This window comes from Eschrichtius robustus, chromosome 9 (genome assembly GCF_028021215.1).
Source record: "Eschrichtius robustus isolate mEscRob2 chromosome 9, mEscRob2.pri, whole genome shotgun sequence".
Classification (NCBI taxonomy): domain Eukaryota; kingdom Metazoa; phylum Chordata; class Mammalia; order Artiodactyla; family Eschrichtiidae; genus Eschrichtius; species Eschrichtius robustus.
The window spans coordinates 36,370,478-36,442,566 of record NC_090832.1 but is presented as its reverse complement, the minus strand read 5'-3'; the positions used below and the strand labels follow the sequence as shown (position 1 = coordinate 36,442,566).

The 72,089-nt window shown below is 36.1% G+C and overlaps 2 protein-coding genes across 3 annotated transcripts; one reads left to right on the top strand and one right to left on the bottom strand.

Annotated features, from left to right (window-relative positions):
* The first annotated feature begins 37,522 nt into the window (after window positions 1-37,522).
* Window positions 37,523-50,527, top strand: CENPW (centromere protein W). 2 transcript variants are annotated; one of them, XM_068551205.1, is made up of 3 exons: window positions 37,523-37,808; window positions 48,409-48,522; window positions 50,384-50,527. In XM_068551205.1, exons 1-3 carry the CDS (start codon window positions 37,683-37,685, stop codon window positions 50,408-50,410), a joined length of 267 nt encoding a protein of 88 aa, XP_068407306.1. In that variant the 5' UTR covers window positions 37,523-37,682; the 3' UTR covers window positions 50,411-50,527. The 2 variants fall into 2 exon arrangements, with proteins under 2 accessions (XP_068407306.1, XP_068407307.1); XM_068551206.1 differs by lacking the exon at window positions 50,384-50,527 and having other exon boundaries at window positions 48,449-48,526.
* A 4,464-nt stretch (window positions 50,528-54,991) lies between these two features.
* Window positions 54,992-55,414, bottom strand: LOC137769631 (uncharacterized protein C4orf46 homolog). Its single transcript, XM_068551624.1, has one exon. The coding sequence runs from the start codon at window positions 55,391-55,393 to the stop codon at window positions 55,058-55,060; it is 336 nt and encodes a 111-aa protein (XP_068407725.1). The 5' UTR covers window positions 55,394-55,414; the 3' UTR covers window positions 54,992-55,057.
* Between the last annotated feature and the right edge of the window lie 16,675 nt (window positions 55,415-72,089).

The window sequence follows — 72,089 nt, the reverse complement described above, 5'->3', positions numbered from 1 at the left end:
CTGTGTCTTTTGGTAAAATATAATTTTAGATAGAGTTAAAGCAGGGAGAGGAAAATACTTATACTCCTGACAAAATTGTATCATTAGGAAGTGATGATGTGATTTCAGGTATGTACTATCTGTTTATATCTCAAATTACTCATTAATTATAGCTAAATAATAAAAAGTGTCAGGACTGTTCTTTAGTTCAAGTTGTTCATTTAAGCATTTATTCAATATTTGCTTATCAAACATTGGTTGAGTTCTTCTGTAGACCAGGCACTGGCCTAAGTGATAGACACACAAAGATGAGTAAGTCGTTTGTTCCTGTTTCCAAGGAATTCAGTCTAGTAAGAGAGAGAAAAAAAAAAATAAAGTCACAGATGAGAAATATTCAAATTGTTGTGGGTGAAAAAAAAAGAAAGAAATTGCCTTGGAGAATCAGGGAGATCTTCAGAGAAGAGGTGAGATCCACCTTGAATCTTGAACAGCAGAGAGAAGGAACAGAATCCTAGATAAAAAGAACTGTGGGTCTGGAACAAAAAAATGAGTGTTTTTGAGGAGCAAAAAGAAACTTAGTACAGCCCCAGGAAACGAAAAATTAGGAAAGGGGTAGTATGAGAGGGAAGAAGATGGAAAAAGTACATGGTGAAAGATTTTATTTGCCAGGTCAGAAAGTCTGGACTTGATCCTGCAGATAATGGGGAACCATTAAAGGTATTTCATCACTAATGATAATTTTTTAAAAAAACTCAGTGTGGGGCTTCCCTGGTGGCGCAGTGGTTGAGAATCTGCCTGCCAATGCAGGGGACACGGGTTCGAGCCCTGGTCTGGGAAGATCCCACATGCCACGGAGCAACTGGGCCCGTGAGCCACAATTACTGAGCCTGCGCGTCTGGAGCCTGTGCTCCGCAACAAGAGAGGCCGCGATGGTGAGAGGCCCGCGCACCGCGATGAAGAGTGGTCCCCACTTGCCGCAACTAGAGAAGGCCCTCGCACGGAAACGAAGACTCAACACAGTCATAAATAAATACATAAAAAAAAAAAAAAAAAAAAACTCAGTGTGTTTAAAAGGGAATATATGGTATATAATCTCTTCCATATCCTTCCATAGTTTTGTTTAAATGGCCTGCTTATGGGCTTCCTCAGAGTATCATTATTTTTATACTCTTCAGGACCTCATTGACCCTCTCTTTGACTCTGAATTACTTTCATTATAAACTGCCTTTAAGTCCATGCCAATTGTGCCAAAGTGAAAGATATGTTAAATATAATCCCTGAGGGTAACTCAATCATGAAATGTAACATGGATTCCCGAATCATTCGGTTGGACAGTCCGTGCATTTACGTTAACTGTCTAATTGCCACACCTCTTTGGTCACTTTAGCTAGTTCTACACAGCTGAACATGGCTGATGTAACATGTGAAACATGGGGATGTCTAGAGGGATAAAAACTTAAAATTAATACATGTGGACAGGTCCAACTATGTTGGCCAAACCAAGTTTCTGTGGGCATAATGAGTTTTGAAAATTACTTGTAAGCAGACTTAAGAAATATTTGCAGAACACTATGATGTTTTTTGATAAAAGTCTCTGGATAAGGCATAGTATTGTTTCACTGAATGTCCAAAACTTTGAAATAATCTTAACATTCTTTGTATTGTAAAATACTCAGCTTGATATTTTGAAATGTACCTTCCCTGGGACTTGAAAAAGGTTTACTTGGTGCTCTAGTTTGAGAGAAAATATTTCATGTTTTCTTTCTTACTCCACTGTCCTTTTTATAAACTTTTTAAGAATATGTATAATTTTAAATACAGCTATTTGTTGTTGATTAGAATAACTAAATTTAATTAGGATGAAAGATTTATCTTTTTAAAATAAACAGATGGTAAAATATCTCCACAGTTTGTTCAAAGTTTAGGCTGGGAATTGGAAAAGAAGGTAATTAACACATATGAATATACATCTATAATATACACCTTACATATTTAATATAATACATAAAATATTATACAATTTTGAATTTCTCTAGTAATGAAACACCAATCCCCTGAGGTGTTAAAAGTTGCTTCATGAAAAGAGTTCTTAATCAAATAAGTTTGACAATGCTTAACTATAATTTTACTCCCCCTTTCTTAAGAAAACTTAACACATATTAGCCCTTTAAAGTCTTTTAGAAGTCCTGCCATAAAGAAACCCATTTAACTTTGTTTAACCTAATGTTTCCATAAGTTATTTGTGTTTGGAAACTCTCTTCTCCCCAGAACATTTATTAATATCTCATGGGACTCTAATATTCTAAGGAACATTTTTTGGGGAAAGTTGACATAGAATGTAAGTAAATATAATTTATTATACACACAGAGGTGTAAACAATAAACACATTGCCCCTGATTAGGTAGAGCAGGTTGTTTTGACATAAGCTGTATACTTTGAAGTTTTAAAACTGAATACAATGCCTGAAACACAGTAGGTACTAAATAAATATCTACTGAAGTGAACTGATTTTATTATGTAGACACTTCACTCTCCCCACCCCACCTCCTCCAGTGTCCAGTTTCCTGTAGCATTCCCTTGAACTACTTTTCCCTGTGGTCAGACAAGCTAAGTAAGCTATTACGATCCCTTGTAATTAAAATCCTGTGCTCAGCGTATTTTAACTTGCTGTATTATATCAAGGAGCTTCTTTTGGTGGTTGTAAAACGCTCCTTAGCCCTGAAACCACAGCATGCTGAAACATCGTATAGCCGTTAACCATCAGAGGATTGTTTTCTCAAAGTTACATTACGCCTGCCCATGTTGACGAAGGCATTAGTCTTCAAGGATCACTGCTCTTCCTGGGCCTCATACTTTTTCAGTGTTCTCTGCCCTGATGATATTTCTTCTTTTAAAATTTGATCATTTCAGGTTCTCCATGGAAACAGGTGCTTCAGTCCACCTTCTATCTTGTGGAATTTGAAGTAATCTAATGTCTTTTTCTAGATCGATCTATCTCCCAAGGTTTTTCTGTGAACTCCTTCAGCAAACATTTTAGTGCCTATTGATTTTTGAAACTGTGAAGGTGAAATACAGACTATTCAAAATAATCTCATAGTCTAATAACAAAGCATGTACATAACATACAATCACAGTTCTGGGTAATAGCAAGTATGTTGAAAGTATGCACAAGAGGTAATGTTATCTCAGAGGAGAGTCATCTCCTCAGTATAGTCGTGAAATACCCTCAGATTCTTTGCCTTTCTCTCTCCACCACGTGCCTGAAAAAAAATCCATCCTTTTTTATCTCTTCAGGACTCAAACCACTACTGGAGAAAAATCACACAACTAGGCTAGTGGATTCATTTTAAATTTGTGATTACGTACTCCAAATAAGGTCTCAACGATACTCAGTAATTCTATTATGTCTTTCTTTAGACTCAATTTGGAACTCTGTTAGACAACTCTTACCAGTTTCTCTTCTCCTTAATCCTCCCTCTTCTCCCACCTTTTAAATACACACCATCTGTTGGTAATCATTCCTCATTTGTTAAAAAAAAATAGAAGACCCTCTAATAACTCCCTCATTTTCCCACCACCAAACTTAAAGGCTACCTACATCTGCACCATCTTTGTCTTCCTCCTTCCTATTATCTTGGAAGAAGTGTCCCTCCGTCAGTCAAAGGCAAGTGCCTGCACTTTTGCCTTGTACAGAAATTTATCTCTACTATTGCTTCTCTCTTCTACTTAATAATCTCTCTTTCTCTGCTGGAGCATTCCCACCAGCTTAAACATCTTCCAGCATCTCCCATGTCGAAAAACCAAAAGATGGAGGAGGTGGGGGAGGAGGAAGAAAGAAAGGAAACTTATCCTTTAAGCACCCTCCCTAACTACCAACCCATTTCTTTGAGCCATATTATATCCAAATTTACTGAAAAAACTGTCTACACACTCTGCCTCCACCTCTTCATCTTTCCTTTACTTTTCAATCTCCTCCATCCTGGCTCCATCCCCATATCTTCACTGATGCTGATCTTTATGTCACTGAAGCCAATAAAATCTGTTCTGTCCTCATCTTATTAGACAACTCAGCAAAATACAACATGACATCCAGGTCCTTCTCAGATCCCTCTTTGGCTGTGGCTTCTGTATCTGTTCTCCAGGTTGTTTTCCTACCACACTGGTCACTCCTTTCATTCTTCTTTGGTGCTCTCTCCAACGATTGTTGTGCTTCAGGACTTGGGTCTTACCTTTTCTTTGGCCGAACTCTCTTATTATGTGATCTCATCCATTTCCATGACTTTATATTTTTCTGTTGTGTCATGACTCCCTTGAGCTTCAGATTCATATCTAACAACTTATTTGAGTGTATTTCACCACCGACTCAGTTTAGGAAGCATCACAAGGTGGCCTCGTTTTGCATTCCACTCCACTCACTACAGGTGTGGGAAGTCTTCCCTTCCATATCACCATCTCCCCACTCAGTATCTAGGGCTTTCTCAAGTATTGTGAGTCACTAGAATATTTCAAAATGATATGTCTATTTGTCCATATGGGGTAAATCAGAGAAGGATCAAACAAAATCTGAAGCACTAACAGGCATCTCTCCTGCTGAGCAGTGGCTGGGAGCAGTACCAGGGACTATTGAAGAGATACCTTTATTAGACATTGATGAAAAGAACAGTATGCATAATCTATGGGCACAAGGGATGGACAGTGATTGCAGAAAAGTAGGCCAGGGCACTCATCAGATGATGACTTTCACATGGTTCCTACAAGACTTACAATGCTCCTCACTGTGGCCCTTTGATGAGCTAATCCCCATTTCTGTCCATGTGGCCCATCTAGGTCTAGTCCTCTTGACCCATACCACAACCTTTCTACTCTCATCACTTCCATCTCTTTGTTCCTTTTTTTTCTTTTTAAAGATTTATTTATTTTATTGATTGATTGCTATGTTGGGTCCTCGTTTCTGTGCTAGGGCTTTCTCTAGTTGCAGCAAGCGGGGGCCACTCTTCATCACAGTGCGCGGGCCTCTCACTATCGTGGCCTCTCTTGTTGCGGAGCACAGGCTCCAGACGCGCAGGCCCAGTAGTTGTGGCTCATGGGCCCAGTTGCTCCGTGGCATGTGGGATCCTCCCAGACCAGGGCTCGAACCCGTGTCCCCTGCATTAGCAGGCAGATTCTCAACCACTGTGCCACCAGGGAAGCCCCTCTTTGTTCCTTTTTATCTCCAGGGATCTCTTCTTTTCTGGCTACTGGGTAAGGCATGGTGCAGCAAAGGCCTGATCTGCCTAATTATATCTCTCACATTTTATCTATGCTAGGAATCCTCTATGTTCTAAAAAGACCCAAAGCCAGGAAGTCTCCTTCTTTTCTCTGGATTTTACAATCAGAGCCTTACCTTGATTCAATTGCATACAGAATGGTATGGCTGTTTGAATAGGGGTTAGAGAAAGGATAAAAGTAAGCATCAGGTAATAAATTAAACTATTATCCTACTAAGATGTCTGTATTAGCTCAGGTTGCTATAACAAAATACCATAAGCCCAGTGGCGTAAACAGCAGAAATTTATTTTCTCTTAGTTTGAATTTGTTCACTTCTCCATCTCTACAATCCATACATTAGTGCATGCCTGGACTAATTACCTGGACCCTATCACCTGGACTGCTAGCCTCCTTAAATAATGTCCCTACTTCCAATCTTTCCACCTTATTATTCACTCCCCACAGCATGAATGATTTCATTAAAATGTCAATCACATTATTACATGCACGTGAATAAAACTTTTCAGTGACTCTTACTGCACTTAAAATATGATCTAATTGCCTTACTTTAGCCTGTAAGATTCTGGTAAAATTTTTGGATGTTATAAGAAAGATGTTTGGGTATTATAGGATTTCAAATGGGGGAAGAAATGCTTAGACCTACTTTGTGAGACATGGCAATTTGGAAGCAGTAGAGACAATAGATAGAAAGATTAAGCTGGTGACAAGAAGAGATATATACAATCTACTGATATAATCAAGGGTGAAATTATAAAAGTTGAAAGTAAGATAGTAAGTATTGACAAGAGGAAATATATTAAGGAGTATTTATGAGATATAGAAAAAAAGAAGCCATGCTGAACTGACATAAGGGTAGAAGAGAGACAATAAGGGAAAAAGCTCCTCCCAGGCTTCTGAATCTGGTGCCTGAGTGGAAGGCAGTATCATTCACTTATCATTAGTAATTTAGGAGAAAAAGAGACTTGTGGAAGAGTTAACCAAAAAGTTATTATAGAAGCCCCTTTCAGGGTAGGTTATCATATTTCATTGCTTGGAGAGCACATACTATATGCCTTGCACAGTTGACATTGCTGAATGCCTGTTGTATGAAAAAATCAGTAAAAGAAATCATGGCACTGACACTTTTTAATGCTACAGTAATTCAGCAAATTAAAAATTGAGGACTCCCTCTTGCAAGAGCACCAGAATCACAAATAACTGCTGAACAATCATCGACAGGGAGACACTGGAACACACCAAAAAAGATACCCCACATCAAAAGAGAGGGGAAGCGGCAATGAGATGGTAGGAGGGGCGCAATCACAATAAAATCAAATCCTATAACTGCTGGGTGGGTGACTCACAAACTGGAGAACAATTATACCACCGAAGTCCACCCACTGGAGTGAAGGTTCTGAGCCCCACATCAGGCTTCCCAACCTAGGGGTCCGGCAATGGGAGGAGGAATTCCCAGAGAATCAGACTTTGAAGCCTACTGGGATTTGACTGCAGGACTTCAACAGAACTGGGGGAAACAGAGACTCCACAAAATCTAGAATGAACCCAAACAGAATATTTACTCTTAAAGAGTTTGAAGATATTTATGAATTAATCAATAAGGGGAACTAAAAATGCAAATCAGAACTTCTCTATACAATATGCAAAGTTTGTAGCATATATTTCTGTGGTGGTTAAATCTAGAGTAAAATAAATTTCTTGGTTGTATGCTTTTGTTTATCTACTGCTGTGGAACCAATGATACCCAAACTTAGTGTCTTAAAACAACAACAATGTTATTATCTTTAATCATTCTGTGGATTGACTGGGCTCAGTTGGGTTGTTCTTCTGTTCTACGTGATGTCTCCTGATGCTGCAGTTATCTTGGAGTTCAACTGAGCTAGAACATACAAGATGCTCACTCACATGGCTGGTTATGGAGGCTGGCTGGAAACTCAGTGGGGACTGTCAACTTGAGTGACTCCATTCTCTGCAATATGGCTTTTCCTTCTGCCTTTGGCTTCTCATAGCAAGTCCGTTGGGCCCATGGTGGTAGTGGGAGGGTTTCCCAAGAGCAAGAATTCCAAGAGGAAGGAAACAGAAGCTGCCAGTCTTAAAGTCTAAGGTCAGAAGTCCCAGATTATCACTTCTACTGCATTCTGTCTGTCACATCAGTACATGGTCAGCCCAGAATCAAATGAAGGAGAAATAAACTTCACCTCTCCATAGGGGAGTGGCATGTACAGATAGAGAAGGAAAGAATTGATAGCAGCCATCTTGGGAGAACAGAAACTACAGAGTGCAATTATTCTCAGAATCCTTCTTTGTTTTCATAAAGTTGTATCCTAGAGCCGCACAGGGTCCTGCTCAGTTCCAATCTCATTGACCATATTTCTGGATCTATAACATTTAATTTAAAAACTTGTCTTCTTTACTGGAAGTTAAAATTCACATGTCTAACATTTGACAAACAACCAGGTAAAGTACATGTTGACCAAATTGTCGAGGCTGGCCAGAATCAAAATCCAGATGGAAAAAAATGGCCTAAAGTTACTTTGTGCAGGCCTGTTTATGGACCAAGCATCATAAAAATAAAATCTGAGACAGTGTGTAAAATCTTCTTTGCAGGCACTGGCCCTTCCTTGTTTTCTCCTTCCCTGGATTCTGCCTTTATGTATTAGTCATGGTTCTCCAGAGGAATAGAACCGTAAGACACATATGTGTATGTGTATTCATTCATTCATTCATTATAAGGAATTGGTTCATTTGATTATGGAGCCTGAGAAGTCCACAATCTTCTGTCTGTAAGCTGAAGATTCAGGAAAGCCAGTGGTATAATTCAGTCCATGTCAAAAGGCCTCAGAATCAGAGGAGGCAGTGGTTTACATCCCAGTCTGTGGGCCAGAGAAGATGAGATGTCCCAACTCAAGCAGGTAGGCAGGAAGCAAAAAAAGGTAACTTCTTCCTTCCTCTGCTTTTCGTTCTATTCAGGTCCTCAGTGGATTGGATGTTGCCCATCCACACTGGGGAGGGCAGTATATTTTACTGAGTCCACCAATTCAAACGCTAATGACATCCAGAAATACCCTCATAGACACACCTGGAAATAACCTAGGCACACCATGGCCAGTCAAGTCGGCACATAAAAATCACCATTACACTCTATGCTCCCACTAGCTGCTATTTGAGTTCTAACTTCTCTGATTTTCTTCCCTGGACCTTTGACACTTGCTTGAGATCAGTTTTAAACATGATTTTCCACTTGGTGATTGAATCCTTATATATAACATTTGATAATTTCCCTCTGGTTTCACACAACAGAACATGGCTAACAGGCACTCAGTTTTTCCTCCATTTTGTTCTTCCTCCTTTTCTTCCTTCCTTTTCCCACTCCTTCCATTTCTCTCTTTTCTCCCTTCCCCTTTTCTTATTTTCTTTCTCCGCCACTCTTTATCCCTCTCTCCCTCCTTCTCTACCTACTTTCCTTCCCTCTCAAATAATTTTTCATGCACTTAAGTATTCAGAGCACTACTTTTGGTACTTAGGACCCAATGACCAACAAGACAGATATCAGGCTTTAAGAAACCTACACTCAAACAATAAATAAATAATTTCAAAATGAATGATTTGGCTCTAAACGTAAGTACTATAAAGAAGCAAAGAACGTAATGAAAGAACATGATAGAATTCTTGAGACAATCTTGATGGGGGGAGTCGTCTTCATGGAGTGAATGACATAGAAATTAAAATCTGAACAGTGCATGCATGCAAATTAGCCAGGTGAACTCTAATGGAAATGGTTGTTCAGGCAGAGAGAGTAACATGCTAATATCCTAAGAAGACAGACTACGGGAGCATTTGGAACTGAGATTCAGTGTGGCCGGGGCTCATTAGAGAAAGGAGAGTGCTGAGAGTTGAGGCTTCAAAGGGTGGTAGGAGCTAAACAATGCAGTGCCTTGTAGGTGATGATAAAGCATCTGAAGGGAATTAAGTGGAGAGGGATTAAGAATTACTTTGGCTGCGTAGGACTGAATGACCAGGCCTGACCATTAGTGGAAGGAGGAAAAGAAATGGAAGGATGAAACTCCCAATTTAAATGAAACTTTGAGATAATCTATAATCTGTGCTTACTCATTTCATACCCATTAGTGAGTAATAGTTTTAAATCTTTCAAATTGAACACAACTGTGTTTTGTTTGTTTTTACTCTTACCTAGAGTATGCTCTGCCTCTATTCTTGACATATGAATCCCTGTCTGTGTTCTGAATTGAATTCAGAAGCCTCCTTTAACTGATGCATTTTTGGACTTCACATAAAAGAAAAGGAGGATCAAGAGAATGCTGCAGTACTGTTTGTAGTTCTCTGTTTATAAGAACATATAGCAATCAATGTTTGTACCCCATGGAAGTATGGTTTCAATTTTGTCCTTGAAATAGGAGAAGAGATGTGTTGCCAGCACATATTTATTCCTGCAAAGCATCTTCCTATTTCTAGCATGTACAGACGTACTATGAAGTTTTGCTTTCGATTTTTTCAAGTTTAGTTTCATTTTGATGTGATGAACACCTGATAAATGACAGCATTTGTTATGATGAGAATATCAGCTGGAATGCTGTGCCAACAGAGATGGTGGATAGATACCACTTGTAATGAGTCTACTACGAATATCAGCTGCTGAGTTATTTATTGAGATTTTATTTGAACATACTGGCTGACTTTCAAAACTGAACTTTGCACTGATTAGAGTCAAAGCAAGGGGCCAAGATTTTGAGGCTGAGTGTTTAGAACTTGTTGCGTTTTGAACTGTGTAGCTTATCACCAGCTTACTGAATTATACAGCAGAAAAAGATGGTTAATAATTATAACTTTGAAAATTCCTTATAAACGTGACACACTCATTTACTGAAAGTTTAAAGTCTTGAAGTTTACTTATGACCAACAATGTAGCCTATAGTCCTTTGTTGGAATTCGTGTTCATACTTTTATTTTTTTATCGAGCATTTGTGGAGAAACAATAGTATACAATCCAGCATTGCTACAAAGAACACTAAAATTTGAAATATATTATTTTGGTGAATTCACTCTAGGATACAAATGTTCTATCATGATAAATGGGTTAAGGTCATCAAAGTTGGCCTTGATATTTGGGTTTCTTCTAACTACTATTGTATTCAATCCTACTGTTTCTCTTATATCAACAACACATTTTATTATTGTTCCACTTTATTCAACTACAGTACCCATACATTTGGAAGTCCCAGAAAAAAATTCCTGTATGGCAATTTGATATCGAAAACTCAAGTTCTCGATATCAAATTCACTGTGTGGAAAACATTTAGAAAAGCTTAGAATCTGAGTGGAAATGAAAGCTTTGTTAAGCTTATCCACTACAGTATTTCTTACTATTTCTCCAAAGGTTATGATGTTCATATTGCTGCACAACTGAGGATTGATCTTCAGTTAAGGTTAAAGAAATGTCTCCTCAAATCTGAATTCTATTCTCATTACTCCACTGAAGTTGTTTTCATAAAGTTCATCAATAATAGTCTATTTGTAAAATCCATTGAATTTCATAATTTTTAGTGACGTTTGTCTGTGTTGACCGCTTTCCTGTCCATTCCTTACCCTTTTCCTGCTTCTGTTCTCTCATATAGAAAATGGGGTTGTTAGATTTAAATAAGTTAATATACATAGAAATCTTAAAGTAGTATCTAGCACATAGTAAGCACATAATACCTTTTAGCTATTATCGTTGTTTTATTATTACTTGACTTCCTATCATGCCTGTGTTTCCCTGGAAGCAGAGCTGGTATGAAGGCAGTTTATTGTGAAATGATCCCAGGGAAGGAGTGAGGAACCAGAGGAATAAAACAAAAAATGAGGAAAAGCTAACACAAAGATATATTATCAGGTTGGCCATCTCTATGGGAGCTTAGGTAATACATTTTGAAACTGACTACATTTGTTCATTGTCTGTCATACCTTAATGGTCAAGATATCTCCATGAACATTAACTTCCTTACACTTTTGGGTAGAGAAATTGTTAGTGCCAATGTGGTTTAGTGTGCCAGAGTGAGCAAGAAATTATAGGACCAGAGCACAGGCTGAAGTGAGGAGCTTTCAGGTTGCAACTTGAAAAGCTGGTCAAAGACTGCACAGAGCTGGTCACTGCTGCAGTGGCTGTAGTAAGAGGTGTGGCCAAGAGTATTTTAGGTGATGTTCAAGAGGTGTCCAATACACACATTCTCCTGGGTTTTCTCTTATCTCCTTGGTTACCCTTCCTCCCCCTCTTCACATTATAGAGTCCTTATTTTGTAATTTTTTTAAAAAACCAAATTTTGCAATACAATTCACAAAAAATCAAATATACCTATTTGAAGCATACAGTTGGTTGGTTTTGACAAATGCTTACACATCTATGTAACCACCATTCTAATTGAAGTCATAAAACACATCAGTTCTCCCCCATATTCTCTCTTGCCCCTTTGTAATCAATATCCCAGCCCTACCTCCAGGCTATCACTGATGAATAAAGATGTTGAGCATTGTTTTGTGTGCATATTGGTGATTATTTTCTTTTGTGAAATGTTTGTGTAAATACTGTGTCCACTTTCACTTCAGTTATTTGTTTTCTTATTACTGAGTTGTAAGGGGTCTTTATGTATTCTGGATATAAGTCCTTTGAATTTTTCCTATTGTGGCTTGCCTTTTTATTTATTTTTAGCAACATTTTTGAAAGAGCAGAAGTTTAAAATTTCGATAAAGTCTGATTTATCAATCTTTTATCTTATGGTTCTCCTTTTTGTGTACAATCTAAGAAGTCTTTGCCTAGCCCAAAAGAGCAAATGTTTCTCCTCTTTTCTCCTAAGAGTTATATAGTTTTAGCTCTTATAATAGGCCTATGAAGCATTGCCAGTTAATTTTGTATATGGTGTGAGGTAAGAGTCAAGACTCCCTTATTTACTGTTTTTTTAAATATGGCTATTCCATTGTTGCAGTACTGTATTTTGAGAAGATTACCCTTTCTGCATTGAATTGCCTTGGAATCTTTGCAAAAAAATCAATTGACCATAAAATGTGGATTTATTTCTAGATTCTTTATTCTGTTTCATTGGTCTATATGTCTAATCATACATCAATACCACACTGTCTATATTACTGGAGTTTTATAGTAAGTGTAGAAGTCAGGTAGAATAAATCTTTTAACTTTGTTGATCCTTTAAAAAATTGTTTTGGCTCCACTAGTTTAGTTCCTTTATGTTGTCAGAAGAATTTTAGAATTAGTTTGTTGATTTTTACAAAAAGCTGGCTAGTATTTTCGTTGAGATTGCATTGAATCTATAGACCAATTTGGGCAGATTTGACATTTTAACAGTAGTAAGTCTTCCTGTCAATAAATATGGCATGCCAATCCATTTACTTCATATTTCTTTAATTTCTCTCAGCAGTGTTTTATAATTTTCAGGTACAGGTCTTTTATATATTTTGCTAACCTTATCCTAGCTATCTTATGGTTATGCTACTATTATAAATGATATTTTATAATTTTGAATTTCCATTTTTTTGATAGCATATACTCATACAATTGATTTTATATATTCTGATTTTGTTTCATAGGACTCATATCCTATAGCCTTACTAAATTCACTTATTCTCATAGTTTTCTTTGTTGATTCCCTCTAAATTTCTACATACTCAATTATTTCATTTGTGAATAAAGACAATTTTGCCTCTTCCTTTTATATTTGTATTCTTTAAATTCCTTTTTCTTGCCTTATTTCCCTAAGACTTTTAGTACAGTATTTATTAGAAGGAGTAAGATTGGTCACCCTTGGTTTGTTCCTGACCTTGGGGTGGGGGAGAATTTAGTTTTTCACCGTTAAGTTTATATTAACTATAAGATTTTTTTAGACTGTCTTTATCTGGTGAAGGAATTTTCCTTTTAGTTCTAGCTTATTGAGGGTTGTATCGTTAATGGGTGTTGAATTTTGTCACAAATTCAACTGCAATTTATAGGCAATGCCCAATTTCAATACTGGCTTTCCCTTTTGTTTTTACATAAAATAGTTACTTAATAGTTATATTATTTAGATATTAAAAAGTACTAAGTACTCCAGTTCTTTATCTTCCCAGTTCCCACTCTTTCTCCATAGATAGATACTTTTATTAGTTTCCAGTATAAGCTTTCTGAGCTTCTAAAATGTATATTCTCATTTTGCTCAACCTTTTAAACACATAGCAGTCTATAAAGTGGTTTTGCACATTGCTTTTTTTCACTTAATAGATCTTGGAAAGCTTTCCTTATCTAGTCCTGCTAGGGACTGAATGTTGTGCCCCCTGTTTCATATGTTGAAGCTCTAACCCGCAATGTGATGATATTTGGAGGTGGAGCCTTTGGGGGTAATTAGGTTTAGATGAGGTTATGAGGGTGGAGCTTCCATAATGGATAGTGTCCTAGTAAGAAGCGGAAAGACCAGAGGTCACTCTCTTTCTCTACCTTGTGAGGATACAGCTAAAAGATGGCTGTCTACAGGCCAGGAAAAGGGCTCTCACCAAGAACCGAATCTACTGGCACCTTGATCTTGGACTTCGCAGCTTCCAAAACTGTGAGAAACAAATGTCTATTGTTTAAGCCATCCAGTCTGTGGCATTTTGTTATAGCAGCCCAAGTTGACTAAGACAGTGCATAGAGAGATTCCTTACTATTTCTTATAGCTACTAGTATTCTACTGTATGCATACAGAAAATGAGTGCCCTTTGATGGAAATGTGGTTTGTTTCCAATCTTTTGTTGTTTCAGGAATACCACAGTGGATAACCATGTATATATGTCAACTCCTATAATTAGTAGCCCAGTTCAAAGGGTACAAACACTTGTAATTTTGATAGTACAAATTTGTATTAACTTTTAATTTTTCATTCCCATGAAATGATGAGACTTTTGTTTGGATGTGTTATGAGAAAGCTCTGTCCTACTCTTGTCTAGATTCCACCCTTCATTTATCATACTGCCTCCAAGTCATGTACTCTTTCTCTTTTAGTTTCAACAATGTGTCTCAGGCTAGACAATGTCAGAATGATTACATTATTTTATCATGATCTTATAGTTACTGTAAAGAATTCATAATCCCTTGATCTGCTATTGCTTGGAGTTCAATATCAGTCACATTTAATTGCATTTTTATGACTGAAGCTACTATTGTTCCCAGATTGCTACAGAAAATATATGTGCAAAATTACAACATAAAAATATTTTTACTCTTCTCCAACACTCAAGTTGGAAAATATCTGCTATGAAATTTAACCTTCTTTCTTTGCACTGCTCTCTCTCTTTGCATGATTTCTCTCTGTCCTTGAGAAAAGGGTTATATAGATTCACTTGGAGTAGAGGAAGAAAGAAGAAGACTTACAAGTTCAGTACTATTTAGCTGATTTCCCACATTTTGAAAAAGGAATTGACTCTATCTTACTCTGTCAAAAACAATCTCATTGGCTGTAGAATCAAAGTATGTTTTATTGACCTGTTTGTGTATGCTGGGTGAAGATCACACCTACTTTTGTTGTGTAATAAAAAGGAATGATGATGGGAACTTTAACAAGTCCAGTAGATTGGAGCTTCAAATATTACTTGCCTATGTGAAGGGCTGGCTCTGGATTTACTTATATTAAAATAAATGCTGGCTTCATTTTCTTTTACTCCCTCTGGAAAAGAACTAGAAATGGTTATGCTGGAAACAACACTACAGATGACCAGTAAATCCAAACAAATAACAAACTTTGATAATATTTTATTCTGCTTCCTCTGAAGTTTATGGTAATCGGCCCTTTTCATTCCATTCCTATCTTCTCTATCTTTGGATGCACCTCTGAAGAGAGTACAAAAGGCAAAAGGGGAAATATATGACAGAAGAATAGAACTCACTGTACAGAAATTAAATGTGTGATGCAATCTCTTGAAGGAACAGTATGCAAAGCATTCTTGGGTGACTTTAACTTGAGCAAATAACAATGCCATAGAAATTTAAATAATTAATAATATTTAAAGAAATGCTATAGGAATGTAAAGCATCAAAGTAGCTCAGACCCTATGATAGATTTAAATTTCTCTCAAATATTTTTGAATGTTGGTGTGAGGGAACAGGAAGACATTTAGGGCTGGAGACTCAGTAGAGCAATACATTCCCTCCTACTGCATTTAGTTAAAATGAATGTGTTCTATTCATTTATTACAATCTTTTAATGAAACATACTTAATTGGAATCCTTTTTATATCCCTTTTGTGCTAATATATTAAGTTAGTTGATTGATTAGCTGACTTGAAAGAAATACTGGTTAAGAGCAATGGCTTTGGAACTAGAGCCTGAATTTGAATTTTGGCTTCCCTACTTATTAACTAATCAGTTGTCTCACATATTCTCCAGTTTCTCAGGTGCACAATTTCCTCATTGGTGAAACAGATGTAAAAATACCACCTTCATAAGGTTATTGTAATGATTAAGTGAGATAATATATGTTAAACATTCAACACACTTTCCTGGCAAATAATAAGCACTTAATGAATGTTAATGAAAATGAAAAGAACAAAAATTATTTTTGATCCCAGTGTAGGTACACTAATTGAATATGAGGAAATATGCTTAGAGATAATTACTTTAACTAAAACAGTAGAATACATGGCAAAACTTTGTATATATACACACAGAAACATGTATACAATTATGCATATATACAAAGTAGTGGAGAAAAAATGCTTTTGGTAGCATGAAATGAATACACTTAATCCAGTTATATATGTTTTACAATTACTGATTCTAATATTTGTATCTGTCTCTATATTAGCACATCAGAAGGATAAGCAATATTTCTAGCTATGCATAATCAGAAAAACACATCTGCATGTACTGTAAGAATCTATTGGGGTGCCTGTTTCCCTGTGGTATAATGCTGTGTGTATAGCTTAGGCTAGAAATCTTTCAGGGATAGCATCATAACACATCCCATGATTTAATTCATTTTCTGGCTGGCATCGTTCCCAGTGGAGCAGGATAGACACACACACTAACATGGCTATTGAAACAGGTTAAGATGAATCATCTGAAAATATATTAAGGCTAGGATTAGTGAGGACAGCCTACTAATTTTCATTTAAGTGTTTTGTAACATCATGATATTAGACTGTCTGTTCAGGAACATGCCACCTGCAAATTCTATTTCTTTTTTAAATCCAAAAAGTTTAACTTTGGAGTAGATGATAGAGAGCTAAAAGGAAGCGGGGAAAACTAAAAACTTATAAAGAAGAAGTTTTAAATTAGATGACTGAAATTATCCAGAGAATAATTTTTATCATCAGTAAATATACTTTTCACCCTTTCCTCTTGATTCACATAAATTTAATAAAGAAAGTTAAAAAAATGTGTGCTGGCCTGCATTTTATTATGTAATAACGTTTGCATGGTACCGCTTTTCTGTTTCTCACTTCATCAGAACTGTTTTTCATTTGGTTGGACCTCCTCAGCTGTGACAGTGTTGGAAAAAAGCATCTGTAGTTGTGCAATCATCTACTGAAAGCTGTTCTGTTTCCATGTAGCTATACATCTCTTTGAGACCAAATGGGAGATGCTTAATGTTAAAAAATAGGCAGTTTCTGCATAAATAAACACCAGGCCCTGCAATCCACAGACTTAATTATTTTTTTTTCTGTGCCAAGCCAAATGGACTCATAAAACAAGTGATAAAGCTGTAAATTGTGTACTTAGTTACAAATGTATTCAGAATAAATATGGTTTGTATTTGTAAATACAAATATCATAGTGCTATGGGATTCAAACTTAATCCATTACAATAGAGAAAAATACAAATATATGACCCTTGTGCATAAAGTACATTCCTAGCAAAGTACTGCAGCAATGGATAATACGTTTGTCTTTGTTTTAGGTGCCAAAAATGTGGTTCAGAGTTCTGGGAGATATGACCAACTCACCTCCTTTCTTGCCTCTCGCTGTCCCCCCACAAACTTCAATATTTAATCTGATCAAATGGGAACATTACATGGTGATTTTCATATAAGTTGCATATATTTGCACGTATTTAAGAATATGGTCTTTAAAAAAGTGATATGCTAATTTTTAAAAAGAGGATGTTTTATACTTCTATGAATGTAGAAACTGAGGACTATAATAAAGAAGCAACCATGTTAGCTATTATTTTCTTTTGCTATGAGAATAATTTTTTACTACTGTTAGAACAATTTGTACAAATACTCTCTTTTGTGCATTTTTTCCCTTATTTCTTACAGTGAGATCATAAAATCGTGATTGACCACAATAATAGATGGTTGCCCTAGATCGGGTTTTGATGTCACAAATTCACCATTTCACTTTAGGATCAAATAGATGGAGAACTTAAACTAGGAGGAAGCAAAACCCTGTTTAAATATAAAGAGCTTTGACAATTGTCTCGGATAGTTAAAAGGATTATGAGAAACATATGAAAGGTAATAGGTACATGTTTGTTTGACAATAGAGTCTGAAGTTTCTTCTGTTCTGAATGTTCTGCTTTACAAAGAGAAAATGTAAATTTAAAAGATAAATTATTATATTTGATTTAAGGACTTTTTTTCTATTTAACAACAAAAGCTACTTTATAATGATAAGATTCTGGCAAACTATTGTCTTCTTTCCAAAAATAAACTACTTTAAAATAAATGTCTAATAAAAATACTTTTTAATTTTAGCAGTATATTTGGACAAATTAGCACTTCAAGAATATCCATTTATAATTAACATAATTAACATAAAATATAATTTAAAAAATTAAACAATGCATTAAGAAATGTAAGGTCCCCATTAAGAAGCCCCACATGTTTTATGAAGTCCTGGTAGACTTCAAGTGGCTCAGCTGGCAACCACCTTCCACTCAGCCTATACTGAATACTTACTATTTACATTGAACTATCCCCCTCCAACCGGAATCCAGCATCCTTCCTGCTGACTATGTAAATATAACTATAGCGACTCCTAAAAAGTAGTTTGGTCACTAAAACCACTTCTGCACAAGCCATAAGCTTTTCATGCCTAAACTGAAAATTGAATTCATTTCTCAAATCAAATGTTACTTCTTCTGTGTAGCTTTCTTCAATTTTCTAATCCCACCTCAACCGAGTTAAATTCAGGTCTCCCTCCTCTGCAATCTTGTTACATTTTCCCTGGACACACACACACACACTTGCACTGGAGCCATGCCCACATTTTAATGTGTATCCTGAGTTTGCCTGGTCATTTTCTGTATGTGATCATGGAACGACATGGAAAATTTCTTATTGTACACTCATTAAATAAAAAAATCCAATTAATATGTGATGAGTAAGTGAGTGAGTAAATGAACTGATGAAAAGTAGTTAGGAGAAAATTAATTTGGCACCCTAAATCACAGATAAGTTACTCATCCTATGAACTCTTTTTTTTGAATTTTATTTTATTTTTTTAATACAGCAGCTTATTAGTTATCTATTTTATACATATTAGTGTATATATGTCAATCTCAATCTCCCAATTCATCCCACCACCACCCCCCTCCCCGCTTTCCCCCCCTTGGTGTCCATACGTTTGTTCTCTACATCTGTGTCTCTATTTCTGCCTTGCAAACCGGTTCATCTGTACCATATTTCTGGATTCCACATATATACGTTAATATACAATATTTGTTCTTCTCTTTCTGACTTCCTTCACTCTGTCTGACAGTCTATAGGTCCATCCACATCTCTACAAATGACCCAATTTCGTTCCTTTTTATGGCTGAGTAATATTCCATTCTATATATGTACCACATCTTCTTTATCCATTCATCTGTTGATGGGCATTTAGGTTGCTTCCATGTCCTGGCTATCGTAAATAGTGCTGCAGTGAACATTGGGGTGCATGTGTCTTTTTGAATTATGATTTTCTCTGGGTGTGTGCCCAGGAGTGGGATTGCTGGGTCATATGGTAATTCTATTTTTAGTTTTTTACAAAACCTCCATACTGTTCTCCATAGTGGCTGTATCGATTTACATTCCCATCAACAGTGCAAGAGGGTTCCCTTTTCTCCACACCCACTCCAGCATTTGTTGTTTGTAGATTTTCTGATGATGCCCATTCTAACTGGTGTGAAGTGATACCTCATTGTGGTTTTGATTTGCATTTCTCTAATAATTAGTGATGTTGAGCATCTTTTCATATGCCTCTTGGCCATCTGTATGTCTTCTTTGGAGAACTGTCTATTTAGGTCTTCTGCCCATTTTTTGATTGGGTTGCTTGTTTTTTTAAATATTGAGCTGCGTGAGCTGTTTATATATTTTGGAGATTAATCCTTTGTCCATTGATTCGTTTGCAAATATTTTCTCCCATTCTGAGGGTTGTCTTTTTGTCTTGCTTATAGTTTCCTTTGCTGTGCAAAAGGTTTTAAGTTTCATCAGGTCCCATTTGTTTATTTTTGTTTTTATTTCCATTACTCTAGGAGGTTCATCCTGTGAACTCTTGATCCTCACTCTACGTGAACCTGTTTCTAGGCTCACAATCTAAAATTCATTTAATAGCAAAATGAGAAATATAATTCAGTTCAGCTTGCTATTTAAATATGAAACTATATTGCTTATGTGATAATGTTTCTAAATTCTGAGAGAATTAAATGGACTTCACCTTTTACTCTTTCTATGAAAAGTATCTGAATCCAGAAGCAAGTAATAATGGAGAAATTATTCATAAGATGATTCCATGAACACAGTGTGTCTTAAGTATTTTTGAGGCTCTTTGAAAAGAGTGTTCAAATTGTTGGAAGTTTGGAAAACAAGTGCTTGCTCCTTTGCAACTTCAAGTCTTTTTTTGAATGAGAAGAGTAACAAACAGGTAATAGCAGATATATATATTTTAAATATTTGGATTTAGGTAATTAATGCTCTTTATGTCCTCTTATGTTTTTGTTTTTGTTGAGAAGACATTTACATATTTTTCTTCCTACTATATATATTTTATAATTGAAAACAATGCTCTCATTAACTATTAATTAGTTTATCTGAGTTTGCTACATTGACCTTTAATCCCCCCAAAGACCTAAAAGAAACAGGAGCATCAGTCACTTAGATATCACAAAAATCAAGAAATTGAAAAAATATGCATATTGTTTTTCATTGCTACTGTCATTTTCATTCCTTTGAATGTTTAATAGTGGAATGTCTAGTTTTATTCTTTGTCTATGCCTTTAGAATAATTGTAGCTACTTTTAGTATTAATGGTAGTCTATGCCTTTAAAATTGAGCTTAATCCTATTTATTTGGGTTTAAACACTTTAAGATCCCAGATACCATATACACTTTGTGAAATTAATAATCAAGAATCTATTGTGTTTGATTAAAAGTGATAGAAACAGCTCTCAAACTAGCTTAAGTGAAAAAGGAAATTTATAGGAAAGATGCTGGGATAGACCACATAAAGGAAGATATCAGGAACTAGGATAGCCTGAGGGATGTCAGAAACTCTCTCCCTCTAATCTGTGCTTCTTTCTGGGTTTTAGGGACATGGCTGCGGGAAGTTCTGGGGTCTCAGACTTTGAGCTTCACAATCAGGGAGGAAAGAAAGATTCTTATCATCTCTAGCAAAAAAATCCTTGGGAAGAACTCTGACTGGCTCACCTCGCTGCATATACCCATCCCTGGACCAATCCCTGTGGCCACAACTAAAGCAAATTGTAAGTGATCCAGCCTGGGTCACATGATAACCTCTGTGGTCAAGATATGGGACTGTTTTTCAAAGGATGATGACAGGGATACCAGGCCATCAGTGGCAATAGCCACTCCAAAAAGAAACCAATCACTTTTATTTTATTAACCTTTTATTCCTCATTCTGTAACATCTAATAGAGATTATAGAAAAAATGATGATTTGTATCAGGTGTCAAATATTTGTAACGGTGCTATTAATTTAAAGGTGGAAATATTGTGTCTGTACAACATTTAAATATTTGCTCTGGCAAGGGATTATTATGAAAAAAAAAAAAAAAAGAAAAAAAGAAACCACCACTATTGAGGCCAGATGTTAAAGAGAAAATTTAACTGAAACATTAGAATGTAATGGGTTATGAGATTTTAAAGTGAGATGCCAGACCAAGATGAAATTTTTCAAAGGAAGTGTCTGTAAAAGGATGTCTTGACTCTGAAAACCGCTTACTCTCATTGGAAATATAGATAGTAAAGAAAGCAGAAAGGGAGAGGAGATTAGTGAAAAGGATTTTTTTGAACAAAATTATGATTCCCTCTTCATCTTGAGAGAGAGGATTTCTAACAGGATTACTCAAAAAGGCTAAGCTATGGCCCCGCAGTTAGGGAGTCACAGGGAAATAAAGAGGGTAAGGGAGTGGTTGGCTGCAATAAAAGTCACATTATATTAGGTATGTGGGGTTAAGGATGCCTGAGTGTCTTCCACACATTGTATGAGGTTAAGAGAGAGAGAGAGCTGAGCAGGTGCTTTATTAGATACTGTACAAGGAACATCCATGAGAGGCCAAACAAGCCTCAAAAGGAGAAGTTAGAGGTGAATCACCAGACTCATTATGGCAGAGAAGTAAGCAACCACTGAAATGGAGCGCATTTGCCCCAGTCAGGGGAACTGCAGATCAGAGACCACCTGGAATGGGGAGAGGGTAGGCTAGGGCATTTCAAACAAATATAGAATTTCCCCGGAGGAGAAAGTGTTGACTTTGAACATCTGCCAGCCCTTGAGAAAGAGAAGGCAAGTTAAGACAGTGGCAGTCAAGTAAGAATTTTCCTGCCCCCAGCTCATCCCCTGTCCTTCCTCTCACATTGCCTCTGGAGGGAAGATTCAAAAATCATGGTTAGCAAGATGGAGGTGTAGGAGAGACCTAAAGGGAAGAATCAGAGATAAAAAGATACAAAATTAGTATCCCTCCCTGCTTTACTGGCTTCTTGCTTATAGCAAGCCTACAGGCACCATCTGGGGGACTGGAAGTAGCTCTAATTTTAAATGTGGTCGGATACTTTGACTGTAGCATGAGACTGGATGTTCTAAGTACCAAATCCAGGCTTTGATTATAGAACCAAACCCGGAGTGGTCATAGTTCTTTTTATTATCTGAAAGTGAGAAGAAGAGTCATGGGCTACTTGTGCTTTATTCCAGAGGCAAAGTGAAGAGCTCATATCACTGAATAAATTTTAAGGGAGAGTGGGTGGGGAAAAATGTATATTTCTGATCACAATCTTTGAGTTCTGTTTTTTCCCTCTTTCTTTCTTTCTTTCTTTTCTTCTTTCCTTCCTTCCTTCCTCCCTCCCCCTCCCTCTCTTTCTTTCTTCCTTCTTCTCTTCCTTCCTTCCTCCCTCCCCCCTCCCTCTTCCTTCCTCTCTTTCTTTCTTCCTTCCTCCCTTCCTCCCTCCCTTCCTTCCTTCCTCTCTTCCTTCCTCACTTCCTTCCTCTCTCTCTCTCCCTTCCTTTCTTCCTTTCTTCCTTTCCTTTCTTTCTTTCACAGAGATAGTCCCTTAACTGAATTTTCAGGTTCTTAGTCTATACCTAACCAATCAGTTCTTGTGAAGTGGTATCTGTTGTTCTATTTTATCAGGTCTGATACAGATAAATTCTGTGTATTACATTATTTGTGTCTATGTGTATCAATGCATTTATATTTTATATTCTTTATCATTTAGCTTACCAGGTGTCCCAATAAAATAATTATAGAAACAGCTTTGTTGAACTTAAAAGTTATTTGAGAGTCAGCTTCATATTATAAAAGTAATAGAGAAATATCAACCACTTATTAGAACTTGCAAAATATATTTTTACAGATTAAAATGAAAAACAAAATGCCATTTAAGTGTTTTAATTGGTTTCAGTTTTACAACTGCAAGCCAGATGGTTTCTTTTCAAGTAGTTTATAATGTCTTTGCCAAATAACTGAATTACCAAACCAGCTGTGATTATTAACATTTACCTAAATAGAAAAACATGTCTGCTATTTGTTTGCTAAGAGAGTACCTGCTTTGCAAAAGTTTGGCAAGCAAATCATGACTCTACTCTGGATAGCATAGTATTTTAATAAAATAGAGAGCAGAGGTAAAAGTGATGCACATATTAACTCATATCCTAAAATGAATGCTGATTTAAAATTTGAACTTATTTATCATGTGTCAAAACCAATCTCTTGTGGATTCTTCCAATTTTATGATTCTACAATTGTAAATTTTATTTACATTTTTAATGTGAAGAAGCTGCTTTAGGCTTTTTAAAACTCTGTTAATAATTCTCTTTAACTGCTTGTTAAAATGTTATATTCTGGAAGCAACTGGTCCTTACAGAAATATGTTTCTGATGTAAGCTGAGGTTTTCTAACTCTAAACTTTTAGCAAATGTAAATTTCTAGATACTAATTGTAACTGGAGTGCTGAATGCACATTCAATTCTGTAAAAAAAAAAAAAAGATAAACAGAAACCTCAATTAAATAGAGATGGGAGACCAGAACAGGAAGCTCTCATGCCCTTTGACAAAAACAGAGCCCAACAGGAAAAAGAAAGAATCCTCTTCTTTCCTGGCAAGGACTCAGCCAATGAAAATCCATGGACTCTGTGTTTTCTACAGCCCTCCCAACTTCCTTTTTCCCCCTCTATAAAAGTGTTCTCCTTCCCTTGCCCTGAGGGGATTTGCATGTAGTTCATCATGATTGCAGACCCCAAGTTGCAACTCTCTGCTCATTCCAAAGAAATCCATCTTTGCTGGAGAAATATCTGGCAGTCTGTTTGTTTCAGGTCAAAACAATTCTCTTTAGAGCCAATTAAGGACGGAGACATTTAAGGGGAAGTAATGGTGAGAATTGTTTCAGTTCTTTTATCAAAAAGATACATTATCAGGAAAAATTCTGATTAGAAAATGACATTGTAAATATTCCATGACAGTCCTTTTCCAACCAGAATTTTCCTTGGTAATTTACTGTTTATTTTTGTAAATAAACAGTAAGTTGTAAACAACTTATTTTGTCTCACAAGTCTATGGTCGGCTAGGCATTTTTACTGACCTGGGTTTAGTTTGGCTGATCACAGTGGGATTCTCTCAGATATCTATCTGTAGTCAGCTGGAGGCTCTGAGGGGCCTGGTTGGTATAGGATGGTCAGCATAGTGATGACTCAACTCTCCTCCAGGTGTTCCTCACATTAGCAAGCTAGCCCAGGGATGAGCAGCAAGAGAGCGAGTCCCAATGCACAAGAACTTTTCTCATCTCTGGTTGTGTTCTGTCTGATAACATTTCAGTGGCCAGTGTGAGTACTGTGTCTAGCTCAGAGTCAAAGAGTGGGGCAGAATGCCCTGCCTTTGATGGGAAGAGTAAAGAATTGGGGCGATCAATGCAATCAATCAAACACACGTTCATATAGGTTTATACTTTGATAGCTCTCCTGGGTATGATGTATTCAATACCATAATTTGCTTAATAATTTCTCTACTTATGGATGTTCAGATTGATTCTACTTTTTTTGCAATTACAGCCAATGCTGCCATAAAAATCTATGTACATACAACTTTATACACATGTATGAATTTAAAAATTTAATTATCAAATTTTAAACATACAAGAATATGTCCTCACCACTGAGATTAAATGGCTTTTCATATTTTGTCCTACTTGTTTCAATCTTTGCAAGTACCTTGTTGGTTTCTTTTAAGAAATAGAAATAGCTAAAACCCCATCACTTATCCTTCCCTCCATTTCTAGAGGCAATGACTTACCCTGAAGTTGGTATGTCATTCCAGTGTGTGCTGTATATGCCTTTTTATTTATGTAAAACTATAGTGCTATTTTATATTTGAACATTTTTATATCAGTGTTATCATGCTACGTGTAAGTTTTTGCAGCTTCCATTTTTATACATTATATTTTAAAATTTATCCTTATTAATACATGTAAATTTATTTCAGTAATTTTAATAGCTATATTGCATTATTCCACTGCATGAGTAAACCAGTTATTGAGATGTAGTTGTGTTTTCCCAAAGTCTTGTTGTTGCAAAGAGTGCTCAGTGGCCATCCTTGTGCATATTTCTTTGTGCATGTATGTGAAAGTTTATCAAGGGCAGAAACCCAGAATAATTTTGGCTTAGCAGAGTATATGCATCTTGTTTTGCTTTTTACCATCTCTCCAGGAATGTATTCCTTGCATCTCACAAGAATTTGATATTTTCCAACCTAGTAGTTTATGCCAATCTGATGATTCTGAAATTGTATCTCATCGTTACTTAAATTTATATTCCCAAGATTTTAGGCATATTTTCCTATGTTTATTTTCTATTTCAGTTTCTATTCCTGACTCTTTACTTTTCCATTTAAATTTTGGGTCTGCTTGTTAGGTCCCACAAAAATCTCGTGGATTGAAATTGCATTAATTTTATGGATGAATTTTGGGGAAAACTCATTTTTATTATTCATGATTGCTATTCATAAACATGTTATAGCATTTATTTATTTAAGACTTTTATATGCCTTAAATAATGTTTAGCTATATTCTCCATAAAAGTAATTGTGTCTCATTTATTAGATTTATTCTCAGGAAATGTACGGTTTTTGTTACCATTGTAGACGATAACTTTTTAAAAGTATATTTTTCTATTTGTTGTTCAGGTACATTGACACTCCTGATTTTATATACTAAGCTCATATCAAACAAACTTGCTATCCTCTTTTATTCACGGATGTTACCTGCATTCTCACAATATTTTCTACAAATAGTGACAGTTTTCAAAATTTTTCTTTCTTCTACAACCTATTTTTTATAACTCTTTTACCTTATTTCACTAGAAAGATCATCTAATGTAATGTTGACTAGAAGCAGTGATTGTCTATATCACCATCTTTGCTTCTGAATTATAAAGGAATTATTTATAATGTTTCAAAGTTGCTGTGAGTTTTGATAGATAACCTTCCTCAGGGAGGGAAGTTTCCTTCTACTCCTAGTTTGCTAGTAGTTTTATTAAGTTATGAATGTGATTAACTTTATCAAAGTTGTTTTACTTCTATGGAAATGTTCATATGATATTTTCTCCCCTTTAATGTGTCATTGTGATAAATTTTTATTAGTAGCTATTCCAAAGTTAATAATCCTTATATTACTGGGTTAAATGTATTTTTCAATCTATTGCTGATTTTTTGGGTAAGATTTTTATTTAGAATTTTCTGTCTAGTTCATAAGTAAGATCTTCCTATATATTTTTTCTTTTATTGTCCTTATCTAGTTTTATATTAAAATTACACTATCTTCCTTTAAAAAGTTAAGAAACGTTCCCTTTCATCTTTCTCCTCTTAATATCTTCCTATCTCTGAGGTTTTCTGCAGTTTTCCTGTGGTGCATTTGCTGTATATTAATTTATTTTTTCCTGCTTCTACTTTAGCAATCTGAGATTTCATATCTTTTGTCAACTCTGGAAAATTCTAAGCCATTTAAAAAGTATTGCCTCTCCTTTATTCTCTCTAGTCCCTCAATCTAAAACTCATTTTTAATTTACGTTGGACATTTTCATTCTAACCTCACCATCTCTTAATTTCCCTTGAGTAATTTCCACAATTTTACATACAGTGTATCTCTGTTCCACATTCTAGGTAATTTCCTTAAATCTATTTTCCAGTTAAATAACTCTCTTTAGCTTTTATTCTATCTTTAATTGTTTTAAGACTGATATTTTGATTCTCCTTCAGATTTTTGCTCTATTGTCTCATATACTTGTGGATATAATGCTGCTGTTTGTACTTTCTGACTTTGGCTAATTCTGCTTTCTTTGGATTGTGTGTGTGTGTGTGTGTATGTGTGTAAGTTATATTTCCTATTCCTCTTCTTTTAAAAACATTGCTTTAATATTTTAATATACATATTTAATAAAATATAAAGTTGTCCAATATTTATACTTTCCTTCCCCCAATAGAACATTAAAATATTTTCATTCTGGACTTCCCTGGTGGTGCAGTGGTTAAGAATCCACCTGCCAATGCAGGGGACACAGGTTCGAGCCCTGGTCTGGGAAGATCCCACATGCCGCAGAACAACTAAACCCCTGCACCACAACTACTAGAGCCCGTGAGCCACAACTACTGAGCCCGTGTGCCACAGCTACAGAAGCCTGCACACCTAGAGCCTGTGCTCTGCAACAAGAGAAGCCACCGCAATGAGAAACCCACGCACCGCAACAAAGAGTAGCCTCTGCTTGCCTCAACTAGAGAAAGCCCACGTGCAGCAATGAAGACCCAACGCAGCCAAAAATAAAAAAAACTAAAAAATAAAAATATTTTCATTCTGATTATCCTTCCTTCTATCTCACATGTCAATGTTGTCCAAGATTTAATTTCCACTAAATTCTCCCAAATTGAGTATTATTATTACTTTATAGAATCAATGTTTGTTTAGATTTATCCACTTGTGTATTACTGTTTATATACAATTTCGTCTTTCTGGTTTTAATTTCTTTTTTCCTGAAGGACATCCTCTAGGCATTCTTACTGTAAAAGTTATTGATGGTAATGATCACTTTCTTGTTTGTCTGAAAATGTCTTTTTTATTGCCCTCATTTCTGAATGATGGTTTAGTTATAAAATCCTACATTGAGTGTTATTAGCTTTAAATAGTTTGAAGTTGTCTTTTCACTATCTTTTGGCTTCCATGCTTACTATCAAGAATTATATTCTTAGCTTAATTTTCTTCTTTTGTAGGCTGTGATTAATCTCTAGATGCATTTACCATATTTCCTTTGCCAATGGTAATACTAAGCAGTTTTTCTAACATGTTTCTAGGTGTAGATTTTGTTTTATTTATCCTGCCTGAGATGCATGTTTCTTGAAGGTGAAAATTCAGTTCTGGAAAATTCTAGCCATTATCTTTTGACTATTTCTTCTCTTCAGTTTTGTCAATTCTCTCCTCCTGGAACTCCTATAATTTTTCTCCATATTTTAAAAATTCTCTTTCATCTTTTCCATCACTTTATAATTTCCTCAATTTACAAGTTACTACTTTTCTATTTTGCTGTTTCTAATGTCCTATTTAATTATTTAATTTAAAATAATATTCTTTTAAAATGTATTGTTATTTTAATTTTTAAAAATATGGCTGGCTTCAGTTTTTGGTAATGACTTGTTAATTTTAATTTAAAAATTTTAAACATTTATATCTTTATTCAGTCATTTCTTCATCTGATGTTCTTCAGGATCTACTTCAGGTGACTGTTACTTCTCTTGTTTTTGCTGCTCTTGGTTAGTTTCTTTACATGTTCTCTAATTTTGCATTATAAATTTATGTACAGAGGTAAATGGGTAGAGAGGATAGAAACTTGGAGGATAATACAAGGATACTGCTGTCATCATCTGCTGTGCAGTCAAATACAAGCGTTTTTCTTTTAAAGCACATCTTTATGTTTGGTGTATGATTATGATAATTGAACTAATCATATAACTTAATATTTAATTAATTTTTGGTAGGAAAATATCTTAGAGAACATAATGACAAACCATTATGGGAGCACTTGATATAAACAGAAAATTGTCCATGTGAGGACAGCTTTACAAGAGTCACACAATAATTATTTCCTACAAAAACAGTAAGGTAGCCAAAATCTGGGAAATGTACCCTATAGTGATAGTATTAGGTATTTCCCCCTTTTAAGATAATATAATTCATGTTAAGAGAGATTAAGCCACTTGCCCAAGTTCTCAAAGCTAATAAGTGGCAGATGTGTACTCTGATTCCAGTTTATTTGACTTCAAAATCCATTTTAATCTCTACTCATACTGACTTCCAGGAAAACCTCCAGTGTCAGAGGCTTCTTGTTATTACACATTCTTTGGTTTTTAGCTAGGTACATTGTAGCCCAAATACAAATAACATTTTCTACCCCAACGTACATCTTGGTGTGGTCATGTATCAGAGTTCTGTCCAGAGGAATAGAAATGATATGGTATGGTTGTCCCTCAGTTGAGGGGGTGGAGTTGGTTCCAGGACCCTCCCCTCCCCGCAGATACCAAACTCCCCATGCTCAAGTCTGTTATATAAAATGGCACAGTACAGTGGGCTGGTTCCACGTCTGCTGATCTGGAGGGCCAACTGTATATGTGACTTTCACATACCCTAAAGAAAGGGGCATGTGCTTCATTTCCACTTAATCCTTTGTTCTTGCTGGAGCACTGATGTGCTTACAGAAGATCAAGTTTAAGGATGTGTCCATGTTAAAAAATCAGTTTTCCATAACGAGTAAGACATTTTTGTTACTGCCTTTGCTAGTCTCATAATATAGTTAACCCTTGAACAATGCAGTGGTTAAGAGCACTGACACCCACCATAGTCGAAAATCCTGGTCACTACAGTAGGTAAATTATCCTTATTGGATGTTTCACATCCATGGATTCAATCTGATTGTGTAGTACGTATTTACTGGAAAAAAATCCACGTATAAGTGGACCCCAGTAGTTCAACCCATGTTGTTCAAGGGTCAGCTGTACGAAAAACCTCATTTAAATCAATTTTTAAAATATAAATCACTTTGACTAGATTTGATCAAAATTTTAAAAAGTGGATTCCTCTCCCCATTTTATTATAAATGTATTTTCCTATAGAGAAGTAATGTCACCACATTAAATAAGTAAGAAATTACAGAGAAAAAAATGACCCATAAATTGATAACCTTTATTCACATTTTGTGATTTTTCTTCTAGCCGTTTTTAATAAGCTTTTTTTAAACAAAAGATATAAAGCAAATTACATGTTTCTACCTGGTGATTAAAATCATTATTTTAAGTGAGTGCATGGCACTCCATGGAAACACTACATTTATTTAACTGGGCATTTTATGTTGTTTCCAGTTTTTTGGGTGATACATTTCATTTCCACCATATACTGAATGTGTAAGTTTTAGAAAGTTACCTCTGGGTCTCTCTTTCCTTCCATGTAAATGAAGATAATGATGGTACTTACCTCTAAAGGCCTAGAGAAGATTAAACTCACTCTTGCTTGTTAGGTGTTCAGAGCAATTCCTGACACGTGGTAAATACAAAGAATAAAACTTCTTTTTTATGTATTTTAAGGCTGAACTGACTGAAAAAGACAGACTTGATGAAGTGTAAGCAGAAACTAACTTTATCCCTTCTCTCGTTCTCCCTCCAAACGTGTTCTTTTTTTTTCTTTCTTAGATGGAAATCTCAGGATTTTACTGTCTCTCTTAGGTAATAAACTAAAAGCCCCTCTGTTTTGATGATAAAAAGTCTAGTCTAGTCTCATAATCATCCCATCATTGCAATTCAATCCAGAGAAAAAAATAAAAGCTTTGAACTCTTACCCAGTTTAAAGCTTCTCTCTCCCTTATGCCTGATCCAGACTGGGAAGCCTGGAGTGGGAGAGGAAAGTGTATTACTTTCTTCATTATAGCCTTGGTCTCTTTCTCCTCTAACTTTCCAATAAAAGTTGCTAAATAATAAGTAATTTGAAATTTTCCTCATTTTCTTAAAAATTCTTGTGTGTTTTTTTTTTCCCCCAGATAAATGTCATGGCTTTTTTAGGGATTTAAGACAAAAAGTATTACCTGGCAATAAATGGTTAGTTTATTCTTGTTTTCTTGACAATTAACCAATTGATGTCATTTAGCTTTCTTACAGAATTCTTATTAATTTATTCATGGAAAGCATTGCCAGTTTGAAAACTCTCTGGAGTCATGAAATTAAAAAAAAAAAATACTGATGATTAGATATGGGCCTATTACCAGCTGAGTAAAATTGTTAGATTGCAGTATTTCTCTTGCCCTATCCTGTTCCAAATAATGTTCTAGTAGCAGTTATTCTTCATAGTGTATAAACTGATAATAAAATGTTACAGAAAAATTATTGTTAGCAATGTAGATTTTACTCTAAGTTACGATTTTTATTTCCACTTAGTATTTCCTAATATCCATTTCTTATGGATTACTATGTCCTACTTTGAAGGCATCTTTTATCATGGAAAATACATCAAGAAGTCTAAATTTTCTGGCATTCATAACAAGAATTCGTTTCAAAGCCAATATCTTTCATCAATACTGGAAAATAGATTTGTATCCCTGTAACCACTCCATATGCAATCTAAAAAATGAGGTAATCAGTGAGGGGAAGAGGGGAAGAAGAGATGTACTTAGCTGAGCTAAACATTTGAAATATGAATATTAATTAAGAGACCATACAAGTTAGGTGAAAATTTCCAAAGCTCCTGGAGTAATTTGTCTTACAAACCACTGGACTGATAAAAAACTGAAACAGTGCACGTTCCAAAATTTTGTGAAATTCTGTATCTCGCAAATGATGAATGAAGCCATGACAAAGGTGTTTTAAAATTACAGAAATTTTTGGCAACTGTGCTTCATCTAGCTGATTGAAATTTTTATTTTAATCATTATTATAATCAACATGATATTTTAAGGACCAAACAACACAATGTGTCAAAACCTTTTGCAAACTATGATTCAACCTAAATAGTGTTAGTTACTGTCAACACTTTTTGTAACGTTTTGCTGATAAGCACAAAAGTACAAGTCAGAAATAATCTTCTAAATCATTCATTTCATTTAAAATGATCCAAAAATGTTGATTCAGAGTAATACATTACCTAGTAACATATTCCATATGTATGCATTAGTACAATTTATGAAAAGTAAAATCAAATTGTTTTCCAAGATTATGTCAAACAACAGAAAGTATTGTCAATTAAGTTTTTAGGTTTTCTAATGTAAATAATTTTCTTTATTTTAATGTATTTTAAATGAAGTACTTTAATGAAATTTTTAATGTATTTTAATGAAATTCATTCAGTAAACACTTAAACCATATACAACATCAATTACCTAAAATATGAAACATCTTATTATTTCTTGTTTTAAGTATGTTTATTACAGAATATTGGATAACATTTAAAATAATGAAACAAAATTATCCATACTCCCAATACCTAAAAACTGTTCATATTTTGGTATGTTTCCTCTCAGTGTTGTGTGTGTGTGCATTCATTCAATATTCTTGGGATCATATTATATTTAATTTGGTATGTAGGTATTTTTTTCCCACTTGGCCCTAACATGGACCTTCTTCTAGGCTATTAACAACTTTCATAAATGTCATTTTTAATATGGCCATAATAATACTTAACTGAATGTATGCACCCAAATTTACACATTAGACATGTTTAAAAAAATTTTTTTAAAACTCTGTGCATAAAATGTACCTTATATTTAGGGGTAATTTCCTTAGGACAGATTCTGAAAAACAAGTGCATCATTGTTTTAAAAAGAATCTTAATAGACACCAACAAATGTCATCAACAAAAGACAAAAATTCTCGATAGCTTAATATAATTGTTTCTCATGTACAGCAAGTCCTTAGAATAGCATGAGAGGGGGGAAATCCTTCAATAATTTTCCTTGAATACATTTTATTTTTGTCTTCCCAAAGTAAACAGCAGTATCAAAGAGGCCTTGCCCTTTTCAGATGAGGGCAAAATTTACATTAGAAGAAGAACAAGTTGGGATAAAGAAAGGGATGTATTTATCCTTCTGGTGTCAAGATCCTGTCCAGATCTTGTCCTTCCTATCTAGACTCCCTTTTACTTTCCCTGGATGTGGAGTCAAGTGCTGTCATCACTCAAGGCACTTCCAGTTTTGGGGGAAGATTCTAGTTGTGTGGGATAGGGTTAGCTGCCTCATGATTTTTAACCCGTTGAATCAAAGGAACTTAAATTACCGAAAAACTGTAAAAGAAAAGGAGGCCATTTTGAAAATTTAGGTTATGATGAAATTTTCCAATGTTTTCCTCTGTGATTCTTTAGTAAATGAAGGTGAAAGTCTATAAAAAAAAAAAATAAAAAACTTTATTTTAGGAAAGCAACTAAGCAGAATTTAGATGCTTCTCTTACACTTAAAGACAGTATGACATATCAGAAAATTAAAACACTGAGGTTAATGCCTTAAATTTTCCACATAAATTCTTCTACTTTGAGCTACTCAAACTCTATGACCATTTAATTTAATGTAAAACAGAAATAATAACATCCATACCATCCTTACTAATGTCATAGTTTTGTCAAGATCAAATAAGATAATGTACAAGGACATGCTTCATTACAGGGATAAATACAGTTATTACCCTCATATTCTATTCAACTATTCTTTTAAATATGTAAAAAATTTAAAAACGGTATTTTCATTGTAAAAGTTATGAAAAATGCAGATAAATTGAAAATTCTCTTTGATTCCTGTTCCTTGGCTTCTACCAACCTACAAAACTATTGCAGAGAATGACTTGTTAGAGTTACTTATTAGTTTGTTCTAACAGCACTGCCCACTATGGTAGCCACTAGTGACACATGGCTATTAAATGTAAATTAATCACATTTAAATGAGATTAATATTGTTAGTCACACTAGCCATATTTCAAATGCTCAACAGCCACGTGTTACTATATTGGACAGAGAAGGTAAACACATCCATCACTGAAGAAATTTCTACTGAACAGCCCTACTCTAGAATTAAGTCCAGGAAGAGAGCCTGTGGTAGGCAGAATAATGCCCTTCTCCCCCAAGATGTCAGTGCCCTAATTTCTAGCATCTGAAAATGTTAACTAGAGGATAAGAGAATGTGAAGATTTGATTAAATTAAGAATCTTCAAATGGGAAGATTATCCTGGATTATCTGGGTAGGCCCAATGTAATAACAAGGGTTCTTAGAAGAAGTCAGGAGGATCAGAGTCAGAAAAAGATGTGCTGATAGAAACAGAGGGTACAGTGATGTGCTTTGAAGATAAAGGAAGGGGCCTTGAGTCAAAGAATGGAAGTGGCCCCTAGAAGGTGGAAAAGGCGAGGAAACAGATTCTCCCTTAGAGCCTCTAGGAGGAAGGCTGACACCTTGATTTTAGGATTTCTGATCTGCAGAACTGTAAGATGATACATTTGCTTTGTTTTAAGCTATTAAGTTTGTGATAATAGCAATAGGAAACATACATATGACAATATGTGTTTCCATTCCCCCCTTTATTAACGTTGTCTCCAATTATTTCTATTATATAGATAGAGCTACAATAACATTTTTCCATATGCAGAAGCTAATATTAGATAGTGAAAAGTGCTACAGAGAAAAATAACCCACTGAAAGTGTTAGGATGTTCAGGTTGGCAGGGATATGTGCAGTGTTATATTGGTAAATGTTTAACCACTTGCTTTCCAGAAAAAAACAAAATTTGCCAGTTCCCGTGATGTAAATGCTTCTACCATGACCAATTTCTAGCTACTGACGTAACGTCACTGAACACAAGAGCTGGGAACATATGTCAGTGTCTGCACACTACTGGATCCGGGTATGTGTGTGCACATGTGTGTTTCTAAGTACATATGTGTGGAGTTCCTATTTTAAATAGAAGGTCTTTGTGATACTGACAGAGACCTGAAAAAGATGATGGAGACACTTACGAAGATGAATGGGGAAAAATATTCTTGGCAGAGGGAATAGTAAGTGTAAACACCTGATGGGGGGGGGTGGTTGGCATATCTGCTGGATTTCAGGTATGTCTGAGAGCAATCAAGGAGTCTAATATAGCTGGAAGAGAGTGAGCTGCTGAATTGTGGGAGATCAGGTCAAGAGTTAACTGTATATTCATAGGTTTCTTTGCATTTAGGGGACAGATAACGCTTCATAAGTCATTGTAGGGACTTTTATTTTGAGGGAAATGGAAGGGGATTGGGGAGAAGAGTGACATAATCTGAGTTAAATTTGGCTCTTCCGTTGAGGATAAATAGAAACAGGCTGAGACACAGGAGGGTTTTGCACAATAATCCAAGTAAGAGATGATGGTGGCTTGGCCAAAAGTGATAAGATACTGCAAGTAGAGGGGACAGAATTTGCTGAAAAATTGAATATGGGGGGAAAGAAAGTGAGGAGCCAAGGTTGACTCCAAGATTTTGGCTTGAGTAATTGAAAAGATGAAAGTGTTATCAGCTGTGACTGGGAAGATGGTGGGAGAATCAGTTTGGGGGTACAGGGATGTATCAAGAGCTAATTTTGAATGTGTTAAATTTAAGATGACTTTAAAAAATTCCAGTTCAATGAAGAATTGAACATACATGTCTGATTAGGGAAGAGAATCAACTGGAGATGTACATTTGGTACTTAAAGCCATGGTACTGGATGGAGGTCATAGAGTGAATGTAGATAGAGAAGAGACGAAATCTGAGGACTAAGTCTTGGGATACTCCAGGATTTAGAGATAAAAAACACAAAGAAACCAGAAAAGGAGACTAAAAGGCCATCAGGTAGGAGGAAAACCAAAAGAGAATAGCATCCAATTAAAGAAAATGTTTCTTGGAGGAAACAATCATAAAACCCAACAAATATTCCTGGTTAGTCAAATAAACTGAAGCCTGAGAAATGACCACTGGATTTAAAAGTGTTATTGATCAGGTTAACCAAAATAATTTTGGTGGAGAGATAGGTACTAAAGTCTGATTGCAGTGGCTTCAAGAGAGAATGGGAGGAAAGGAATTGGAGACATAAAATTTAGCCAATCCTGTCTAGTTTTTCTGTGAAAAAAATGAAAAGGAAGTTGCTAAATATAAGATCCAGAAAGAGTTTTCAAAAGGTTGGAGATATTATAGCATGTGTTTGTGCAGATGAAAAGAAAATTCAGCAAAGAAGGAAAATTCATGAAGCAAAATAGGGGAGACTTGCTAGAGGATGTCCTTAAGAAAGGGAGTGAACTGGGATCTAGGGCACAAGTGGATTAGTTGGCCTTAGACAGATGGTTCATCCATGGGAGCAGATGGAGATTGATGGGTAGATGTGGTGGTGGGAGCATGTGGAAAGTCTCTATGGGGTGCTTCTATTTTGTTATTAAAACAATGTCATCAACTGAGGGTTAGGATGGGGTAGGGAGTGTAGGGAGACTTGAAGAAGAGAATGGGTGAATGAATGGACTTCAGAAACAGCAAAAGACTGCAGGCAGTACTTAGAGGCTCAATAAAATGGTCATGTATTTACATTGAGACCAGACACAAACTTGCATGTTTTTCTTAAGACAACATCAATGTACAGATGCAAATACAGAATGAATTGAGATTTTAACATAAGCAGGGTTGGGTTTTTGTCAATTGAGTATGAGGGAAAAAAAGAGCCTGACTAGAGAGTTAAGGATAAATGCAAGAGGATATTATGGTGATGTACAATAGACCACAGGAAGGAGAATAAAAAATAGATTAAGGTTAGGGACATGGTAGAGACAGAGAGGACAGTGATCCAGTAGCATGTAAGAATTGTTGAAGTGGGGATACTGGAGGAAGTGAGTTCCAGAGATAAGGTTGAAGAGTAAGACAACTGAATTGAGAATATGGAAGGGTATTAGTAACGACAAGGCCTAGTGTATGACCACAGATGTAAATGGCTCATAGGATGAAAGATAAGATTATTGGCAGAGAGGAGATCTTGAAAGTGGGAGGCCAGATAGAAGGATCTATGTGGATATTGAAAGCACAACACAACAACTCCTACAGCATTAGTATTAGAGGTAATTACAAATAACATCACAGTGATATCAGAGTGGTCAGACTAACAGTGTTCCAACATGTCTTGAGTACTTGTTAGAAATGCAAATTCTCAAGTCCCATTGAGACCTACTGAACCAAGAAACCAAGGGGTGGTGCTTCAGGTGATGCACGATGACGTCTGAGAACCACTTACAGGGGTAGCACAGAAGATGGAAGAGTTAATTGCTTGGAAAAGAAGGATTCAATGAGGTAGCATTTAAACTACAACAGAAGTTATTGCAAGGTTAAGTGTAGGGGCCTTAAAATTAAAGGGAGCAGCATTTGTAAAGAAAAGCTTGAATCATGAAAAGACCTCAGGTAAGATAACATAAAATTACGTAAAAGTGAAAAACGTTAGCTATTAATATCAGAAAAGCATGCCTTGCTAGGAGGCCACTGGTTCTTCAAGAATCCTGATGAAACATCATAGACTTCTTTCTATTCATCTACTTTTTCTTTCATTGGTATTAGGCTCAGTAGAGAATGAAAGCTGGGACAGTAAGTGTGGCTGCTTTGGCATACCGACATTTTCCACAATTTCCCAACGTCTCTATCGAACACTGGAGAAATTGTTTCAAAGAGCTAGTGCTAAAGGCTAAAGCCGCACTCCTCTCCCGTCTATGACGTCACGGGGCGCTCACCGAGGGTGTGTTCCATCAACAGCCAGGCGCCGCGGGGGGCGGGGCTTGAGCGTGCTGACGTCACTACCGGGCGCCAGGCGCGCTCAATTGGCGGCGGATTCAAACGTTGCGGCCTGGTCTCAGGGCCTGTAGAAGCGTCGGAGTCGGGGTTCTCGGTGTCCCGGCGGGCGTGAGCTGCAGTACGCCGCAGGGAGGACCTAGGAAGCTCAGGCGGGTGGTGCCCCAGCTGGAGGGAGAGGATGGCGCTCTCGACAACAGTCTCGCAGAGGAAGCTGATAAAGCGGAAGGCTCCCCGCGGTTTTCTAAAGCGCGTCTTCAAGCAACGGAAGCCTCACCTCCGTCTGGAGACAAATAGCGACCTACTGGTGAGATTTTGTCCCTTCTAGGACTGGAAGTGGGGCGGAGACAGGGGAAATAACCCCCAGCCTTTATTTCGCCGCCCCCAGCCAGTCTAGCTTTCAGGCCTATGTTTGAGGTGTTCGCAGCAAACTGGGCGGGTTTGCCCCAGCCTGGCATATCAGTTAGTATTCCTGATGCTGAGTTGTTTTGGGGTCCTCTGAAATGTAGATATCCTGACCTTTTTTTACAGGAGGCTATTAGCCACATCAATTTAAGGAGAAAACTAACGTTAAGTTCCTGCTTATAGTTTTTCAATATCGCTATTCAGGAGCACAGTCTGGTACTGTGCTTAGTGTAATTTGCAAAGGTTCAAAGGATACATTTAAAAAAAACAGATTTTGGAATTCAGGCTGGGTTATTTTCATTTAAATATTGTAAAAGGCATTACTGACATGCCTTTCAAAAGTGCCTTTCTCCTTGCCTTCTTTTCTTCCCCTTCTTTTTACATTGTTAAACAAATATATTGCCGTTTCCTCTACTTTAGCTTATTTACTAAAGAACCCTGACCCAAAAGTTTATTTGTAAGTAGTATGCTCCCAAATGTGAATTCGTTTTCCTAGACAAATAGAACACCTGTTAGTTTAGTTTTCAAGCCCAACCATTAAAAGTTTCTCTGACTCATAGTAACTGCAGCATAATGCTCACATGATAAATAACCACAACCAAACCACTGTGTAATATTTCTGTTCTGAAATAAATTAAGAGTTTTTATGTTGAATGCCTGGAATATATATCCCTCTAGCAGAATGAACACTGTTTGCCTAGGTTTAAACCATAGGAGGCACCTCCTGTGGTTTGTTACAAGAGCTCTTTGAGTAAGGAGCCACTACAGGTGGGCACCTAATTTCCCCGAGATCAAGGATGAAGAATTGTGGATAATAGGGATATATGGCATGGAGGGTGGCTTCACAATACATCATTCCATCTCTTCTTAAGCTACATTGTACCCACCCCCCCCCGCCCCACCTCTTTTCTCTACAGCCTCTGCCACTCTCTACTGCCTCCCCTAATTTTAGGGTTTCTATTTTTGCTAAATTACTATAGAATTGTCTTCACTTTTCCTTTCTCTGAGGCAAAACAACTTTTTTTTTTCCTTGGAAAAGTAGCCCTTCTAATATCTCCTGTCCTTTTTTGTTCCTTTTTTTAGACCCTGTAAGAAAAGACAATATATACTGTTTTATTACCCTCCTTCCCCCAAGGTGGTGATTAAGGTGGCACACGTGAGCTGTATTAAAGTGAAATTGATTTTCAAAAGAATTTTAGGTAATTTATTCTGAAGTTTTCACTGGTGCTGGGGTTCTCTCAATAAATGGAGGGGGGAGGAAATGTACCTGCTCTAGAATCTGGGATACTACCAGTTGGTGTAGATTGTTGGGCAGAAATTTCTCAAGTAGTCAGATTCCTCCCACATCCACACTTGCCTGCCCCAAGTGACCCCTGGACAGGAGGACTCTACTGTGGAGTGGGATCCAGGTGGTACAGGAAAGAAGGGGAGGTGAAATTCTAAGCATTTGCAGTGGTAGGGGAATGGAAGTTCTTTTTGCTACCATCTATTACTAGATTGTATGCTTGTCTTTGGCTTTGATTATTTCTCCTTCACCGTCTTGTATATGCCATGCATCACTCTGGTTTCTTTACTTATGGTTTTCTGCTTGCCATTGGTACTTAATTATCTTACCCAGCAGGTGTCCCACATCATCCATAAACTTCTCTACAATTAAGGTAGTCTGTTTTTTTTTTTCTGAACTTTGATAGCCGTAAGAGTGTACATCATACAGTTTAGCTACTGGGACGCTGACACTGTTCTCTAAGTTTTATATGTCAGTGTTGTCTCCCAGTGCGGTATGCAGCTTCTTGAGGGGAAGGAACCATACATATCTCCTTTTGTGTCTTCCATTATCTTTAACACAGAACTAATCTACTTTTATGATGTCTTTGCATAAGATATTTCTTCTGTTTGAAGATGTCCTCACTCCACTCTGCTTCTCAAACTTCAGTTATTTCAAAATTCAGTTCAAATGCCTGTTATTCGGTGACGCCTTCCTTCATGGTCTTAGAAAGGATCAATCTTACCTTCCAATATCATCTACTGTCACACATTTGTCTTTAATTAGGTTTCATTCTCCCATTGGACTGGGAACTTTGAATTGGGAACTTAACTGTATTCCTGGTGTTTAGCATAATACCTTGAACATTCTGAGTGTACAATTAAAGTTGGGAGTGATGATGACTATATGTGGATTGATATTTCTAACATTTTACTTATAACTTCCTTGTGTTACTTCATATTCTTCTGCACTGGCTTTTTATTGTTGTTTTATTTGATGACTTATTTGATTGTATATCACCAGGGCCAATACTGGTGAGTGTATGTTAATCTCAAATTGTTCGGCTTTCTTGTGACTCAGTTTTTAGATTTATCACTAAGGAATATTGTGCAAATATCTGGGTACTTACAGTTTATGTAAAACTCAGAAGTGCTGTGAGGAAGTGGGGAGGAAGTCAGGCTGGCCCAGTCTTTTGGTCACCTGAGACTGTCAAAGGGATACCTCTTTGTAAATTATCTTTTGGTTTACCTTTCAAGCAAGCTGATTTTTTATTTTTCCAAAGTGTAAGTTCTTGATGGAATGGCTTTCAGGATTGAATGTCTAGCTGAAACCATAAAATTTGCTTTTGTTCTGACCGTTTTAATTTAAACCTTAGTGCACTTGAGTGACACCACTCAATTAACTGTTTTATTACAGAGAAATAGGTTGTTTAAAAAAAAAATTCTGACATTAAAAATAGTAATATTAATTCAGTATCTATGGTTCATGCCCATGAAGAGTAAAGGACTCAAGCCTCAAAACAGAGTGTGGTTTATTTGGGATTGGCTAAAAAATTTTTTTGCCTAATTTGGGGAGATATGGATGGATCTTTTTCTCATGCAATAATAATTGACAACCTACTGCATATTGGGCCATGGGCTAAAGGTCACTGGGGGTATAATGTCTGGGAAGATAGACATGGTTTTGCCCTTATAGTACATTGAAGAAGACAGGTGAGAAATTGCTGCCTAATGTATGTAGTACGTACAGTGATAAGAAGTTCAGGGTGCCATGGATCTATATAACCTTACATATTGGGAGGAATTGGGCTTTTTAGAGAAGTCTGTAAACCAGTAGCATGGCTGTAGGCAAACTTGTATTTGAATACTGAAAGAAGTTCAAAAGACCTAGTATAGAACTGAAAGTTGGGAAAGGTGAGAGATGAAATTAGAAAAGCCTAGTCAAGTGGGGTTTAGTATTAAGGAATTTGGAATTTTTCATGAGGCATCTGGAAGATATTTAGCTTTAGAAGTAGAAAATACAGATTAACGGAGGAAATTGAGCCATGTTATGGAGTACTTTTGTTGCAGAAGGAAATGGTATATCATTGGAAGTTTAAAAAAATTTTAAATGACATGGTATAATGTAAAGAATCAGGATTGGGTGATTTAGCTCAGAGTTCTTGTGAGAATTAAACAAGACAGTGCATCAAAAAAGTACCAAAAGAATATCTCCTTCCATAGGTTCTTTATCATGTTAAATTTAAATTCCCAAACTCCTCTGCTTTCCCCAAATATCACTAAAACATTCTTAAGCATCTATAACAATCCACTAAAGATTTCCGCATAATAATTTAAAGCACCACATTACCTAGTTATTTAACATTTAGTGAACTGTTGGGGAGAGTTAAGTATTGTGTGTTTTTCTTTAATTTTATTTTTTTATACAGCAAGTTCTTATTAGCTATCAGTTTTATACATATTAGTGTATATATGTCAATCCCAATCTCCCAATTCATCCCCACCCCCGCTTTCCCCCCTTGGTGTCCATACATTTGTTCTCTACATCTGTGTCTCTGTTTCTGCCTTGCAAACTGGTTCATCTGTACTATTTTTCTAAATTCCAAATATATGCATTAATATACTATATTTGTTCTTCTCTTTCTGACTTACCTCACTCTGTATGACAGTCTCTAGGTCCATCCATGTCTCTACAGATGACCCAGTTTCGTTCCCTTTGATGGCTGGGTAATATTCCATTGTATATATGTACCACATCTTGTTTATCCATTCGTCTGTTGGTGGGCATTTAGGTTGCTTCCATGACCTGGCTATTTTAAACAGTGCTGCAATGAACATTGGGGCACACGTGTCTTTTTGAATTATGGTTTTCTCTGGGTATATGCCCAGTAGTGAGATTGCTGGGTCATATCGTAATTCTATTTTTAGTTTTTTAAGGAACCTCCATACTGTTCTCCATAGTGGCTGTATCAATTTCCATTCCCACCAACAATGCAAGAGGGTTCCCTTTTCTTTACACCCTCTCCAACATTTGTTGTTTGTAGATTTTCTGATGATGCCCATTCTAACTGGTGTGAGGTGATAACCTCATTGTGGTTTTGATTTGCATTTCTCTAATAATTAGTGATGTTGAGCATCTTTTCATGTGCCTCTAGGCCATCTGTTTCTCTTCTTTGGAGAGATGTCTATTTAGGTCTACTGCCCATTTTTGGATTGGGTTGCTTGTTTTTTTAATATTGATCTGCATGAGCTGTTTATATATTTTGGAGATTAATCCTTTGTCCATTGATTGGTTTGCAAATATTTTCTCCCATTCTGAGGGTTGTCTTTTCATCTTATTTATAGTTTCCTTTGCTGTGCAAAAGCTTTTAAGTTTCATTAGGTCCCATTTGTTTATTTTTGTTTTGATTTCCATTACTCTAGGAGGTGGGTCAAAAAAGATCTTGCTTTGATTTATGTCAAAGAGTGTTCTTCCTGTGGTTTCCTCTAAGAGTTTTATAGTGTCTGGTCTGGTCTTACATTTAGGTCTTTAATCCATTTTGAGTTTACTTTTGTGTATGGTGTTAGGGAGTGTTCTAATTTCATTCTTTTACATGTAGCTGTCCAGTTTTCCCAGCACCACTTATTGCAGAGGCTGTCTTTTCTCCATTGTATCTCCTTGCCTCCTTTGTCATAGATTAGTTGACCATAGGTGTGTGGGTTGATCTCTGGGCTTTCTATCCTGTTCCCTTGATCTGTATTTCTCTTTTTGTGTCAGTACCATATTGTCTTGATTACTGTAGCTTTGTAGTGTAGTGTGAAGTCAGGGAGTCTAATTCCTCCACCTCTGTTTTTTTCCCTCAAGATTGCTGTGGCTATCCGGGCTCTTTTGTGTCTCCATACAAATTTTAAGATTCTTTGTTCTAGTTCTGTAAAAAAAAAAAAAAAAAAAATGCCATTGGTAATTTGATAAGGATTGCATCAAATCTGTAGATTGCTTTGGGTACTCATAGTCATAGAAAATAGTCATTTTCACAATATTGATTCTTCCAATCTAAGAACATGGTATATATCCCCATCTGTTTGTGTCATCTTTGATTTCTTTCATCAGTGTCTTATAGTTTTCTGAGAACAGGTTTTTTACCTCCTTAGGTAGCTTTATTCCTAGGTATTTTATTCTTTTTGTTGCAATGGTGAAGGGGATTGTTTCCTTAATTTCTCTTTCTGATCTTTCGTTGTTAGTGTATAGGAATGCAAGAGATTTCTGTTCATTAATTTTGTATCCTGCAACTTTACCAAATGCATTGCTTAGCTCTAGTAGTTTTCTGGTAGCATCTTTAGGATTCTCTATGTATAGTATCATGTCATCTGCAAACAGTGATAGCTTTACTTCTTCTTTTCCGATTTGGGTTCCTTTTATTTCCTTTTCTTCTCTGATTTCTGTGGTTAAAACTTCCAAAACTATGTTGAATAATAGTGGTGAGAGTGGACAACCTTGTCTTGTTACTGATCTTAGAGGAAATGGTTTCAGTTTTTCACTGTTGAGAATGATGTTTGCTGTGGGTTTGTCGTATACAGCCTTTATGATGTTGAGGTAGGTTCCCTCTATGCCCACTTTCTGGAGTGCTTTTATTATAAATGGAAGTTGAATTTTGTCAAGCTTTTTCTGCATCTTTTGAGATGATCATATGGTTTTTATTCTTCAATTTGTTAATATGGTGTATCACATTGATTTTTTATTGAAGAATCCTTGCATCCCTGGGATAAATCCCACTTGATCATGGTGTATGATCCTTTTAATGTGTTGCTGGATTCTGTTTGCTAGGATTTTGTTGAAGATTTTTGCATCTATATTCATCAGTGATATTGGTCCATAATTTTCCTTTTTTGTAGTATCTTTGTCTGGTTTTGGTATCAGGGTGATGGTGGCCTCGTAGAATGAGTCTGGGAGTGTTCCTTCCTCTGCAATTTTTTGGAAGAGTTTGAGAAGGATGGGTGTTAGCTCTTCTCTAAATGTTTGATAGAATTCACCTGTGAAGCCATCTGGTCCTGGACTTTTGTTTGTTGGAAGATATTTAATCACAGTTTCAATTTCATTACTTGTGATGGGTCTGTTTATATTTTCTGTTTCCTCCTGGTTCAGTCTTGGAAGGTTATACCTTTCTAAGAATTTGTCCATTTCTTCCAGGTTGTCCATTTTATTGGCATAGAGTTGCTTGCAGTAGTCTCTTAGGATGCTTTGCATTTCCATGGTGTCCGTTGTAACTTCTCCTTGTTCATTTCTAATTTTTCTGATTTGAGTCCTCTCCCTCTTTTTCTTGATGAGTCTGGCTAAAGGTTTATCAGTTTTGTTTATCTTCTCAAAGAACCAGCTTTTAGTTTTATTTATCTTTGCTATTGTTTTCTTTGTTTCTACTTCATTTATTTCTGCTCTGATCTTTATGATTTCTTTCCTTCTGCTAACTTTGGGTTTTGTTTGTTCTTCTTTCTCTAGTTCCTTTAGGTGTAAGGTTAGATTGTTTATTTGAGAATTTTCTTTTTTCTTGAGGTAGGATTGTATTGCTATAAACTTCCCTCTTTGAACTGCTTTTGCTGCATCCCATGGGTTTTGGATCATCATGTTTTTGTTGTCATTTGTCTCTAAGTATTTTTTGATTTCCTCTTTGATTTATTCAGTGACCTGTTGGTTATTTAGTAACATATTATTTAGCCTCCATGTGTTTGTGTATTTTATGTTTTTTCCCTGTAATTGATTTCTAATCTCATAGCGTTGTGGTCGGAAAGGATGCTTGATATGATTTCAATTTTCTTAAATTTACTGAGGCTTGATTTGTGACCCAAGATGTGATCTATCCTGGAGAATGTTCCGTGTGCACTTGAGAAGAAAGTGGAATGTGCTGTTTTTGGATGGAATAAATATCCATTTATTATAAATATGATAAATATTCTTATAAATATCAATTTAATCTGGTTGGTCTGTTGTGTCATTTAAAACTTGTGTTTCCTTATTAATTTTCTATCTGGATGATGTGTCCATTGGTGTAGGTGAGGTGTTAAAATCCCCCACTATTATTGTGTTACTGTCGATTTCCTCTTTTATAGCTGTTCGCAGTTGCTTTATGTATTGAGGTGCTCCTATGTTGGGTGCATATATATTTGTAATTGTTATATCTTCTTCTTGGATTGATCTCTTGATCATTATGTAGTGTTCTTCCTTGTCTCTTGCAACATTCTTTATTTTAAGGTCTGTTTTATCTGGTATGAGTATTGCTACTCCAGCTTTCTTTTGATTTCCATTTACATGTAATACCTTTTTCCATCCGCTCACTTTCAGTCTGTTTGTGTCTCTAGGTCTGAAGTGGGTCCCTTGTAGACAGCATATCTATGGGTCTTGTTTTTGTATCCATTCAGTGAGCCTGTGTCTTTTGGTTGGAGCATTTAATCCATTTACATTTAAGGTAATTATTGATATGTATGTTCCTATTACCATTTTCTTAATTGTTTTGGGTTTGTTTTTGTTGGTCCTTTTCTTCTCTTGTGTTTTCCACTTAAAGAAGTTCCTTTAGCATTTGTTGTGGAGCTGGTTTGGTGGTGCTGAATTCTCTTAGCTTTTGCTTTTCTATAAAGCTTTTGACTTCTCCGTCAAATCTGAATGAGATCCTTGCTGGGTAGAGTAATCTTGGTTGTAGCTTTTTCTTTTTCCCTTTCATCACTTTAAATATATTGTGGCCTCTCTTCTGGCTTGTAGAGTTTCTGCTGAGAAATCAACTGTTAACCTTATGGGAGTTCCCTTGCATGTTATTTGTTGTTTTTCCCTTGTTGCCTTTAATAATTTTTCTTTGTCTTTAATTTGTGTCAGTTTGATTACTGTGTGTCTCAGTGTGTTTCTCCTTGGGTTTATCCTGCCTGGGAGTCTCTGTGCTTCCTGGATTTGGGTGGCTATTTCCTTTCCCATGTTAGGGAAGTTTTCCACTATAATCTCTTCAAATATTTTCTTGGGTCCTTCCTCTCTCTCTTCTCCTTCTGGAACCCCTATAATGTGAATGTTGTTACGTTTAATGTTTTCCCAGAGATCTCTTAGGGTGTCTTCATTTCTTTTCATTCTTTTTTCTTTATTCTGTTCCATGGCAGTGAATTCCACCATTCTTCTTCCAGGTCACTTATCTGTTCTTCTGCCTCAATTATTCTGGTATTTATTCCTTCTAGTGTATTTTTCATTTCAGTTATTGTATTGTTCATCTCTGTTTGTTTGTTCTTTAATTCTTCTAGGTGTTTGTTCTTTAATTCTTCTAAACCTTTGTTAAACATTTCTTGCATCTTCTCAATCTTTTCCTCCATTCTTTTTCCGAGGTCCTGGCTCATCTTCACTATCATTATTCTGAATTCTTTTTTTGGAAGGTTGCCTATCTCCACTTCATTTAATTGTTTTTCTGGGGTTTTATCTTGTTCCTTCATCTGGTACATAGTCCTCTGCCTTTTCATTTTGTCTCTGTTTCTGTGAATGTGGTTTTCATTCCATAGTCTGAAGGATTTTAGTTTCTTGCTTCTGCCAAGTGTTATGTATTAATTAATTGTTCTCACTGCAAAGAGTGTGTACTATTATATAAATGATCAAATAAATTATATGTTAAAGAGACTATCTAATTGGACCTAGGTTGGTAGTGACTTCAGGCACATGGCAGAAGCAATGGATAGAGATGTTACCAGTAATTTAAATAAAAGAGCACTAGATGTGATACTAGAGGGAGAAATGAGATAGGACTGCAACTCACTTTACATTCTCTCTTGCTTGGGTTTGAGCTCTACTTCAGCTGTTTTCAAGCTATATATATATGCATATAGAATGAGTAGCCCTTTTTGGTTAGGGTAGTGAATTTTGAGTAGAATATTTAGCAAAATGTACATATTGAAATAGTGAGGTTAAATAATGATATATGTACACATATATTATGGTACATGTATATGTTTTGCTAATATGTAGAAGTTGTTTCTATAAGAATATGCAAGAAGCTGGCAACCATAGTTGACTGGGGGATGATGTGGAAGAGAGACTTACTTTTGTCAGTCTATCCTTTTGCAGACTTTTTGCTTTGTATTTTGAAATACCTATTGGTTCACAAGAAGTGGCAAAAATAGTAGAGAATTCCCCTTACCTTTTATGCAGCTTCCCACAATGCTAATATCTTATATAATTACAGTTCTTTGTGCACTTTGGAATTTTGTATTATCTGCTTATTTTATGTAGTTTAAGGCCACTTTTTAAGAAATTTTAAGATTATTATTAATAGTAGATATGATTATTTTGATGTTGTTGGAAGACAAGTAACTTGACCTTTGTATATAAATGCGATAAACTTTTAAAATTTCAATTATTAACATGTTTTTGATTAGATATTTCACATTAAATATCTGGTTACAAAATTTTTATACCTTGGATTGTAGAATGAGAGATGACTAGCCTTAAGTACAATATTTGATATTTTTTTTAATTTGGGGGAAATTTTAAATTACATTGGAAACTTAAATTTAGTTGGAATGGGAAACAGGAATATTGTTTCTTAATAGAGACCTACCTAAGTTTTGATATAATGATCCTTTAGAGTAATGTTATTGTCTATAGCCTTTGGTCAGCTTTACATAGACTTGTTTCCTGTATTGTAATAACTAAGTCTCTTTTTTATGGAATCTTAAGATGGACATATATTAAACTGAATTCTGTTACTTTAAATAAGGGTTAATTGATGTAATCACAGTAGTAAATAGTACAGCATTAAAATTGGGGATATTCTTTTTCTTTTTCTTTTTTAATTTTTTAAATTTTTTATAAATTTATTTATTTTTACTTATTTATTATTTTTGGCTGTGTTGGGTCTTCATAGCTGTGCGTGGCTTTCTCTAGTTGCCGCAAGTGGGGGCTACTCTTCGTTGTGGTACGTGGACTTCTCATTGTGGTGGCTTCTCTTGTTGTGGAGCATGGGCTCTAGAGTGCGCGGGCTTCAGTAGATGCAGCGCTTGGGCTCAGTAGTTGTGGCTTGTGGTCTGTAGAGTGCAGGCTCAGTAGTTGTGGCTCACGGGCTTCGTTGCTCCACGGCATGTGGGATCTTCCCAGACCAGGGCTCGAACCCGTGTCCCCTGCATTGGCAGGTGGATTCTTAACCACTGCGCCACCAGGGAAGCCCGGGGGTATTCTTTTTAAAAGTCATTATTTCCAAACATCAGTAGTTGAGCTTAAAAATCCTTTTGCATTTTCTCTTTTAAAGGTGCATCTGAACTGTTTACTCCTTGTTCATCGATTAGCAGAAGAGGCTCGGACAAATGCTTGTGAGAATAAGTGTGGAGTCATTAAAAAGGAGCATGTACTGGCTGCAGCAAAGGTAAGATCTGAATTTCTTTTCTTGAGCACAGTTGCCTTAAAACACCACCTAGTTCGTCACCTCTGCCTGGTTTAGATTCCTTATTCAGTTTTGTTGACTGAGTTGATGCTTGGCTTTTCACGGGTTTTAATTACAGAGTTAGATTTTTTTTTATTATGTATATTATGGATTTCTGATGGAAAGATTCATGGCCATTGCTTTATTGCCATTTAGGGGAAAATGAATGTTTGACTGCTAATCTGTGAGATATGTAGTAGCCTATATATAGCTGAGAAGGTTTATTACCTTGAAATTTATCAAAACTTTCTTCTTGATCATTTTAAGTTTAGCTAATGATTTTTCTACATTTGTTTTGAGATTTGAGTGATTTCTTAATCATATTGCTTATATAAGCAGAGAAGATTGCTTCTTACTGATATTTCTGTATAATGTAATAGTATGATGTCTAGGGCAGAGTTTTTTCCATATATATGTTCCCAAGATTATTTTCACTTGATGTTAATAGATGCCCCAATAGGAAAGGCTTCTGGGGTCAGATAAGTTTATATAACCTAACATACTATACCTCCTTGAATAGTCACAATGTTATGTATAGAGAGCTTGTTTCTGTCAGAATATGCAAGAAATTGGCACATGGTTGACTGGAGGATGATGTGAGAGAGAGACTTATTTTTGACAGTTTACCTCTTTATAGGCTTTTTTGTTTAACATTTAATATTTTTGAAATAATTATAGACTCACAGAAGGTGCAAAAATAGTATAGAGAGTTCCACTGTACCTTATCCAACTTCCCACAACGGTAATGTCTTTATATAACTATAGTTATGTAAAGTTATGAAAGGTTATGAGAAATATACCAGTAATTTGTTGAACTCTGTTTAATTTAGCATTTTGTAAATTTGGGTGTATAATATACTTAGAATTTTGTAAATTCATTTGAGTACATAGTATTCTTTTGCAGTCCCTCTACTAACTTCTTGTAGAACAGAGAAGTACTGGCCTAGGGTATAAACCTATTTGGTGACCTCTGTGGAAGCCTAGAAATGGGCATGCCTTGGCATTTTTTAAGGGGCTTTAAATTCTCTTACAACTATAAACATTTCAACAAGTTTCTGTACTATTAAAGTTGATATAAGTGCTTTCTGCAGGTAAAGCAAGGCTTAAGAACTTGAAGAGTGTATGTGTGTGTCTTAAATTTAGGGTTGGTTTGTTTTTATTAATGAATTATAAGTGTACTTACCTAACAGGTAAGTTCTTTAAAATATTTTTGGATATATTCTGGTCTCTAATGTTCCTTGTCTTTTACAACTTAAGATCTCATTTTGTTTAATTTCTCTTATGGGCTTCATGTCTTAAAAATTATCTACCTAACAAGCTTTTCAGCTTGAGATGACTAGCCTTGGTCTCTGATATAATTCCAGCCTAAATACAAGAAATTTGGTTGTTGCAGTGGATTTGTATTGCTTTATAGTTGTTAAATGCCTGATTCATAATAGGATTTTCAAGTTTTGGAACATTCCTTAACTCTCCGAATTACTAAATTGTCTATAAACCTCAAGTTGGGAGCCATTAATCTGGACGCTTTTGGCACAATTGAAGAAATTAACATCTAGAAGTGACTATTATAAAACCAGATTTTGAGAATCTAGGCATGTTTCACATTCTTTGAGAGAATTATACTATTTTAGAGAAGTCTAAAACCGTTTATAAGGCAAAAGATTCCCTAATCACATTCCAAATTGGGTTTTATAAATTCAGAGACTTGCATACTATACACATAGGACTTTTAAACTTTTTGTTGAGGAATCGTGTTTTATTTGGCATAGGTATAATATGAATCTTCATTTTCTCCCCCTCACAGGTAATTCTAAAGAAGAGCAGAGGTTAGAAGTCAAAGAACACATTTTTGAAAATTATATGATGTATTATTTTAGGTGATAACAGATCGTAAAAGCACTTTTTATATAGCAGTTAATATTGTGTATTAAAATATTGGCTAGCTGAAGGATGTGTGTGTTTGTATGTTTTTTGCTGGTATTGAAATATCTCAAGTATACACATAGAGCTATATAAGCTTTATTTTTGAGGAATTCTTTCATTTTAAGTGGCCTTTAGTTCACGGTACTTCTCTTTTTGTTGGTATTGCAGATGTTTTACATATCAAAAATGAAATCTTAGTGTGTGAAGTAGCTTGAAGAGATGTATTTCCTAGAATTAAGTTTATAAGTATTTAGATTTAGCCACAGTTAACTATGGAATCAATTTAATCTCTGAAGGAAGACAATGTGCAGTCAAATCTAGGTGTATTTTAAATATTTTAACTGTTTAATGCCTTTGCATAAGCAATGCAGTCTACTTTTATTTAGACCAATACTGTAATAATTTCTCAACTGTAAACACCAGCAGGGTGTTTTCAAAAACCTATTTCCCTCCAAAACCAAAAAAAAAAATTACAGAGCAAATTGACTTATTTTCTTCAACTCACACAGATTTAATAGATGGGTATTTCTTCCCCCCCAAGAAATTTTTTAGAAGTTTATCGCATATCATCTAATAGTTGTGTTTTTAACTTTTTATTTTGAAATAATTATAGATTGCAACTTGAAGTTGCAAAAATAGTACAGAGAGGTCCACATGTACTCTATCTCCAGTTTTCTCCCAGTGCCTACATCTTAAATAATTACAGTATAATATCAAAACCAGGAATTTGACTTGGTACAGTGTGTGTATAATTCTGTACCATTTTAGTACATTTGGAGATCTGTGTAACCACCACTACAGTCAAGATACAGAATTATTTCATCATCACAGACTTCTCCATCTTGCTGTTCTTTTATAAATTACACCCAGCTCCCCGTGTCCACTGCACACACAACACTCCCCTTCCTATTCCCACCATCCCTAAGCCGTGGCAACCACTAAACTGTTCTCCATGTCTATAATTTTGCCATTGTGATGCAGTCATACAGGTTATGACTTTTGGGAATTTGCTTTTTTCACTTAGCATAACTCTCTTGATCCTCCAAGTTGTTGCATGTAGCAATTTGTTCCTTTTTATTACTGAGTCGTCATATTCCATGGTATTTATGTACCACAGTTTGTACAGCTTTACTCACTGAGGGATATTTTGATTATTTCTAGTTTTTGGCTATCACAAATAAAGCTGTTGTGAACAGTTGTGAACCAGTTTTTATACAGTTTTCATTTCTCTGGGAAAAATGCCCAGGAATGTGATTGCTGGGTTTAATGGTAAGTATGTGTTTAGTTTTGCAAAAAGAAATGGCCAGAGTATTTTCCAGAGTGGCTGTACCATTTTGTATTCCCATTAGCAGTTTATGAGAGAGTCATTTTTTTCTCCTTCTCATGAACATTTGGTATTATTTTTTATTTTAGCTGTTCTGCTACAAATGTCTCATCATGGTTTTTAATTTACATTTCCCTAATGGCTAATGATGTTGCACATATTTTCATATGTTTGTCATCCATTTTTTCTCTTTAGTAAAATGTTTCTTCATTTCTTTTGCCCATTTTCTATTTGTTTTTCTAATGTTAAATTTTGAGAGTTCTCTAGGTATAGGTCTTTGGTCAGACATGTGGTTTGCAAATATTTTCTTCTGTTCTGTAGCTTGCCTTTTATCCTTTAACAGTATCTTTCGAAGGTCAATGATTTTCACTTTTGATGAGGTCCAATTTATTTTTTATTTATTTATTTTCATGCTGTTGGTGTCATGTTTAAGAACTCTTCATCAAGCCCTACATCTTATAGATTTTCTCCTGTATTATTTTTTAAATTTACCCTTTTTTGTTGTTATTGCAGTTTTTTTTTTTAAACATCTTTATTGGAGTATAATTGCTTACAATGTTGTGTTAGTTACTGCTGTGTAACAAAGTGAATCAGCTATATGTATACATATATCCCCATATTCCCTCCCTCTTGTGTCTCCCTCCCACCCTCCCTATCCCACCCCTCTAGGTGGTCACAAAGCACCGAGCTGATATCCCTGTGCTATGTGGCTGCTTCCCATTAGCTATCTGTTTTACATTTGGTAGTGTATATATGTCAATGCCACTCTCTCACTTGGTCTCAGCTTACCATTCCCTGTCCTCGTGTCATCAAGTCCATTCTCTACGTCTGCATCTTTATTCCTGTCCTGCCCCTAGGTTCTTCAGAACCTTTTTTTTTTTTTTTTTAGATTCCATATATATGTGTTAGCATACGGTATTTGTTTTTCTGACTTACTTCACTCTGTATGACAGACTCTAGATCCATCCACCTCACTACAAATAACTCAATTTCGTTTCTTTTATGGCTGAGTAATATTCCATTGTATATATGTGCCACGTCTTCTTTATCCATTCATCTGTCAGTGGACAGTTAGGTTGCTTCCGTGTCCTGTCTATTGTAAATAGGGCTGCAGTGAACATTGTGGTACGTGACTCTTTTTGAATTATGGTTTTCTCAGGTATATGCCCAGTAGTGGGATTGCTGGGTCATATGGTAGTTCTATTTTTAGTTTTTTAAGGAACCTCCATACTGTTCTCCATAGTGGCTGTACCAGTTTACATTCCCACCAACAGTGCAAGAGGGTTCCTTTTTCTCCACACCCTCTCCAGCATTTATTGTTTGTAGATTTTTTTGATGATGGCCATTCTGATCATTGTGAGGTCATTGTGGTTTTGATTTGCATTTCTCTAATGATTAGTGATGTTGCGCGTCCTTTCATGTGTTTGTTGGCAATCTGTATATCTTTGGAGAAATGTCTATTTAGGTCTTCTGCCTATTTTTGGATGGAGTTGTTTGTTTTGATATTGAGCTGCATGAGCTGCTTGTATATTTTGGAGATTAATCCTTTGTCAGTTGCTTCATTTGCAAATATTTTCTCCCATTCTTAGGGTTGTCTGTTCATCTTGTTTATGGTTTCCTTCGCTGTGCAAAAGCTTTTAAGTTTCATTAGGTCCCATTTGTTTATTTTTGTCTTTATTTCCATTTCTCTGGGAGGTGGGTCAAAAAGGATCTTGCTGTGATTTATGTCATAGACTGTTCTGCCTATGTTTTCCTCTAAGAGTTTGATAGTGTCTGACCTTACATTTAGGTCTTTAATCCATTTTGAGTTTATTTTTGTGTGTGGTGTTAGGGAGTGTTCTAATTTCATTTTTTTTTTTTTTTTTTGGTTTGAACAAAAGTTTATTTTTGTATATTTTAAAAATTGCAATTTTCATGACACATAAGAAAAACAGTTTTCTAATATCAAAATAAGCATCTCTTTGGTATAGGAACACACCATATGTGTTATCCTTAGCTTAAAAAAATTAATCAAGAACCATGACCTAATATGCTAAACAAAACTATCCTTTGCCCATCCATGTGTCCCCTTTCACAGGCCCATTGTGGGGCTTGGGAATATGGTTCTGTACATACCTCCTTACCTACAAAGAAGTAAGATACTGTATCAGAGGCATCCAGAAGTTACATAGCAAGAGAATTAGTTGGTTCAATCACTGACATATACGACACAAACCCACCAAAAAAGAGAAAGAGAGAGAGAGGCAGCGCAACGTAAGATACAGGACAAGTAAAATAGGACACTGTCATGAAGATCAAATAATAGGAAAATAATTGCATCATTTAAATTTGATGCATTTTTTAAAAGTAACTTGTTTAGAATTACTATATTTAGAATTTAGAATTATTACTTGCCAAGCTCCAAAAGTAATAATACAGAGCGACAATTTTGATAAGGCACTTTAAAGAGAGCAATCAAACATATAACAACATCAAATATGAGAAATATCCATAAAAGCAGTTAACCTTAGAAAAAAAAATAGGCATTCTTTCAAGACAGGTTTCAGTAAAAGCTTTTTTGGAAAGCATGATAGAAGGGTGAAAAATATTTATCATATATTTTAAAAAGCTGTCAGCAGTTAAAGTTCAAAATCCTGTTTAAAAAAAAAGATAACATTTTCCTTCAAGTCAATGAGGTTCTGACTCAAATATCTTTTCGAGAAACAATTATAATCTTCATGCTAAAAACAGGAAGAAAAAACAGCTCTTAATTACGTTGTCAACTCTTATTCATCAAACATTTAGTGATTGTTGTGTAACAGACTTCTAGCTGCTGGAAATATAGAAGAAATAAGACACAATCATTGGTTCTAGGGAACTTAGCCTAATGGAGCTGAATCTAACATTGGTCCATATAATAAAGCTCGACTTCAAACTCTGCCATTTTTGGTATCGTCTTGCAAACTGAAGAGAATAATGGTCCACCTAGTTTGCTACTGGTAGCACTGTGGCGTTATTAATATTATCTACTGATTAAATTAACCTCCACAGAATAGTCTTTGAAAGTTTAGAGAACAGAAAGTGTTTAAAGGTAAACGGGCCAACATCAAAAATAACATCATATTCTGTTTTCACAAAATGAAGAAAACCAAGAAAAATTTCATCTGTATACAGAACTGCTGGTGATTATCCTATCCACACAGCACATGTGCAAACATCATAAATGAGCTGGTATGGATTATTACAGTCAAATCAGTTGTCAGGCTTCAAGGAATCATAGCCTTCTTTCAAGAGGTCCCGCCATGTTTTAAGGAAACGTGCATTTTCTGTACATTTGAAGGCAAGCTCTTCCACTTGAGCTGATACTGCAGATGCAGCTTCAAGAAGTTTGGTTAATGAAAATGCTGCGTCTCCGATCTGCAGCTCCACCTCCTCCAGCGGGTCCACCGGCCGGCCGCTGTTCCTGTTCGGAACCGGACGGCCCAAACCCCCCGGGGTGCCGGGGGAAGATGCTGAAGACGCATCTGAAGACGAGGGAGAGGAGGGCGGCGGCTGCGGGGAAAGCCGCAGCTCCTCCGGGTCCGCCATGGAGTGGGCTGGGCGGTGGGACGGCACCTCGGCGGCCGAACCGATACCAACCGACTTTCAACCACTCGCGCCTAAAGCCCAGTGGGCCCGCCTCCTCTAATTTCATTTTTTTTTTTACATGTAGCTGTCCAGTTTTCCCAGCACCACTTATTGAAGAGGCTGTCTTTTCTCCGTTGTATATTCTTCCCTCCTTTATGAAAGATAAAGTGACCATTTGTGTGTGGGTTTACCTCTGGGCTTTCTATCCTGTTCCATTGATCTATATTTCTGTTTTTATGCCAGTACCATACTGTCTTGATTACTGTAGCTTTGTAGTATAGCCTGAAGTCAGGGAGCCTGATTCCTCCAGCTCCGTTTTTCCTTCTCAAGATTGCTTTGGCTGTTCGGGGTCTTCTGTGTTTCCATACAAATTGTGAAATTTTTTGTTCTAGTTCTGTGAAAAATGCCATTGGTAGTTTGATAGGGATTGCATTGAACCTGTAGATTGCTTTGGGTAGTAGAGTCATTTTCACAATGTTGATTCTTCCAATCCAAGAACATGGTATATCTCTCCATCTGTTTGTGTCATCTTTAATTTCTTTCATCAGTGTGTTATAGTTTTCTGCATACAGGTCTCTTGTCTCCTTAGGTAGGTTTATTCCTAGGTATTTTATTCCTTTTGTTGCAGTGGTAAATGGGAGTGTTTCCTTAATTTCTCTTTCAGATTTTTCATCATTAGTGTATAGGAATGCAAGAGATTTCTGTGAAGTCATTTTGTATCTTGCTACTTTACAAAATTCATTGATTAGCTCTAGTAGTTTTCTGGTAGCATCTTTAGGATTCTCTATGTATAGTATCATGTCATCTGCAAACAGTGACCGTTTTACTTCTTCTTTTCCGATTTCGATTCCTTTTATTTCTTTTTCATCTCTGATTGCTGTAGCTAAAACTTCCAAAACTATGTTGAATAATAGTGGAGGAAGTGGGCAACCTTGTCTTGTTCCTGATCTTAGTGGAAATGGTTTCAGTTTTTCACCATTGAGAATGATGTTGGCTGTGGGTTTGTCATATATGGCCTTTATTAAGTTGAGGTTACTTCCGTCTGTGCCCACTTTCTGGAGAGTTTTTATTATAAATGGGTTTTGAATTTTGTCAAAAGCTTTTTCTGCATCTATTGAGATGATCATATGGTTTTTATTCTTCGCTTTGTTAATATGGTGTATCACATTGATTGATTTGCGTATATTGAAGAATCCTTGCATTCCTCAGTAAAGTGGGATAAAACCACTTGATCATGGTGTATGATCCTTTTAATGTGCTGTTGGATTCTGTTTGCTAGTATTTTGTTCAGGATTTTTGCATCTATGTTCATCAGTGATATTGGACTGTAGGTTTTTTTTTTTTTTTGGTGACATCTTTGTCTGGTTTTGGTATCAGGGTGATTGTGGCCTCATAGAATGAGTTTGGGAGTGTTTCTCCCTCTGCTATATTTTGGAAGAGTTTGAGAAGGATGGGTGTTAGCTCTTCTCTAAATGTTTGATAGAATTCACCTGTGAAGCCATCTGGTCCTGGACTTTTGTTTGTTGGAAGATTTTTAATCTCAGTTTCAATTTCAGTGCTTGTGATGGGTCTCTATATTTTCTGTTTATTCCTGGTTCAATCTTGGAAGGTTATACCTTTCTAAGAATTTGTCCATTTCTTCCAGGTTGTCCATTTTATTGGCATAGAGTTGCTTGTAGTAATCTCTCATGATCCTTTGTATTTCTGCAGTATCAGTTGTTACTTCTCGTTTTTCATTTCTAATTCTGTTGATTTGAGTCTTCTCCCTTTTTTTTCTTGATGAGTCTGTCTAGTGGTTTATCAATTTTGTTTATCTTGTCAAAGAACCAGCTTTTAGTTTTATTGATCTTTGCTATTGTTTCCTTCATTTCTTTTTCATTTGTTTCTGATGTGATATTTATGATTTCTTTCTTCTGCTAACTTTGGATTTTTTTTAAAGGAATTCCTTTATTTTTATTATTTATTTATTTATTTATTTTTAGCTGTGTTGGGTCTTCGTTTCTGTGCAAGGGCTTTCTCTAGTTGTGGCAAGCGGGGGCCACTCTTCATCGCGGTGTGCAGGCCTCTCACTATCGCGGCCTCTGTCATTGCGGAGCGTGGGCTCCAGACGCTCAGGCTCAGTAGTTGTGGCTCACGGGCCCAGTTGCTCCGCGGCATGTGGGATCTTCCCAGACCAGGGCTGGAACCCACATCCCCTGCATTGGCAAGCGGACTCTCAACCATTACGCCACCAGGGAAGCCCTGGGATTTTTTTTTTGTTCTTCTCTAATTGCTTTAGGTGTAAGGTTAGGTTGTTTATTTGAGATTTTTCTCGTTTCTTGAGGTAGGATTGTATTGCTATAAACTTCCCTCTTAGAACTGCTTTTGCTGCATCCATAGTTTTTGGGTCGTCATGTTTTCACTGTCATTTGTTTCTAGGTATTTTTTGATTTCCCCTTTGATTTCTTCAGTGATCTCTTGGTTATTTCATAGCATATTGTTTAGCCTCCATGTGTTTGTATCTTTTACATTGTTTCCTGTAATTGATATCTAGTCTCATAGCGTTGTGGTCGGAAAAGATACTTGATATGATTTCAGTTTTCCTAAATTTACCAAGGCTTGATTTGTGACCCAAGATATGATCTGTCTTGGAGAATGTTCTATGAGCACTTGAGAAGAAAGTGTATTCTGTTGTTTTTGGATCGAATGTTCTATAAATATCAATTAAGTCCATCTTGTTTAATGTATCATTTAAAGCTTGTGTTTCTTTGTTTATTTTCATTTTGGTTGATCTGTCCATTGGTGAAAGTGGGGTGTTAAAGTCAACTACTATTATTGTGTTACTGTCAATTTCCCTTCTTATGGCTGTTAGCATTTGCCTTATGTATTGAGGTACACCTATGTTGGGTGCCTAAATATTTACAATTGTTATATCTTCTTCTTGGTTTGATCCCTTGATCATTATGTAGTGTTCTTCTTTGTCTCTTGTAACATTCTTTATTTTAAAGTCTATTTTGTCTGATTTGAGAATTGCTACTCCAGCTTTCTTTTGATTTCCATTTGCATGGAATGTCTTTTTCCATCCCCTCACTTTCAGTCCATATGTGTCCCTAGGTCTGAAGTGGTTCTGTTGTAGGCAGCATACATACGGGTCTTGTTTTGTATCCATTCAGCCAGTCTGTGTCTTTTGGTGGGAGCATTTAATCCATTTACATTCAAGGTAATTATCAATATGTATGTTCCTATTACCATTTTCTTAATTGTTTTGGGTTTGTTATTGTAGGTCTTTTCCTTCTCTTGTGTTTCCTGCGTAGAGAAGTTCCTTTAGCATTTGTTGTAAAGCTGGTTTGGTGGTGCTGAATTCTCTTAGCTTTTGCTTGTCTGTAAAGGTTTTAATTTCTCTTTTGAATCTGAATAAGACCCTTGCTGGGTAGAGTAATCTTGGTTGTACGTTTTTCCCTTTCATCACTTTAAATATGTCCTGCCACTCCCTTGTGGCTTGTAGAGTTTCTGCTGAAAAATCAGCTGTTAACCTTATGGGGATTCCCTTGTATGTTATTTGTTGTTTTGCCCTTGCTGCTTTTAATATTTTTTGTTTGTATTTAATTTTTGATAGTTTGATTAATATGTGTCTTTATGTGTTTCTTCTTGGATTTATTCTGTATGAGACTCTCTGAGCTTCCTGGACTTGATTGACTCTTTCCTTTCCCATATTAGGGTAGTTTTCGACTATAATCTCTTCATATATTTTCTCAGTCCCTTTCTTTTTCTCTTCTTCTTCTGTGACCCCTATAATTCAAACGTTGGTGTGTTTAGTGTTGTTCCAGCGGTCTCTGAGACTGTCCTCATTTCTTTTTTCTTTCTTCTCCTCTGCGGTAGTTATTTTCATTATTTTATCTTTCAGGTCGTTTATCCGTTCTTGTGCCTCAGTTATTCTGCTATTGATCCCTTCTAGAGAATGTTTAATTTCATTTCTTGTGTTGTTCATCGTTATTTGTTTGCTCTTTAGTTCTTCTAGGTCCTTGTTAAACGTTTCTTGTATTTTCTCCATTCTATTTCCAAGATTTTGGATCATATTTACTACCATTACGCTGAATTCTTTTTTAGGTAGACTGCCTATTTCCTCTACCTTTGTTTGGTCTGGTGGGTTTTTACCTTGGTCCTTCATCTGCTGTGTATTTCTCTGTCTTCTCATTTTGCTTAACTTACTGTGTTTGGGGTCTCCTTTTCGCAGCCTGCAGGTTCATAGTTCCCGTTGTTTTTGGTTTCTGCCCCCAGTGGTAAAGTTGGTTCATGGGTTGTGTAGGTTTCCTGGTGGAGGGGACTGGTGCCTGTGTTCTGGTGGATGAAGCTGGATCTTGTCTTTCTGGTGGGCAGGACCACGTCCGGTGGTGTGTTTTGATGTGTCTGTGAACTTAGTATGATTTTTGACAGCCTCTCTGCTAATGGGTGGGGTTGTGTTCCTGTCTTGCTAGTTTGGCATGGGGCGTCCAGCACTGTAGCTTGCTGGTTGTTGCGTGGAGCTGGGTCTTAGCGTTGAGATGAGATCTCTGGGAGAGGTCTCGCCAATTGATACTATGTAGGGCTGGGGGGTCTCTGGTGGTCCAGTGTCCTGAACTTGGCTCTCCCACCTCAGAGGCTCAGGCTTGACATCTGGCTGGAGCACCAAGGCCCTGTCAGCCAGATGGCTGCTGGTCTTGGAGAGTCACCCTGGAGAGACTGGGGGTGGCTGTAGCTTACTCTGGGGACACAAACACTAGCCTAGTGGCAGCCACAGTCAGAAGCTCCTTCTACCCTCCTGTATTATATTTTTACAAGTTTCATAGTTTGTTTTACATTTAAATCCCTCATTATTCAGCTGTTCCAGCACCATGTTGAAAAGAGTATCTTTCCTCTTTTGAATTTTTTCTGTACTTCTTTTACAAATATGTCAGTCATAGTTGTGTGGGTTATTCCTAGGTTCTCTGTTCCCCTGATTTGTTTCAGTCGCTCCACCAATAACACGTAGTCTTTATTACTGTGGCTATACAATCAGTCCTGAAATTCGGTAAGAATAATTCCTCTCACTTTTTTCTTTTTCAGAATCGTTTTGGCTCTTCTAGTTTCTTTGCCTTTTGCATACATTTTAGAATAATCTTGTTTGTATTTACCAAAGAACCTTGCTGGAATTTTGATAGGAGTTGCAATAAACCTGTATATCAATTTGAGGAGAATTAGCATCTTTATGCTATGTTGAGTCTTTCAATCAATGAATAAAATAATGAAAAAATGAAAAAGGAAGTTCACTATGTCATTATTTTAGGGTAGGTCTGCTGGTGACAGATTTTTGTTTCTTCCTCTGAGAATGTCTTGATTTCTCTTCTTTCTGAAGCATATTTTCACTGGATAAAGGATTCTGCTTTATAACTTCTTTTAGCACTTAAAAAATGTATCACCTCCTTCCGGCTTTCATGCTTTTTGATGAAAAATCTGTTGTAATTTAAAATGTTTTTCTTGTGTAGTTAATGCATTGTTTCTCTGGCTACTTTCAAGATTTTTTTTTTTTTCTGTCTTTAGCAGTTAGAAGTTTGGCTACGATGTGTTTTGGCATAGATCTTCTTTGGGTATATCCTATTTGGAGGTGACTCTGAATCTTTGTGTTTGTTTTTTGCCAAATTTGGGGAATTCTCAGGCATTGCTTTTTTTTGGCGTACCTTTAGCCCATCATCTTTTTCCTCTCCTTCTGGGTCTCTGATGACACAAATGTAAGATTTTTTTTTTTTTAATCCACAAAGTCCTGGAGCCTGGGTTTTTTTGTTTTGTTCTATTTTCTGTTGTTCTGATTGGATAATTTGTATGTTCTATTTTCTAATTCACTGATTATTTCTTCTGTCTTCCATATTATGCCTTTGATTTATTGAGGGTTTTTTTTCAGTTATTATAATTTTTAGTTCTCAAAGTTCCATTTGTTATATCTTTTATATCTCTGCTGTGCTATCACAGATTTTCTTACACCATTCTGGTGGATGAAGCCACTGCCTTGTTACTGCTGTTGGGAGTAGAAGTCCATGTTCTCCACTGAGCCTCTGACAACCAGCAGTGATGATGGAGGGGGCTCTCTCTCCTTGTTGCTGCTGGGCAGAAGTGGGAGTTCAGGCTCTCCACTAGACCTTTGCTGGTACCATCCTGGTTGGGCCACTTTGTTTGGAATACCTGTATTCCACTGATGTTGTGGGGGAGGTGGCCATGTTACCCCTGAGCAATGGTGAAAAGTCCCCACTCCACTAGTTTCTGATACCACCCAATCGGGAGGGGAATGGACAACTCCTTGTTTTACCACATCATGAGAGTAGAATACCGGACTTCATGTTGTCTTTGCTGAAACTGTGAGGGTATGTGCTTGTTACTGCTGAGTGGTGAAAATGCTGCCTCTCTGGTAGGTCTCTGATACTTCCGAACAAGGGAAGGATGGGGTGCCTTTTTACTGCTGGGTGTGGATGAAATTCCTAGTTTCCCATTTGGCTGCTCTTACACCACCCTGGTAGGGGGGTTGAGAGTTCATCATTATGGCCTGGCAAGAGTAAAAATCTAAGCTGTCTGCTTGACCATTGCTGATGGGGGTGTGGAGTAGGGGCTGCAGTTTTTATCTGGTGTTTGGTGGGAATAAAGTGGTTATTGTCTGAAAATGTTTTGTCTTGTTAGGATGCCCCTTGTTCTTTGGTTAGAGTAGATTTGGGGGGGGTGCTTTTGTTTTCCCCCTCTTGTCTGTGGCCTTTGGCATTTCTAAGTTGCCAGCTTTTCTAGTATCCAGTCTGATATAGGAAAAAAAAACAACAAGAAAACCCAGGGAGCTCAGCACTGTATTTTTCCTTTGGTCCTAAGTTTGTAGCTAGTCCTCTGTCTTGACTTATATTACATACATATATATGTTTACTCTATCTTCTTGAAAAATAGGAGTCCTAATAGTTATTTAAGTAAAGACTTCAATGAAGTTACCAATAGCTAAGTAAAATATTTTATTCTTAATATTATGAATGGAAAAAAATTCATCTGCTTGAAAATTGTCACATAAAATGATCTCATTAACCCCAGTGCCAGTTTGGAATTTGTCAGAGTTTTATAGTATACCTTTGGCCCTGATGAATGCCAGAATACCCAAAAGTACTGCTTTTGTGGTTGGTAGATAGGCTTGAGAATGCTAATTAATGATTCACAAATCCATTTAGATTTATTTTGGATATAATCCCACCTAGAATTTTACTATTAGAATAGATAATTCTTAATATCATTAATATTTAAATCATTGCTTGCTAGGTAAATCAGAATTTTGTCCTGCTTAACTCGTAATTTGTGTTCTGGTTTCCTCAGAGTTTTGAAGTATTCTGAAAAGTGCCCAACATGGAGTTCGCTCTTGATTTTATTTAATGATGATATGTTGAATAAAATCATTTTTTTTGGAATTACATAATTATAATTGTTTAGCACAATTTGGAAATATAAAATGAAAGTTCTAGGATATCCTATTATAAGGAGATTGAGATTTTTGAAATGTACTTACAAAATAATTTCCCTTTGAGATTAACTGAAACTTTTTTCTTTTGAAAATTGGGTCCTCCAACTGTTAAGCAGCTTTGGCTTGCTCATTTTGATATTCTTTATGTTGGAAAATGCCTCAGCCCTTCCCAGCATTATTTATTTTCCTCTGTTGTACTGTCTGGTGTGCATTGGCAGATGTAGAAACCTACCACCAGCTTGAAGTAGGAATTTATCTTATACATTTTTTTAAAAATGTGCCTAGCATCCAGTACATAGTTGACTAGCATTTCTCTTCCTCTATTGTCCAGCACATGGCTTGGAACACATAAGTTCTTTGAAGGAACGTATCACATTTTATAATATAAATTAGTGGGAAATTGTATTTATCCTCCTATCCATTTGGGGGGGAACATATCTCTTTCAGGTACAATTATAGTTCTTTGAATGCCTCCCACTTCACATGTTTAAGTTCCTTAAAACCCAACTTACCACCTCCTTAGTAAGCCTTCTCAAATCTATCCATTGAATTCCTATAGCGCTCCTTTATTTAAGGCATGCATCATTTTTGTTGTACTAGTAAACTAGTGTGTACAGGACATACAGAAACAAAGCTGTAGGCAAGATAAGGTGAACCTTAACTCCGGTTATTTTATTAATGTGTGCAAATCTGAACTCAACCTCTCCCTCAAACCCTTTATTTCCCGTTGCACTGCATGATGTTGTCATTCTTGCAGTTATCTAAACTAAAAACCTGAGATTTATCCGTGACTCATTCTCCTTCCAAGTCATCTGTCTCCTTCCCTTATTCAACCAAATAGGTCACCAAGATCTGACTTTGAATCTTAAGTCTGTTCCTACCTCTTTCCATCCCCACCACTTCATTTCAGACTCTTCATTCAATATCTAATACAGGAAATATGTACCTAACACCTGCATTATTACAGCATCCTATGTGGTATCCTTGACTCTAGTTTCCTACCCTACCTTCATCCAGTCTCTAGTCCATCTCCACAGTATTGGAATTGTCTTTCAATAAAATGTAAACCCAATCATGTCATGTTTCTATTGAAAATCTTTCAGTGGTTTATCATCTTAGATTAAAATGAAACTTCTGAGTCTGATATATAACACTATTTGTGATCTGGTACAGACTTAAGAGATAATGTGTATATAGGCAGGGATTATTTTCTGTCAAGATTTCTTTGGAGGTAAGTGGGTTAGTGAGCAGAGAACCAGGTATTATGCCAGGGAACTCCAAAAATTCAGAACATGGAGAACTTTGTCACGAACTATCCACACCCATCCTAGTGGCCTACCTCTCTGTAATTTATGTAATTTCATTAGAGAAGAATTCCCCCACCCCTTGCCCGCCCTGGGATAAATTTTCTGAGAAAAAACTGTCCCACATTTAGATCTTCAATTAATCATTTTGTTATTGCCCCGTCTCACTCATCCTCCTTTGTATATGGCAATCTGGACTCAGGAGAGGCCCCAGAGTTCTGCTTGCGTAGGTCAGCTGCCTCTGCTGCAGCATCTTCTACTCCTCTTGTTGTTTGTAGCTTCTTTCTTGACTCTGCCTCAGCACTCATTATGTCCTCTTTGCATCTAGAAGTTTCTTGAACTCTCTTGAAGTCTACATCTTAGCTCTTCAATTTTGGTTTATACCTTTTTATACTTTATTATTTTAATGAAGTCTAAGGAGGGAAAGAATATATGTGTGTAGTACATCTTGGACAGAAAGCCTCGTGGATTCTTAGTTTGACATAAAAGTTAATAATTCTTTTAAAGCATTGTTGTGCCAAGATTTCAATGTCTTACTTGTGATATAAATACACATTTTTGATATGAAATTATTTAATATAAAGATAATTATAGGTAAATATTAGGATTTCTTATGAGTGTAAATTTGAACCAAAAAATGCAACTAGAATCTGTAATACTCAAGCGTTCTGTAAACGTATGTAATATCAATCTTATTTTTCATTTGACTTTATTTGAAAATAATAGCTGAACTAAGGAATTTTGTTTCTAGGACAATTAGAACTAATGTATTTAGAATTAGTATCTTCCTTATTTTATTATTGTTCTGATTGAAGTATAGCTGATTTACAGTGTTTTAGTTTCAGGTGTACAACATAGTAATTCAACATTTTTATAGATTATACTCTATATCTTTATAAATTATTCTCCATTGTATATAACATTATAAAATAATGGCTGTATTCCTTGAGCCGTGTAATATATCCTTGTAGTTTATTTTATACATAATAGTTTGCACCACTCTATTCTTAAACTGCTTTTAGGCCTTGGTTGCTGAGCATGAGGGTAGGTATGGGACCTAAGGATGGGTGTTTGGTTTCTCCATTTCTTTGGTATTTAAATCTTCACATTCAGTCCAGGAGGAGACTGGATTTAAGTTTCATGACAGCATGCTCCCTAATCAGTGGTTTTCAAGTTTAATCAAGCTTCAGAATCGCCTAGAGGACTTGCAAAGTATAGATTGTTGGGTCCAGTTCCCTTCAGTTTCTGATTTAATAGATCTGGGGTGGAGCTGAGAATCTGTATTTCTAACAAGTTCCCAGCTGATGTTAATGCTGCTCATCCAGGGACCACACTTTTGAGAACTGCTGTAGATCAAAATTTTTATAAATAAAGCTTTTTTGGAATATAGGCACACAGGTGCCTATTATCTGTGACTGCTTTCGTGCTACAAATCATGGCAGAGTTGGGTAGTTGCAATAAATACTGCATGTCCCGCAAGCCTAAAATATTTACTGTTTGGCCCTTTACAGAAAATTTGCTATGCCTGTTTTAGATAATTCTCCTAATCTGACTATATTGCGTAAATTCAAGTTGCCAAAATTTCAGATAAAAGAAGAGGAATTGCTACTCCAGAGGCCGCTTTCCTTGCTAGTTGTGCTTCCATGGTTGCCCAAATACGTGTAAGTTTGTAGCTACCCAGCTCTTTCATTTAACAAACACATGGCAGTAGGCTAGCCACTGGGTATTTAAACAAAATATAATAAGAAATGGTTACTAGAGTTTCCATCAAGTAGATAAATGAATTGCCCCTCTCTACTCTACGGATAGATATTCATTAATTTGTCATTAAAATCATTTATCTTATATGAGGCATATAGTCAAATCTTGTTATCCAACGAATATTTCTAAATATTATCAATAAAACGTAATGGACCCATTGACATGCTGCAGTTTCCTCCTTATTTATATCAGCTACATTGAAGTGCAGTACTATCCTGATTCCATGTGGTGAGGGATACAGTTTTGAGATACTCTTATTATCACATGTAAAACCTATTTGCCTTGTTTTCTTGAGATATTGTCACCTCTGACTATGTGCAATTTCCTTTTCTGAGTCTCAGAGTTCCCTGTGTCTGACTAGCTATGAGTTTTCTTTGGTTAGTATTTGTATGATAAATATTTTCCATCATGATACTTTGAAACATTCTATATTCTTTAAAGTGTATCTCTCGTAGTTGGCATATACTTGGGTTTTGTTCTTTTTATCCAATATGATAATATTAGTAATTGGGGTATATAGTCCAGTTACATTTAATGTGAATACATTTGGGCTTATATTTACCATTTTACGATTTGTTTTCTGTGACCCAGCTGCTTTCAGTGCCTTTTTCTTTTTTGTCTTCTTTTGAATTAACTTTTATGATTCATTTTACCTTCAGTTACCTTAGTTATATATTCTTATACGAGGGATTATAATATGCATCATTGACTTGTTATATATCCTTTGTTAATCAGCTATTTGTGCAGTCTTTTACTACAGGCTATAACATGAACCTTTGACTATCTGTAGAACCTTAGAACACTTTAACTCCATTTATCTACTTCTGCCTTTTAATTTTACATATGTTAAACTACATAAGACATTAGAATTATTATTAGTATTACTTGATACTACCAGTATCTAGTAAGTATTTATATCTACCTTCATATTTACCATTTTCTTTGCTTATCATTTCTTCAATTTCATTTTTTTCAACCACCTGAAGAACTTCCTTTAATATTTTCTTTAGTGTATGTTTCTTGATAATAAATTCTCTCAGTTTTTGTCTGAAAAAATATTTTACCTTTAAATTTGATATTTTCATTATGTATAGAATTCTAGGTTGGCTTATTATAACACAAATATCAATATTATTCCATATCTTCAGGCATCCATATTTTTTTGAGAAGTTTGCAAGTCTTAAAGCAATATATCTTTTTTCTGTTAGTAAAGATTTTTCTTTCTGGTTTTCAGTAATCTTACTATGACTAATTTTCCTAGGTTTTGCTTTGTTTGTTTTATTCTGCTTAAGGTTCTTGAACTTTCTGAAACTGTGGGATAATGTCTTCCATCAGTTTTGGAAGATTCTTGGCTGTTTTCAAATATTAGTTCTGCCCCATTTTCTCCTCTTCTGGGAATCCAATTATGTATTATTAATGGACTTTTGACTATGCCTCGCATCTCTTACACTCTTCTATTTTTTACATTACACTTTTTCTCCTTCAGTTTGACCATTTCTGTTCCATTGTCTTTGAGTTCACTAATTTTGTCTGCTCTGTTTGATCTGCTCTCAGACCCATCTAAGGTGTTCTAAATTTCAGATTTTTTCCCCCTTGCATGCTTTATCTGATGACATTCTTAATATTTTTTAAATCTATTTTGCTTATCCTTTATTCTGATATGGTAATTATATTTAAGGTGGTGTCAGTTAATGCCAACATTGGAATATCTCCTTTGTTACTTGTTTTTTCACTTGGTTTTTGTTCATGAGGTCCTGTCTCATGACATGCCTAATAAATTTTGCTCAATTGGATATTTTGTAAAAAAAAAAAAATTCTCCTTGGGGGTCATTCTTTCCTCCACTATGCCAACAGTGATGGCGGATCACCTTAATCTAATCAGTGGCTATGTTGATTCAAGGTTAAGTTCTAAAGAAACTTAGTTCACCTCTTGATTACCCTTGGCCCTCCAGGTCTTTTAACTGGGAGCTTGATGTTTTTGTGTGTGTGTGTGTGTGTGTGTGTGTGTGTGTGTGTGTGTGTGTGTGTTCCCTCTCCTGGCATGTACTGAATGCTAATCTTTGACACATGAGAATGCCAAAAACTCTGCTTTACTTTTCAGAGTCTTTTCCACGTAGGACAAGAATTCTGTAGATGTCCTGAAGAGGAAACTCCCCTTGTAATTGAAAGTCCTAGATTGCTGTCAAAAACTCTGCTACAGCAGTCTGGAGTCTCAACCTCCTTCCTTTGCTTAGAATTGGTAAATGCCTCCAAGGTAAAATCAGCTGCAAATCCTAGCTCACCTTTTGTAAGGTTTTCAAGTTTGGAGTTGTAGTATCTCCCTTTTTTGTTACCTTAGCAGATCTCATCTGTCTTCACATAAATGGTTTCTTTATATTATCTAGTTTTGTTTTGCTCTCAGAGGGAACACTGTTTGGCCATAAATGTATTCTAACTAGGGTGACCACCTGTTCCAGTTTGTCCAACTGTTCCACTTTAACACTGATGATCCTGCATCCCAGGAAACTTCTTTCCCAGGCGAACTGGGACAGTTGGTTACCTAATTCCAAGCCATCCAGAAACAGAAGTTAGTAAATCTAATTTAGCATGAAACTAATATGTAGAAAGGTGTTTTTAATAAAACTCAAGTGAAAAAGACTAATTTTCACACGGACATTGTATGTTAAATTATTAAATTGTTTTGGCCAATATTTTCATGAATAAGATAGTGTTCCAGGAAAATGCAAATAATTGCCATTTATAAATTATACCTACAAAAGATTTTTAAAAACCATCTAATCATTATCTTAATTGTTCCTAAGCAAAAAGTTGGTAATATCATTGGTTTTGTTTTTGAAATAGTTTTCTTTTTCTCTCTAGAGTTGGAGTTGTTTTATAAAACTAGTTTTATTTTCTCCCCTTTTTATTTATTTATTTATTTATTTTTACTTCAAAATCTTTGTCTATTGATCAGAAATGTCTGTGTGCAAATAAAAGTTCAATCTGGCCAGTATATCCTGTGTTAAGGCAATCTTAAGTCTATGAACCACACGTGATTATAATACTCCTGAGCTCTCTAATATCTTTAATTGTGTTTGTATAAGAGGCCAAAAGAGAGAAGCTGTTTTACTGATAACTTTTGTTAAATCTGTTGCATTCAATTTTTCTGTGTTCTTCTGTCTTCACCTCTGATTTTTCCCCTATGATTTTCTTTAGAAATTGTACTGAAAACAAGCTTTTTGGAGTTAAGATTCATACTAGAATCACTGTTCTTATCTAAAGGTAAATATAATAAGGAGAGAAAAACTGCTGGGAGATGTTGTTTCAAGGATATATCTTGGTGAAGTTGGGACAGTTTTGGCTTGTATAGTCAAATTTTATTTTAAAAAACAAAACATAGAAATATATTTTAAAAGAAAAATGGCCTGTATCTATTAAGTCTCATCTTGAAGATTCTTTGTTGGACTCACAGCTGGCCATCTATAGTGGAATAACCAGAGACCGTGTCCCAGGTACCGTATTTGGCCTACAGAGAAGTTTTGTTTGACCCATGTAGTTTTTAAGCATTGAATTAGTTGATTACATTTTAATAATTAAATTCCACATGCAAATTTAATTTCTGGTTTCTTTTGAAAAATTGCACAATATGGCAATAAAACAGCCACAGTCAGTTGGACCTAAATAACTTCTTTCAGATGAAGACATTCTTTGGTTCACTCCACTTAGGCCTGCCTTACTTATGTTAACTGCTGCATTTCTGTAGTTATTTGAGTTCACAGTCCATTTGAACACTTAAAAATTGGCACTTCTTTTGACATTCCTGGCCAATTTTAGTGCATGCTCTAGCTATGACTCAGTTATGTTCTCTTTCTCCACATGGTATTTTCCAAAATTTTCTCAAGTTTCTGGTAGCACTTAGCTTTGTATCATTGGTTACAAAGCTTGCTCAATTACAAGTTCAATAGTAGCAGCCAGGTTCTTAAAGAATCTGGTCTTGGGCAATAGAAGTAGGGCAAAGTATTTGAGCCCGTTCAAGCATATCTCCCATCAACCTCACCTCTCCCATCCAAAAGGAACTCAAATATCTTAAGATTTCCTGTATCCATGTAAGTTGGATCAAAACTCATGTCCAATTTGCAACTCTAAGGGAGTTTCTTAGACTTCCTTCATATGGTGCACAGATAATAGTGCTATATAGGATTTGCTTTTCTGTATATTCAGCACCAAAAAGGACCTTCTCAGATTGTACTTACCTCAGTAATGTCTCTTTTTCCTTTATAATGCTGTACCAGGAACCATAATAGTGCACACTATTTGTCTTACGTTCAGTCCATTGCATCCTGAGTCTACGAGTTTGACAGGCATGGTGAAATGCACTCTAGACTTAGTTCTAGGCTGCCTCCTAGAGGCATCTGGTACTAAATCTGAGGTCTAGAATTCTGCATGGTAGCCCTGCAGAGTGCACTACCGTGTCTGCATCAATTAAGCACTCAATTATATATATACTTGTTGAATGGATGAGTGATAGACACCATCGCTTAACACCTTAAAACCCAGCCTCTTTTGGTCTCATCTTTACTGTGTCACATTTAAAGGAATAGAAACCTGTCTTAAAAGTTTACCTAAAGGTGACTTTAGGCTTTCTTAAAGGCACAGTATTCAGTTTTCTGTAGCATTTTACCCAGAAAGCTTCTAAAGTTTTTCTTCAGATTTCACTTTTTCTATTTATGAATTCTGAAAATTTCTGCTTCTTTCACTCTCACCACAGGACTGTCACACCATTTTTTCCTCAGTGTTTAATAGCTCTTCCTCTTCCCCTCCTGCCCTGAGCTTCCAGGCATCCCAATTCTGGTGACCACATGACCCTTTATGTCTGGTGCTATCCCCACCCACTATCCATTCTAAATGTAACTTTCCTATCAAGGTTGCTTTTCTCATGAGAATCAGCTCTCTTGTGAATGGGTGAATAAAATTTTACACATTATTACATGTCAAAGAAAACTTGGATCAAGGAAATTTAGTGTCCTTCTTATCTCGTTCCCTTCCAAACCTCTTTCACCCACTTGACCAGGATTGAGAGGCATGAAGAAGAATTACTGAAATACTGTGGGATATATAAAGTAAATTTAGTATCCAGGCAATTGTGACTGAGTTAAAGCAGCTCAGAAGACACCCTGTTGACATGATGGTTGAGGTGTTTTGTTTTTGCTAGAAGCCTGGAAGATAGATATTATTTACAATTATGTGCTTAAACGTAAATCAGGAAACTAAGATTCAGAGAGAAGTAATTTGGTGCTCATAATCACTCTCAAAATTGCCTGTGCTGGACAATTTTCAAACAGACAAAAAGGCTGAAGAAAAAGATCCTGGTGGGTCTTGAGATCTGAGTGATGTGAAATGACTAGAATTTCTTTTTTTTTTTTTTAAAGATTTTTTGGTTATTTAAATGTTCTTCTTTTATTTTTTTATTTTATTTTTTAAATTTATTTATTTATGGCTGTATTGGGTCTTCGTTTCTGTGCGAGGGCTTTCTCTAGTTGTGGCAAGCGGGGGCCACTCTGCATCGCGGTGCGCGGGCCTCTCACTATCGCGGCCTCTCTTGTTGCGGAGCACAGGCTCCAGATGCGCAGGCTCAGTAATTGTGGCTCACGGGCCCAGTTGCTCCTTGGCATGTGGGATCTTCCCAGACCAGGGCTCGAACCCCTGCCCCCTGCATTGGCAGGCGGATTCTCAACCACTGTGCCACCAGGGAAGCCCCTAGAATTTCTTAATTTTCAGGTAGAGGCACAGATTATTGGGGTGGTAGCATTATAATGAATTTAGATCACCTAGCCTAATCTTTAAATATTGTAAACTTGGGGTTCAGGGATAATTAAAATGGAATTGTGACTTAATTATACATTTTCAGAGATATATGTGAGTTGGGATCAAACCACAACTAGGATAGCACAGTGTAAAGAAACAATGTTATCTGTGTGTGTTTATGATGAAAAGAGGCTATTCAAAGCTACTGTTTAGGGATTTCAGTAATTGGTTAAGCAAGAAAAACATGTCTCTTTTTCTTCTCCCTAACTCTGATCCACAAAGCATTAAATGAAAATGAGCATTTTTATGTTTTGTGGCCATATGTGTTTCTTTTCCC

What these genes read in the sequence shown, in the direction of transcription:
- CENPW (XM_068551205.1), top strand. Translation starts at nt 37,683, where the DNA reads ATGGCGCTCTCGACAACAGTCTCGCAGAGGAAGCTGATAAAGCGGAAG. An exon ending in AGACAAATAGCGACCTACTG is followed by an intron (nt 37,809 to 48,408) that starts GTGAGATTTTGT and finishes TCTCTTTTAAAG; the next exon opens with GTGCATCTGAACTGTTTACT. An exon ending in ATGTACTGGCTGCAGCAAAG is followed by an intron (nt 48,523 to 50,383) that starts GTAAGATCTGAA and finishes TCCCCCTCACAG; the next exon opens with GTAATTCTAAAGAAGAGCAG.
- LOC137769631 (XM_068551624.1), bottom strand. Translation starts at nt 55,393, where the DNA reads ATGGCGGACCCGGAGGAGCTGCGGCTTTCCCCGCAGCCGCCGCCCTCC.